General features: G+C 39.5%; 3 protein-coding genes across 5 annotated transcripts in view; all 3 read left to right on the top strand.

Annotated features, from left to right (window-relative positions):
* The first annotated feature begins 2,347 nt into the window (after window positions 1-2,347).
* Window positions 2,348-37,585, top strand: LOC307143794 (uncharacterized protein). Its single transcript, XM_079845557.1, has 15 exons — window positions 2,348-2,405; window positions 3,152-3,270; window positions 3,905-3,993; window positions 4,113-4,846; window positions 4,890-4,906; window positions 5,244-5,248; window positions 7,437-9,149; window positions 20,640-21,032; window positions 21,179-21,235; window positions 27,313-27,446; window positions 27,539-27,817; window positions 27,972-28,067; window positions 36,161-36,311; window positions 36,459-36,541; window positions 36,623-37,585. The coding sequence occupies exons 3-15, from the start codon at window positions 3,936-3,938 to the stop codon at window positions 36,704-36,706; spliced, it is 3,804 nt and encodes a 1,267-aa protein (XP_079701683.1). The 5' UTR covers window positions 2,348-2,405; window positions 3,152-3,270; window positions 3,905-3,935; the 3' UTR covers window positions 36,707-37,585.
* Window positions 37,586-38,091: 506 nt separating this feature from the next.
* LOC307143982 (sushi, nidogen and EGF-like domain-containing protein 1) lies at window positions 38,092-47,179 on the top strand. Its single transcript, XM_079845891.1, has 12 exons — window positions 38,092-38,127; window positions 38,328-38,412; window positions 39,511-39,546; window positions 39,726-39,758; window positions 39,859-40,140; window positions 45,274-45,300; window positions 45,441-45,580; window positions 45,671-45,940; window positions 46,068-46,163; window positions 46,249-46,378; window positions 46,462-46,544; window positions 46,641-47,179. The coding sequence occupies exons 2-12, from the start codon at window positions 38,364-38,366 to the stop codon at window positions 46,719-46,721; spliced, it is 1,227 nt and encodes a 408-aa protein (XP_079702017.1). The 5' UTR covers window positions 38,092-38,127; window positions 38,328-38,363; the 3' UTR covers window positions 46,722-47,179.
* Window positions 47,180-70,879: 23,700 nt separating this feature from the next.
* Window positions 70,880-72,089, top strand: part of LOC307143999 (uncharacterized protein) — a 21,725-nt gene continuing 20,515 nt past the window's right edge. For 2 of the 3 annotated variants that reach the window (XM_079845918.1, XM_079845919.1), the window contains exons 1-3: window positions 70,880-70,910; window positions 71,396-71,497; window positions 71,595-72,089. The exon at window positions 71,595-72,089 is cut by the window's right edge and continues 1,350 nt beyond it. In XM_079845918.1, coding sequence (XP_079702044.1) covers window positions 71,440-71,497; window positions 71,595-72,089 — 553 coding nt within the window. In that variant the 5' untranslated portion in view covers window positions 70,880-70,910; window positions 71,396-71,439. Of the gene's footprint in view, window positions 70,911-71,395; window positions 71,498-71,594 lie in introns of those variants that run through there. The other variant, XM_079845920.1, reaches the window with a different exon arrangement.

A 72,089-nucleotide genomic window follows, 5' to 3' on the forward strand; every position in this document is an offset into this window, starting at 1 on the left:
AACCGCCTGCTTCCAAAACACGAGTCACGACCGTGAACCTTAATCGCTGGGACTGCTCCATCTTTCAGCATTAGACGAGCTACAAATCCGGCGTCGAACAGGGCTTTATTTATAAAACAATCGTCGCCTAAATGCTGGGAACAAACAAAACACTTGCACAACTCTGTTTCTGCTCCGGAAAAACAAACTCCATCCTGCCCTGACAACCAAAAACACACATCTTTGGTGACATTGTTGATGTTGTGAAGTCCTGTGACTGCAGCGCAGCCGAGCAAAGCACTTTGATGGGCGTACTGCTTTTGCTCTCTCGCTCTGGTCGAATGGTGCGCGCGCGCCCTTCCGGGAGAAGTGCCCTTAGGACCCGTAAGAGGAAATTCCACCCCATTGGATGTCACACAGACCCATACTCGGAAAAAAACTTTCCGAAACCGGAAGGAGTATTTTTGGCACAGAAATACTCCATCAAACGTTTAACTTAACTTTTGAAACTTTGTCCATGTTTAGCATGGGAATCTAAGTCTTTAACAGTGTAAAAAAACTCAGTATGCATGAAACTGTTACAAGTAGACAGGAGGCAGACACAGAAGTAAACAGGTATGGGTAGTTTATTAGACCACAGTAGAGCAGGTGTTGTGGAGCAGGTGAGTAAACCGGTTGTTGGTAGATTAGAAGGTGATATGAGAGAGAGAGAGTTACTGTCTTTTGTTTTGAAGATGGAAGGACGCTGGAGCTTGGAGGTTATTGGAGATTGGAGATCGCTGGAGACTGGAGATCGCTGGAGTACAGAGGGACGGACAGGAACACACCCACACAGCAGACAAGGAACACGGAGGGAAGGAGACACGCTGGAGACAGGTAAGTATCAGTAGTAGAGTCCTTGAGGTAAGCATAGCCTGAAGTATATGCGAACGAGACCGGACGTGGAGTGCTGTGTGCGTGTGCTTCTTATAGTGCTGATGATGAGTGCCATGATGAGGTGCAGGTGATAGTGATCAGTACTCTGGGGATGGAGTGCGCTGTGATTGGTGGAGGGTGGAACCTGACGTGTCTGTGACAGAAACAGCATTACACCCCTATGGGGGTAGATTTGTTGCGTTATTCCAAACAAATAGATAGTTATCCACAAATAAATGTAAAGAGATTCACAAAAATTAAATAAATTCACAAATGAATAGAATGAGATCCACAAATATATGCAGGGGTTTCACAAAAATTAATAAGATTCACAAATAAATACAATGACATTTGTGAATAAAAAAATATCCACACATATGTTTTTATGTCACAAACACAAGTCTGCTTTGCATTCATTTGTGAATCGCTTCCTGTACATTTGTTGATGGCTTCCTCTGCATTGGTGGATCTCTTCTTGCACATTTGTAAATCGCAGCACAGCATGTGGATTTTGAAACATTTCTAGCGTCTACACTCACACAAATCCACAAATAGGTAGACTCCACCCACCGTATACTTAAGCCAATCCGATTAATTGGTTATATCACTTACAAAAAATGTAAGTAAGAAAAAATTTTATGTGTAAGGCCTCAGTTGAAAAACTTGTTCTTGTAAGTTCTTGTGGCCTTGCCCTTGAGGTAAGACAACATTTCGGTACTAACATTTGATGTCACAATGCATTAATTTGAAATAATATTTATATATATATATATATATATATATATATATATATATATATATATATATATATATATATATATATATATATATATATATATATATATATATATATATATATATATATATATATATATATATATTTATATACATGGGCGTGGTAGTGGGGGTAAAAGTGGACCTGACTACCCAGTGCCCCGTCTAGGGAGAGGGCCCTTTGAAAAGTCTGGAATATATTTTAACATGGAACATGGGGACCCATCAGGACTGCCTATGCATAGGGCCCAGGATTTTGTGCTACACCCCTGTTTATATATATATATATATATATATATATATATATATATATATATATATATATATATATATATATATATATATATATATATATATATATATATATATATATATATATATATATATATATATATATATATATATATATATATATATATATATATATATATATGTATTGTTTTATAGCAGCTAAGTTTATAGTATTTTGAATTGTGAAAACTGTTCTGACATTCTGACTTCTGTAACCATTTGTTGTAGAGCTGGTTACCTGTCACAAATAATTGTGGTTAGGCAAAAATGCATTGTCTGATCAATTCTGAAATGCCTACCTAATAATCTAAAGATGTAGATAACAGCATTCTGTTTTTCATTCCAGGAGATATGTCCTCTTAAACAGGTCCGGGACACATTTAAAATCAGTGAAACTTCCTGCTAATCCACATCAGGTACAAGAGCAGCAGAAGAAGCAGTCGAAGGTAAGGCAAGTCTTTCTCTTTAATGTTAAGCTCCATAAGCTATATTCTCAAATTAGACTATTTATGATTACTTGTGCAATGGATTAAAAAAATTATATATATATATATATAACATATTTTTTGAAGGGTTTAAGTTGAGATGATACAATGTAACAAAGCAATAAATCAAGTACTTTATTTATGTTATGATTTTATAAAAAGCAGATGAAACATCCACATTCAATGAATATTTAACTGTATGTAATATTCAGAATAAAATAATTATCATGTCAATCATATAGATGTAATTTAATAATGATTATTTTCTATTATCTAATCTATCTATTTCTATTATCTGTTTGAATATATTTTAAAATGTAATTTATTCCTGATGCAAAGCTGAATTTTCAGCATCATTACTCCAGTCTTCAGTGTCACATGATGCTTCAGAAATCATTCAAATATGATGATTTGCTGCTCAAGAAAACATTCAAATTATCATTTTTTTTTTTTTTTTTTTTTGGAAACCATTACATTAAAACCATTTCCATCATTTCTTTTAATGATTTTATTTGACTTAGCCATTATAAACATTATACATGTTCCTTTTGTAACATTATACATGTCTTAACTGACACTTTTGATCAATTTAATGTGTTTTTGCTGAAAAAAAGTATTAATTTCTTTCAAAATGCATTCAGACTCTGAAACCCTACCTTATATTCTAAAGATAACAGATACCAGTATTCTTTTTTTTTTTATTCCAGGAGATATTTCCTCTTCAACAAAAATATATTGATATTTCCTCAAAAAAAAAAAAAAAATTTAATCAGTGAAACTTCCTGCTAATCCACATCAGGTAAGAGCAGCAAAAGAAGCTGTCAGAGTTAAGTCAAATCTTTCTCTTTAACGTTAAGCTCCATAAGCTATATTCTCAAATTACACAATTTATGATTACTTGTGCAATCGATTAAAAAATGGTTATATAAAATTTGAAAAACATGTAGTTTTACCATACAGTCACAGTTGCTGTTACAAAGGGTATTATCAAAGTGTTTTGAAGGCATGAAAAGTTACTTACTTATACTGAATTGTTGTATTTTTAATCATATTGAGATTAGACTGTACATGACTGTACATTTTTTGTGAACTAATTGAGATCTTTATGCTTTATATGAAGTGCATGAATGTTGAAAGTTTATTACAAATTTTAAAGTAACTCTAGAAAAGTTTGTGTAAAGTTTTTGTCATGAATTTAAAAAAATCACTAATATTGTCTGAAAACCAATAAGCCACTGTTAATATAAGAAATATACATTAGCGCATAGTAGATTTTTTTTTGATAATTTAATAATAATTGATTTTGAATATCTGTTTTTGATAGGCTGTAAATGACTCGGATTTGATTAAATTGACTTTTTTCTAATAATGGTTTTTAGTAAGAGGTATTCCAGACTGAAATTGGCTTTAAATGGATTTATAATAATGCATGGTGCTCAAATAATGCTTTCTAATTACAGAAGAAGGACTTCTATCTCTGACTTCATCATCATGAGATTGTCTCTGGTTTCACAGCTTCTGCTGGTGCTCATATCAGTCCTGGCACTGAGTAAGATTTTTTCCTGTCTGATTTTCAGTCTTAATGTGGCAAAGACAATAAAAGAAATTAAAAAAAAAGCTCAGAAATGTCCTTTTCTAAATCAAATCAACTCTCACCCTCTTTAACAGCCAGGGCACAAGCAACATCTGCACCTACAACATCTGTGACAGCAATATTTGCACCAACAACAGCTGAAACAACAACGGCTGCACCAACAACAGCTGAAACAACAGCATCTGCACCAACAACAGCAGAAACAACAACATCTGCACCAACAACAGCTGAAACAACAACATCTGCACCAACAACAGCTGAAACAACAACATCTGCACCAACAACAGCTGAAACAACAACATCTGCACCAACAACAGCTGAAACAACAACAGCTGAAACAACAACATCTGCACCAACAACAGCTGAAACAACAACAGCTGAAACAACATCTGAAACAACAACATCTGCACCAACAACAGCAGCAACAACAACAACAGCTGAAACAACAACATCTGCAACAACAACAGCAACAACAACAGCTGAAACAACAACATCTGCACCAACAACAGCTGAAACAACAACATCTGCACCAACAACAGCAGAAACAACAACATCTGCACCAACAACAGCTGAAACAACAACATCTGCACCAACAACAGCTGAAACAACAACATCTGCACCAACAACAGCTGAAACAACAACATCTGCACCAACAACAGCTGAAACAACAACAGCTGAAACAACAACATCTGCACCAACAACAGCTGAAACAACAACAGCTGAAACAACATCTGAAACAACAACATCTGCACCAACAACAGCAGCAACAACAACAACAGCTGAAACAACAACATCTGCAACAACAACAGCAACAACAACAGCTGAAACAACAACATCTGCACCAACAACAGCTGAAACAACAACATCTGCACCAACAACAGCTGAAACAAAAACATCTGCACCAACAACAGCTGAAACAACAACATCTGCACCAACAACAACTGAAACAACAACATCTGCACCAACAACAGCAGCAACAACAACAACAGCTGAAACAACAACATCTGCACCAACAACAGCAACAACAACAGCTGAAACAACAACATCTGCAACAACAACAGCAACAACAACAACAACAACAACAACAGCTGAAACAACATCTGAAACAACAACATCTGCACCAACAACAGCAACAACAACAACAACAGCTGAAACAACAACATCTGCACCAACAACATCTGAAACAACAACACCTGAAACAACAGCATCTGCACCAACAACAGCTGAAACAACAACATCTGCACCAACAACAGCTGAAACAACAACATCTGCACCAACAACAGCAACAACAACAGCTGAAACAACAGCAACAACAACAGCTGAAACAACAACATCTGCACCAACAACAGCAACAGCAACAACAACAGCAACAACAACAACAGCAACAACAACAGCTGAAACAACAACATCTGCACCAACAACAGCAACAACAACATCTGCACCAACAACAGCTGAAACAACAACATCTGCACCAACAACAGCTGAAACAACAACAGCTGAAACAACAACATCTGCACCAACAACAGCTGAAACAACAACAGCTGAAACAACATCTGAAACAACAACATCTGCACCAACAACAGCAGCAACAACAACAACAGCTGAAACAACAACATCTGCACCAACAACAGCAACAACAACAGCTGAAACAACAACATCTGCACCAACAACAGCTGAAACAACAACATCTGCACCAACAACAGCTGAAACAAAAACATCTGCACCAACAACAGCTGAAACAACAACATCTGCACCAACAACAACTGAAACAACAACATCTGCACCAACAACAGCAGCAACAACAACAACAGCTGAAACAACAACATCTGCACCAACAACAGCAACAACAACAGCTGAAACAACAACATCTGCAACAACAACAGCAACAACAACAACAACAACAACAACAACAGCTGAAACAACATCTGAAACAACAACATCTGCACCAACAACAGCAACAACAACAACAACAACAACAGCTGAAACAACAACATCTGCACCAACAACATCTGAAACAACAACAGCTGAAACAACAGCATCTGCACCAACAACAGCTGAAACAACAACATCTGCACCAACAACAGCTGAAACAACAACATCTGCACCAACAACAGCAACAACAACAGCTGAAACAACAGCAACAACAACAGCTGAAACAACAACATCTGCACCAACAACAGCAACAGCAACAACAACAGCAACAACAACAACAGCAACAACAACAGCTGAAACAACAACATCTGCACCAACAACAGCAACAACAACAGCAACAACAACATCTGCACCAACAACAGCAACAACAACATCTGCACCAACAACAGCTGAAACAACAACATCTGCACCAACAACAACAGCAACAACAACAACAACAACAGCTGAAACAACAACATCTGCACCAACAACAGCTGAAACAACAACAACATCTGAAACAACAACATCTGCACCAACAACAGCAACAACAACAGCTGAAACAACAGCAACAACAACAGCTGAAACAACAACATCAGCACCAACAACAGCAACAACAACAGCAACAGCAACAACAACAGCTGAAACAACAACATCTGCACCAACAACAGCAACAACAACAGCAACAACAACATCTGCACCAACAACAGCAACAACAACATCTGCACCATCAACAACAGCAACAACAACAACAGCTGAAACAACAACATCTGCACCAACAACAGCTGAAACAACAACAACATCTGAAACAACAACATCTGCACCAACAACAGCAACAACAACAGCAACAACAACATCTGCACCAACAACAGCAACAACAACATCTGCACCAACAACAACAGCAACAACAACATCTGCACCAACAACAGCTGAAACAACAACATCTGCACCAACAACAGCAACAACAACAGCAACAACAACATCTGCACCAACAACAGCAACAACAACATCTGCACCAACAACAACAGCAACAACAACAACAGCTGAAACAACAACATCTGCACCAACAACAGCTGAAACAACAACAACATCTGAAACAACTACATCTGCACCAACAACACAAACAACAACAGCTGAAACAACATCTGAAACAACAACATCTGCACCAACAACAGCAGCAACAACAACAACAGCTGAAACAACAACATCTGCACCAACAACAGCAACAACAACAGCTGAAACAACAACATCTGCACCAACAACAGCTGAAACAACAACAGCTGAAACAACAACATCTGCACCAACAACAGCTGAAACAAAAACATCTGCACCAACAACAGCTGAAACAACAACATCTGCACCAACAACAACTGAAACAACAACATCTGCACCAACAACAGCAGCAACAACAACAACAGCTGAAACAACAACATCTGCACCAACAACAGCAACAACAACAGCTGAAACAACAACATCTGCAACAACAACAGCAACAACAACAACAACAACAACAACAACAGCTGAAACAACATCTGAAACAACAACATCTGCACCAACAACAGCAACAACAACAACAACAACAGCTGAAACAACAACATCTGCACCAACAACATCTGAAACAACAACAGCTGAAACAACAGCATCTGCAACAACAACAGCTGAAACAACAACATCTGCACCAACAACAGCTGAAACAACAACATCTGCACCAACAACAGCAACAACAACAGCTGAAACAACAGCAACAACAACAGCTGAAACAACAACATCTGCACCAACAACAGCAACAGCAACAACAACAGCAACAACAACAACAGCAACAGCAACAACAACAGCTGAAACAACAACATCTGCACCAACAACAGCAACAACAACAGCAACAACAACATCTGCACCAACAACAGCAACAACAACATCTGCACCAACAACAGCTGAAACAACAACATCTGCACCAACAACAACAGCAACAACAACAACATCTGAAACAACAACATCTGCACCAACAACAGCAACAACAACAGCTGAAACAACAGCAACAACAACAGCTGAAACAACAACATCAGCACCAACAACAGCAACAGCAACAACAACAACAGCAACAGTAACAACAACAGCTGAAACAACAACATCTGCACCAACAACAGCAACAACAACAGCAACAACAACATCTGCACCAACAACAGCAACAACAACATCTGCACCAACAACAGCTGAAACAACAACATCTGCACCAACAACAGCAACAACAACAGCAACAACAACAACAGCTGAAACAACAACATCTGCACCAACAACAGCTGAAACAACAACAACATCTGAAACAACAACATCTGCACCAACAACAGCAACAACAACTGAAACAACAACAGCTGAAACAACAACATCTGCACCAACAACAGCTGAAACAACAACAGCTGAAACAACAACATCTGCACCAACAACAGCAACAACAACAGCTGAAACAACAACATCTGCACCAACAACAGCACCAACAACGGCAACAACAACAGCAACAACAACAGCTGAAACAACAACATCTGCACCAACAACAGCAACAGCAACAACAACAGCAACAACAACAACAGCAACAACAACAGCTGAAACAACAACATCTGCACCAACAACAGCAACAACAACATCTGCACCAACAACAGCTGAAACAACAACATCTGCACCAACAACAGCTGAAACAACAACAGCTGAAACAACAACATCTGCACCAACAACAGCTGAAACAACAACAGCTGAAACAACAACATCTGCACCAACAACAGCTGAAACAGCAACATCTGCACCAACAACAGCTGAAACAACAACATCTGCACCAACAACAGCTGAAACAACAACATCTGCACCAACAACAGCAACAACAACAGCTGAAACAACAACATCTGCACCTACAACAGCTGAAACAACAACATCTGCACCAACAAAAGCAACAACAACAGCAACATCAACAACAGCTGAAACAACAACAACATCTGCACCAACAACAGCAAATACAGCAACAACAACAGCAACAACAACAGCTGAAACAACAACATCTGCACCAACAACAGCTGAAACAACAACATCTGCACCAACAACAGCTGAAACAACAACAACAGCTGAAACAACAACATCTGCACCAACAACAGCTGAAACAACAACATCTGCATCAACAACAGCTGAAACAACAACATCTGCATCAACAACACTTGCAGGTAATTATGGACTTTTGAATTAGAAAATCTGTAGTGGGAATTGAACAATTTTGAGAAGAAACTTTTTTTCTTTTGTTTTTATACCAAAGATGCTTAAGAATGAAATGTCCCTCTCTCTACAGGGAGTGCAGAATTATTAGGCACGTTGATTTTCTGATCATATTTTTTTTCCAGGCACATTTGACCAATTCCAAACCACAGTAATCCTAATAACTACTATTGATTTAGTATTTAATAATGTATAAGTGATATATAATTGTTCATGAAGGCTGGAAATGAAAATCACCTTATATTCAGGTGTGCAGAATTATTAGGCATGTTTTCTTTTACAGATAAATTGAGCCAAAAAAGAGATTTAACTCAGACTGAAAAGTCAAAAAGTATTAAATGCCCAAGAGAAGGATGCAATACTAATGCAATACTAGACATTGCAGTTAAGGCATGACCATTGGACAGTGAAATGCTCGTTTGGTCAGCAGGGTCAGACAAAAACAGGTGGTGAAGAAAAGACACCTGTTAACTGCAAAAGAATTAAGAATTAAGGTGAAGAATTAAGGGTGAAACCATCAGGAACCCTTTAGTCTCCAGCACCACCATTTTCCAAAGCTGCAACCTACCTGGAGTCTCCAGAAGTGCAAGGTGTCAGGATCTCAGAGACTTCAGTTAGGTAAAGAATCCTAAAAAATGACCCCCACTAGATAAGAATCACAAGCTGAAGTGTTGTAAAATACATGAAGAAGGTTTTTTTATAGGCTTTATGGACAGATAGGTTGAGAGTGACTCTTGAAGGACCAGCACCACATCCTCTAGATTAGATTAGATTAGATTCAACTTTATTGTCATTACACAAGTACAAGTACAACTGTTTGAAGTACATGTACAACTCTAGTACCACTGTTTGAAGAATTCATCTTCCAGAATCTGGCAGTACGTTTTGGGAGTTCATTTTTAGTCCATCTCTGCAAAACGGACTTCAGGATGGACTAAAATGAACTCGCAAAACGTACTGCCAGATTCTGGAAGATGAATTCTTCAAACAGTGGTACTAGAGGATGTGGTGCTGGTCCTTCAAGAGTCACTCTCAACCTATCTGTCCATAAAGCCTATAAAAAAACCTTCTTCATGTATTTTACAACACTTCAGCTTGTGATTCTTATCTAGTGGGGGTCATTTTTTAGGATTCTTTACCTAACTGAAGTCTCTGAGATCCTGACACCTTGCACTTCTGGAGACTCCAGGTAGGTTGCAGCTTTGGAAAATGGTGGCGCTGGAGACTAAAGGGTTCCTGATGGTTTCACCCTTAATTCTTCACCTTAATTCTTAATTATTTTGCAGTTAACAGGTGTCTTTTCTTCACCACCTGTTTTTGTCAGATCCTGCTGACCCAACGAGCATTTCACTGTCCAATGGTCATGCCTTAACTGCAATGTCTAGTATTGCATTAGTATTGCATCCTTCTCATGGGCATTTAATACTTTTTGACTTTTCAGTCTGAGTTAAATCTCTTTTTTGGCTCAATTTATCTGTAAAAGAAAACATGCCTAATAATTCTGCACACCTGAATATAAGGTGATTTTCATTTCCAGCCTTCATGAACAATTATATATCACTTATACATTATTAAATACTAAATCAATAGTAGTTATTAGGATTACTGTGGTTTGGAATTGGTCAAATGTGCCTGGAAAAAAAATATGATCAGAAAATCAACGTGCCTAATAATTCTGCACTCCCTGTAATATCACCTGCCTCTGACTAGCAATAGCAAGTATAGCAAATCATGGATCAGTGCATTCTGAAAAACTATTGGCTATTTACACATATTCAAAGTGTCTTCAAAATACTTTAAATGTCCTGCCTCAGCTTCCTGTTTCAGTATACATACATCAATACATCAATAAACTGTACATTTCAAGTGAGTTCATGAGGTATTTAATGGTGTTTGTATGTGTTTATTCTTACAAAAAACAACACATGCCAAACACCACACTGTCAGTTAATAATGCTGTGAGTTATGGGAGAATAATCACAATTTACATTTACATTTATGCATTTAGCAGATGCTTTTATCCAAAGCAACTTACAACTTAGGAGTACAGGAAGCGATCCATCGTGAGGAGGCAGCGAAACACAGAAAGTGCCTGAAGTACTACGTTTTGGACATCGCACAGAGCATAACACACTAGGGCAGGGAAGAAGTAGAGGAAAATAGAAGGAAAATAAGGAAAAGGAATGTTTTCTTTTTTAAAGATAAGGTTAAGTGCTCGCGGAAGAGGTGAGTTTTCAGCTGTCGTTTGAATGCTGTCAGTGGTTCTGCAATTCGGATGGAGGTGGGAAGATTGTTCCACCAGCAGGGAACGGTGAATGTGAATGTTCTGGAGATGGATGTTCTGCCTCTCTGTGATGGTGTAATGGGGGTATAGACTCGTAGGAGCGAGTCAAAGTATGCGGGAGCTGAGCTCGTGGTGGATCTGTAGGCGAGCGTAAGCGCCTTGAACTGCGAGCAGCGAGTGATAGCCAGAGCAGAGAGATGAAGAGAGGTGTGACGTGGGGCCTTTTGGGTTCGTTGAAGATAAGACGTGCTGCTGCATTCTGGATCATTCGGAGCGTTTTGATCGCACATGATGGAAGTCCAGCCAGAAGCGCATTGCAGTAGTCAAGCCTAGAAATGACCAGGGTCTGGACAAGAAGCTGGGTTGCATGTTCTGTTAGGAAAGGTCTGGGGCCTCATTTATAAACGTTGCATACGCACAAAAGAAGGTGTACGCCGCTCTCTACGCAATAATTGGTATTTATAAAAAGCAAACTTGACGGGAAAATGTGCGGTCCTTCACGCAAGCTCTGACCCAGGCGTACGCAAAAAAACGGGTGAAATGAGAAATGGCGACACCGTCTGCAGATGGAAGAAACACGTGAAAGTGTGTGAAACTGTGGACCGTTGTGTAAAAGAAATGGCAATACTGCCTCTCATAAATAACATGAAGACTTCACAAAGCAAGTCTTACAATTAACAGCCTACAGGAACACCCGTTTGATCGATCTGCAGTGTAAAACAAACAAAATCAAACGAAAATTACAACAGAAATGCAAATTAACACATATTTGCAAAAAAAAAGGGAAATATATTCTGCAATAATATTGGCATGTTATGCAATTCATCCTCATAAATAATATGGTAAACAGAACGAAATAATGTGCAAAACTTATATTCTCGCCAATGTGTCCGTCTGGCGGAGTGGATATAGATGCAATTAGATAGACAGATAGATAGATAATTAGGGAGATATATAGATAGATAGTAGATTATAACCGACATCTGTAGCTTGTCAGATGCAATTAAATGGATGGAAATAAAATGCCCTATCACAATGCGTAATGACGCACAATGGCTGATCTTGCACTCTTAGAAGATGTGGCAAATGGAAGGATTCGGAGTGAACGCATCTTCAGACAGCAAGAAGGCTTGCTGGCAAACGAGGACACACTCTGGCAATGGAGCGCTAGACGCTTTTTTGCCTCGACTTTGATGTCTGACCATTTCTTTTTTATTTCAGCCATGGTCCGAGGTTGTGAGGCTACAGCATTTACGGCGTCTGCAACCTTTTGCCACTCAAGTGCCTTTTGCCACTCTGTGCCCTCCAAAACAAAATTTTTCTCCTCTTTTCCACCTCGCCAACGATAACTTCTACTTCACATTGAGTGAAGTTACGTTTTTTTTATTTCTTCTCTGTGTTTGCCATGATTTCACAATCGATGAATATTAACTTGTGGGCATTTCACAGACTATTTATGGGCAACTATGGGCGTGACATGAAGCCGCAAAAGCTGCGCTACATTTAGAATTGATTGTGATTTATTAAGGGATAACTTTGTAGGATGTGCGTGCGCACGGTTTTATAAATCCGTATATTTCTGTGCGTACACTCATCCTATGTTTCATCCGTACGCCACTTCTGACGCAAATCCTACACAAAGTTTTATAAATGAGGCCCCTGATCTTCCTGATGTTGTGGAGCGCAAACCTGCATGAGCGAGCTGTCTTTGAAATGTGGTCTTTGAAGGACAGCTGGTCGTCAAAGATTACGCCAAGGTTTCTGACCGACCCTGTAGGGGTGATCAGAGATGAACCTAGCTGGATGGCAAAGTCATGTTGTATTGTCGGATTGGCCGGGAAGACGAGCAGTTCAGTCTTTGCCAGGTTGAGCTGCAGGTGATGTTTTTTCATCCATGCTGAGATGTCCGCCAGACAGCTGGAGATTCTTGCAGCTACTGTGGGGTCGTCTGGTTGGAATGAAAGGTAGAGCTGAGTGTCACCAGCATAGCAGTGGTATGAGAGGCAATGAACCTGTATGATGGGTCCCAATGATGTAGTGTAAATGGAGAAGAGGAGAGGTCCAAGCACTGAGCCCTGAGGAACCCCTGTGGTCAGCTGATGTGCTTTGGATACCTCCCCTCTCCAGGCAACCTTGAAAGACCTACCTGAGATATAGGACTCAACCCAGTGGAGTGGAATCCCTGTGATGCCCAGTGATGAAAGGGTGGACAGAAGAATCTGATGATTGACCATGTCAAAGGCAGCAGATAGATTGAGGAGGACAAGGACTGATGATTTGGACTCAACTTTTGAAATCCGCAGGGCTTCAGTGACCGACAGTAATGCAGTCTCTGTAGAGTGGCCCCTTTTGAAACCTGATTGGTTGATGTCCAACTGATTATTCTCTGAGAGGAAAGATGAAGCTTGATTGAAAACAACGGGACGGGTTGTTGTCATGTGAGGGACGGGTTGTTGTCATGTGAGGGACGGGTTGTTGTCATGTGAGGGACAGGTTGTTGTCATGTGAGGGACGGGTTGTTCTCATGTGAGGGACGGGTTGTTGTCATGTGAGGGACAGGTTGTTGTCATGTGAGGGACGGGTTGTTGTCATGTGAGGGACGGGTTGTTGTCATGTGAGGGACAGGTTGTTGTCATGTGAGGGACGGGTTGTTGTCATGTGAGGGACGGGTTGTTCTCATGTGAGGGACGGGTTGTTGTCATGTGAGGGACGGGTTGTTCTCATGTGAGGGACGGGTTGTTGTCATGTGAGGGACAGGTTGTTGTCATGTGAGGGACGGGTTGTTCTCATGTGAGGGACGGGTTGTTGTCATGTGAGGGACAGGTTGTTGTCATGTGAGGGACGGGTTGTTGTCATGTGAGGGACGGGTTGTTCTCATGTGAGGGACGGGTTGTTTTCATGTGAGGGACGGGTTGTTTTCATGTGAGGGACTGGTTGTTCTCATGTGAGGGACGGGTTGTTGTCATGTGAGGGACAGGTTGTTGTCATGTGAGGGACGGGTTGTTCTCATGTGAGGGACGGGTTGTTGTCATGTGAGGGACAGGTTGTTGTCATGTGAGGGACGGGTTGTTGTCATGTGAGGGACAGGTTGTTGTCATGTGAGGGACGGGTTGTTCTCATGTGAGGGACGGGTTGTTGTCATGTGAGGGACGGGTTGTTCTCATGTGAGGGACGGGTTGTTGTCATGTGAGGGACGGGTTGTTCTCATGTGAGGGACGGGTTGTTTTCATGTGAGGGACGGGTTGTTTTCATGTGAGGGACGGGTTGTTGTCATGTGAGGGACTGGTTGTTCTCATGTGAGGGACGGGTTGTTGTCATGTGAGGGACGGGTTGTTGTCATGTGAGGGACTGGTTGTTCTCATGTGAGGGACGGGTTGTTGTCATGTGAGGGACGGGTTGTTGTCATGTGAGGGACGGGTTGTTGTCATGTGAGGGACGGGTTGTTCTCATGTGAGGGACGGGTTGTTTTCATGTGAGGGACGGGTTGTTGTCATGTGAGGGACGGGTTGTTGTCATGTGAGGGACGGGTTGTTGTCATGTGAGGGACGGGTTGTTGTCATGTGAGGGACGGGTTGTTGTCATGTGAGGGACGGGTTGTTCTCATGTGAGGGACGGGTTGTTTTCATGTGAGGGACGGGTTGTTGTCATGTGAGGGACGGGTTGTTTTCATGTGAGGGACGGGTTGTTTTCATGTGAGGGACTGGTTGTTCTCATGTGAGGGACGGGTTGTTGTCATGTGAGGGACGGGTTGTTCTCATGTGAGGGACGGGTTGTTGTCATGTGAGGGACAGGTTGTTGTCATGTGAGGGACGGGTTGTTGTCATGTGAGGGACAGGTTGTTGTCATGTGAGGGACGGGTTGTTCTCATGTGAGGGACGGGTTGTTGTCATGTGAGGGACAGGTTGTTGTCATGTGAGGGACGGGTTGTTGTCATGTGAGGGACGGGTTGTTCTCATGTGAGGGACGGGTTGTTTTCATGTGAGGGACGGGTTGTTTTCATGTGAGGGACGGGTTGTTGTCATGTGAGGGACTGGTTGTTCTCATGTGAGGGACGGGTTCTTGTCATGTGAGGGACGGGTTGTTGTCATGTGAGGGACGGGTTGTTGTCATGTGAGGGACTGGTTGTTCTCATGTGAGGGACGGGTTGTTGTCATGTGAGGGACAGGTTGTTCTCATGTGAGGGACGGGTTGTTGTCATGTGAGGGACGGGTTGTTGTCATGTGAGGGACGGGTTGTTCTCATGTGAGGGACGGGTTGTTGTCATGTGAGGGACGGGTTGTTGTCATGTGAGGGACGGGTTGTTGTCATGTGAGGGACGGGTTGTTGTCATGTGAGGGACGGGTTGTTGTCATGTGAGGGACGGGTTGTTGTCATGTGAGGGACGGGTTGTTGTCATGTGAGGGACGGGTTGTTGTCATGTGAGGGACGGGTTGTTCTCATGTGAGGGACGGGTTGTTGTCATGTGAGGGACGGGTTGTTGTCATGTGAGGGACGGGTTGTTGTCATGTGAGGGACGGGTTGTTCTCATGTGAGGGACGGGTTGTTGTCATGTGAGGGACAGGTTGTTCTCATGTGAGGGACGGGTTGTTGTCATGTGAGGGATGGGTTGTTGTTATGTGAGCGACTGGTTGTTCTCATGTGAGCGACTGGTTGTTGTCATGTGAGGGACAGGTTGCAGGAATTCTGTAAGTGATCTGTATCAGGATCTGGTACTTTTGTCCCCTTTGAAAAACGTCAGGAAAAATACAAACTTCAGAGAAGTCATTTTTTTTAGGTTCTTGCAAGTCAGGAACTATGTTTGATCCTACTTAAACAGGTTTGCAACAGTTAGTCCTTCTTGTTTTGACACCTGCCTTAAGGACTATTTTAATAAAGGGAAAATGATATCCTGCATTTATAATACCATCCAGGCCTCCCAATTTACTTCAATAAAAAGTTTATGGGAGGAAGAATAAGCATCAGAAATTTCAAATGACTTATGGGCGGATAGTCTGGAAGAGATTAATAGATGATCTATGAACTCCAGACATTGCCTCAGTTCAAAATCTTGCATAGACTACACTACTCTAAAACAAAATTATCCAGAATATTTCCAGGTATCTCTCCAAAATGTGACAAATGTAGGACGGCTGATGCGACCCTGGCTCACAGTTATGCATTATGTCCCAGTCTTTAAGACTTTTGGCGCAAGATTTTCAGTGTCATCTCTGAAATCAGTAATCAATCTATTGAACCAGATGAGTTTTTAATTGTGTTTGGTGTTTCAAGACATGAGGTTGGTCTGTCAAAGTCACAACAACAATGTCTTTCCTATGGACTTTTAACGGCCAAAAAGCTTATTTTAACAATTTGGAGAGGTTTTTTTTAAGAGTTTTCTAAATGTTGGAATACGTGCATTGGGTTTGCATGTATACTTAGTCTTAGGTGGTATGTGCATATGTACACTAAAAAAAATGGTGCTACTATATGGCACTAAAAGTGGTTCTTGACTCGTAATCATAGGGGAACCACTTTTGGTCACTTTATAGCACCATATCTTAACAGGTTCTGTTTGGTAGCGGTGCTATATAGCACCTCAGTCATCCCAAAGAACCACTGAAGAACCAAGATTTGGTGCTATACAGCACTTAAAGTGGTCCCCCTATGATTACGAGCATATAGCTATATAGCTCCATTTTATAGTGCATGTCAAGTCAAGTCAAGTCAACTTTATTTATATAGCGCTTTTAACAATGTAGATTGTTTCAAAGCAGCTTTACAGTGTTAAACAGGAAAATAATGCAGCATAATTTTATTCAGCTGTATAGCCATTCTGGAAAAATTTCAAGTATCATACAGTGACAGTGTGGGCTTTAGATCAATAATTTGATCAGTAATTTAGTTTAAATGGTTAATTTAGTTTATTATTTAGATGTATTTCGATGTTTAGTTGAAAAATTTAGTGTCCCCAACTGAGCACGCCAAGCCAGAGGCAACAGTGGCAAGGAAACCAAAACCCCATTAGGTGACCTAATGGAGAAAAATAAACCTTGGGAGAAACCAGGCTCAGTCGGGGTGCCAGTTCTCCTCTGGCCAATTAACAAACAGCGTATTATTATTATTATTCTTATTCTGGCAGTTTTACAGCTCGGAGGTCATAATAGATCAGAATATTCGAGGGACCGGGGGCAACATGCTGGAGACGGGTTTATTGAGGATGATGTTGATTAAATAATTATTAAAGTGCAATATTCGAATGATCGGAGGCAACACGCTGGAGACGGATTTATTGAGATGCCGTGTCGATGAGGCAGTTTCAGGGGGAGTCTAATCACGGTCTCCCAGACACTTCGGGGTCCTGTGTTGGTCTTCTCTGGGCGCAGGTCCACCATCTGATCTGGATACGGCCCGGATCCAGCTGACTGCAGTAAACCTCGGGATAAAACAGAGAGACTAACATTAGCGTAGATGCCATTCTTCTGATGATGTAACGAGTACATCAGGTGTTATGGGAAGTGTTCCCGGTTCCGGCTGACCTAGTTAATGCAGCCTAACAATCATTTCATTGAAAAAGTGTTTTATGTGTATGCCACAGTAAAGAGATGTGTTTTTAGTCTAGATTTAAACTGACAGAGTGTGTCTGCTTCCCGAACAATGTTAGGAAGACTGTTCCAGAGTTTAGGTGCTAAATAGGAAAACGATCGACCGCCTGCAGTTGATTTGGATATTCTCGGTATGATCAACTGGCCAGAATTTTGAGACCGCAGTAGACGTGATGGAGTATAATATGTTAAGAGCTCGCTCAAGTATTGGGGAGCTAAACCATTAAGTGCTTTGTAAGTAATAAGTAAGATTTTAAAATTTATGCGATGTTTAATAGGCAGCCAGTGCAGTGTTGACAGTACTGGGCTAATATGGTCATACTTCCTGGTTCTAGTAAGAACTCGAGCTACTGCGTTTTGGACCAGCTGGAGTTTATTTATTAAGCGAGCAGGGCAACCACCCAGTAGAGCATTACAATAATCTAACCTTGAGGTCATGAACGCATGAACTAACTGTTCAGCATTTTGCATTGAGAGCATGTGCCGTAATTTAGATATATTTTTAAGATGGTAGAAAGCAGTTTTACAGATGCTAGAAACGTGGCTTTCAAACGAAAGATTGGTATCAAAGAGCACACCCAGGTTCCTCACTGACGACGAGGACTTGACAGAACAGCCATCAAGTGTTAGACAGTATTCTAGGTTACTACTTGTGGAGCTTTTTTGTCCAATAATTAAAAATTCAGTTTTTTCTGAATTGAGTTGCAGGAAATTACCAGTCATCCAATGTTTTATATCAGCTATGCATTCCGTTAATCTTGTGAATTGGTAAGTTTCTTTAGGGCGTGAAGAAATATAGAGCTGAGTATCGTCAGCATAACAATGAAAACTAACGCCATGCTTCCTAATGATATCTCCCAGTGGTAGCATGTACAGGGTGAAGAGTAGCGGTCCTAGCACTGAGCCTTGTGGTACTCCATACTGAACTTGCGATCGGTGTGACATATCTTCATTTACTACTACAAACTGATAACGGTCGCATAGGTATGATTTAAACCATGATAATGCAATTCCACTAATACCTACATAATTTTCGAGTCTATTCAAAAGAATGTTGTGGTCGATAGTATCAAATGCAGCGCTAAGATCGAGTAACACTAATAGAGAGATACAGCCACGATCGGATGATAAGAGCAAATCATTTGTAACTCTGACGAGAGCAGTCTCAGTGCTATGATACGGTCTAAATCCTGACTGGAAATCCTCACAGATACCATTTCTTTCTAAAAAGGCACATAATTGTGAAGACACTGCCTTTTCAAGTATTTTTGACAGAAAGGGTAGATTTGAGATTGGTCTATAATTGACTAAATCTGTAGGATCAAGTTGCGTTTTTTTAATAAGTGGTTTAATAATAGCCAACTTAAAATTTTTCGGTACATATCCTAATGACAAAGATGAATTAATGATATTAAGAAGAGGATCTATGACCTCTGGTAGCATCTCTTTTAATAGCCTAGTTGGTATAGGGTCGAGCATACATGTTGTCGATTTTGATGATTTAACGAGTTTAGCCAATTCTTCTTCTCCTATAGCAGTGAATGAGTGTAATTTTTCCTCAGTGACACTACAATGCTCTGTCTGATGTGATGCTGTATTAGACGGCTGCATGGTTAAAAAAATTTTCCTAATATTATCAATCTTACATGTGAAGAAGTTCATAAAGTCATTACTGCTGTGCTGTTTACAGTCATCAGAAGTTGAAGCTTTATTTTTGGTTAATTTAGCCACTGTATCGAATAAATACCTTGGGTTGTGTTTGTTTTCTTCCAAGAGAGTTGAGAAATAAGCAGATCTAGCAGTTTTTACAGCCTTTCTGTATGTGATCATGTGCTCTTTCCACGAATTACGAAATACCTCTAATTTTGTTTTCTTCCAGCTGCGCTCCATTTTTCTGGCTGCTGTTTTAAGGGCCCGGGTGTGCTCGTTGTACCACGGCGTTGGACTATTTTCTTTAATCTTCTTTAAGCGCAGAGGAGCAACTGTGTCTAAAGTACTGGAAAAGAGAGAGTCAATAGTTTCTGTTGCAACATCGAGTTCTTCTATACTATCTGGGATGCTGAGCAGATGATACTGATGAGGGAGATTATTTAAAAAGCAATCTTTAGTAGCAGCAGTGATTGTCCTGCCATTTTTAAAGCGAGGGGGCGGCTTTGCAACCTTAGCTAAATTAAGTATACATGATACTAAGTAATGATCTGAGATGTCATCGCTCTGCTGCAGAATTTCAATGGTATCAACATTTATTCCATGTGACAATATTAGGTCTAAAGTGACTCATGTGTACATATGTATGTATAAATATGTGTATATATAGTCAATACCTGCAGAAGAACTATAGCTTTTGTTAGATTTTTGTTTACATAAGGAAAATACGGAGGATCTTGAGATTTGATTTCTGTTTAGTTTATCTGTACTCTATATATTTCTCCCAAAAACAAAAAAAGAACTTATGTAAAGAAGTCTGAGGAAGTAAAGCTTTTTTTAAATGTCCACTCCTTGGTAGATCCCATGCAACAAGTGTACATGACTATTCAATTGTTTAATTTTAAAATTGTTATTTTTTGTTTTCACAGACCCCTGCTATCACTACACTGTGCTGGACGATTCATGGAGAGCCACCAACAATCAATTACAATTAGCATATTACAATGAACTTACCTCTAAAGTATTGTGTGACCAATCGGTCAGTTGGCACGGCTGGTATCGTCTCTTCATTCAGGGTCAGAGCGTTCAGATGCCAGACACATGTGTTGATGAGCGAAGCTGTGGTACTCATGCTCCACTGTGGCTGAACGGTCCACACCCACGAGTTGAGGATGGAGTGGTCACTCGAGCTGTCTGCGGTAACTGGTTGAGTAACTGCTGCTCTTTTCAATCCAATCCCATTAGAGTCAAAGCCTGTCCTGGCAATTACTACGTCTATGAGTTTGTGAGCCCAGTAAACTGCTATTTGACATACTGTGCAGGTAAGCATATTTTGCTTTCACCCATGTACTATGAGTATTGTATTACATCTATGTGTTTGTTTGACCATCTGTTTTGGTAAAGGAATTAATGTGACTTGTAATTGATATATCTGTTTATTAATTAGTATACATTAAATGTTTTGCAGATGTTAGGAACATTACCATCAATAATGCTACTGTCACTCCAAACACAACTGTGGCAGGTAATGTATATGCTATAGCTTCTACTGACTGCTGAAGTTTTGATTGAATAATGTAACATGAAAATGGATGATTCAGTAGTGGTGTGTTTGTGTCTGTAGACAAAGACGGCAGATAAAGAGTGTTTGAAATTTACAGATGCAAAAGAAAAAAACTAGTCCCTGTTCAGACAATCATGTACATGTACAACTACACATACCCAAACACACCAAAAGTTTCCCACATTCATATAAAGGGGAAACTTCTTACCAATGAAAACAGAAAAGTAAATTTGAGTCAAATCAAGTATAAACACATAAAATTCCTGGGACTTTCCTGACGTGAATTAACCGTTAATTCAAAATGGTCCATTCATGTCAGAAAGGTCCTAGGAATGGGGCATCATCCCCTGTGATTTACAGGATGAGAAGCACCCCTCTGTCAATTTGCTTATATTTACCAAGGTGCCAATATGCATCACTTTGGCATTTGTTTTACACAAAGTATCTTTTTTACACACCTTTTTTTTTACACTAAATTACCCCCCCCCCCCCCCCCCCTATTCATTTAATAAACACCACCCCACCCCCAAAATCATTTTTGAAAGTGTATATCTCATGCCCTGTCAGCATATGTCAGCAAACACTGGAAAAAAAATTGTGACACTGGGATAATACATTTATACCACTGTTTATGGGGAGACCTGTATATTGGAGAGTTTTGGGTAGGCGGTAATTGTTTTGTTGTGTTGTAAAGAGAAGACACGAGAGCTGTTCAAGGTATTAGCCATCATCGTTTTATCTGACTTGGCCCCGCCCCGTAACCCCAACATTACATTTATGCTTCAGGGTGTCAATAGGTGACTCATTAATTACGTATCATGACATCTCCCTTTTTTTTTTCTTTTTTTTTTAAGGTTTTTTATTCTGCAGACAAACAAAAAAAAAACTTCAGTCACCTTGTATATAACCCCCCATTACAAAACGAATGTGTATCACTGCACATCATAACTATACAGCATTTTTTTTTTTTTTTTTTTTTTTTTACATCTGTCAGGCTTTCATTTAACCGAACACTGTCCTTTGAACTGTGACTGTATAAACTTAAGGAAAAAAATCATAGAACTACTCCTCAATAAGCCTTCTTGGTTTTGAGACAACTCGTCCACTCGCCGTCTTCATAGGTAGACTTAAGAGTTCGGTGGGGCTGACATCTCCTTTCCCTGTTTGAGTGTCCATTTCATGTTCTTCCTCTTTGTTGTCACACCCATTTTGTTGAGTCACATTTTGATTGTCTGCGTCCTTCCTTGGTGTGTCTCTTTGTTCTTTTGATTTCATTAAAAACTTTCTGTTCCTTCTGTACACCTGCCCCTCAGGTGTCTGAACAACATAAGATCTTGGCTGCTCAGAAAGTCCAATAACTTCAGCTGGATTCCATGTGCCCTCTTGCCATATTCTTACATTGTCACCAACCTGAAGTTTCTGAAGAGGTTTGGATCTTTAGTCGTAATATTCCTTCTGCTTCTTTTGCCTGTTTTCTAACACCTGCTGGACTGGGTTAGTTACCATGCTAGGCTTCAGCAACTCTGATTTCATCGGAAGTCTTGTTTTTAATCTTCGACCCATCAACAGTTGGGCTGGAGATGCTCCAATATCCTCCATGGGTGTGCTTCTCAGGTTCAACAGACACAGGTAAGGATCTTTTCCATCAGCCTTTGCCTTCTTTAGCATATGTTTAACAGTCTGAACTCCTCTTTCCGCCATTCCATTCGACTGTGCGTGAAGGGGGCTTGAGGTTTTGTGCATGAATTCCCATTCCTTCGCAAAAGCTTGAAATTCACGTGAGCTAAACTGTGGCCCATTGTCTGAAATTACTGTTTCAGGAACACCATGTCTGGCGAATTGTGACTTCAGATGGGTAATGACTGTTGTACTTCTTGTATCTGATCTCAACCACTCTACTTCGATGAATTTGGAGTGATAATCCACTAAGAGTAGATACTCCTGTTGGTCAAAGGTAAACAAATCAGCTCCTATTTTCTGTCAGGGTCTTTCAGGAACACTGTGTGGATGTAGTGGCTCTTTGGTTTGGCGTTTCTGGTAAGTGCTGCACACATCACAGCTGTTAACCATCTCTGTTATGCTTTGTGACATTCCAGGCCAAAAAAAGCACATCTCTCGCTCGCCGTCTGCAGCTTTCTATGCCTAGATGACTTTCGTGAATTCGCTTTAGCATTTCTGCTCTCATTGATGCTGGAACTATGAGCCGTTCTCCTTTAAAACAAATCTCCATCCACCACTGATATTTCCTCTCTGAAGTTCCAATATCCTTGTATTTCTTTTGCTGCTTGACTCTTCCTTTCAGGCCATCCATTTAGCACCGTCTCTATGAGTTTTTTCAGTATCACATCATTTTTTGTTTCCTTTTTTAATTCATCTAGTTTCTCAGTTGACACAGGTAAGTTTGACATTACCATATGCACTTGAGCTTCTATTTCTTGATCAGGAGAGCCGGTCTCAGGTAAGTACGCTCTGGATAATGCATCAGCTATATACATCTCTTTACCTGGCTTGTACTGCACATTCACTTGATATTTTTGTAGTCTCATCAACAGTCTCTGTATTCTAGCTGGAGTGCTGCTCAACGGCTTTTTCATTATTGCTTCCAGCGGTTTGTGGTCGGATTGTACATCAACCTCTCTTCCATAAACATACTGATGAAAACGTTCTGCTCCGAACACAATCGCCAACATCTCCTTCTCTATTTGCGCGTAACGCTGTTCTGTTTCGGTCAATGCACGCGATGCGTAAGCCACTGGCTTGTCTTCTTGAAGTAAAACAGCACCCAGTCCGCTTTTAGATGCATCGACAGAAAGTGTTACTGGTAGACTGACATCATAGTATCTGAGCAAGGGGGCCTCAGTGAGCATTATTTTCAATTTGTTGAATGCGCGCTGATGTTCCTCCTTCCATTGCCAGGCAACGTCATCTCTGGTCAGTATACGCAATGGCTCAGTGTGCTGTGACATGTTTGGAATAAACTTTGCGAGGTAAGTGACCATACCAAGAAATCTTTCCACATCCTTTTTGCATTCAGGAGTAGGTATTTTTCTGACTGCCTCTATTTTGGTCTCATCTGGTTTCAAACCATCCCGTGCAAAGATGTGACCGAGATATTTGATTTCCTCTAAGCCTATCTTGCATTTCTCCTTATTCAGCTTGAAGTTCTTGATCCTTGCCCTCTCCAGCACTTGCTTCAGTCTGTTATCATGCTGCGCTTTTGTTTCTCCCCAGATCAAAAGATCATCAATATATGTCTCAACGCCTTCAATTCCTTCAAAAAGTTGTTTCACTGTCCTGTGGAACACTTCTAGAGCCGAGTTGACCCCAAATGGGAGACGTAGGAATCTGAAGCGGCCAAAAGGAGTGTTGAATGTACAAAGGCGAGAGCTGGCTTCATCTAATTTGAGTTGCCAAAAACCTGAACTTGCATCCAACACTGTAAAGTATTTGGCTTTTGAGAGTCTACTTGTTATTTCTTCTACCGTTGGCAACTGATAGTGTTCTCTCATTACTGCTGTGTTGAGATCTCTGGGGTCTAAACATATTCTTAATTTCCCATTAGACTCTTCCACAATCACTATGGGGTTGACCCACTGAGTGGGCTCTTCAATTCTTTCTATTACTTTCAGTTTTTCCATTCTGTTCAATTCTGTTTTCAGGTTTTCTCTCAGGGTCACTGGAATTTTCCTGGGCGGATGAACTCTCGGAATCACATTTTCATCTATTCGGATCGTGTGCTCGCCCTCCAGGCAACCTATGCCCTCAAACACATCAGCATACTCTGTGAAGATATCCATCTTGTCACTTTTGCTCAATTCCATCACTCTCTGTATGAGCCCCATTTGTTCACATGCATTAATTCCTAATATTGGTTTAGCGTCTGATTTCACCAAAATGAATTCCAGTACATGAGTTCTCTTTTTGTATTTCACTGTCCAGTTACACTTTCCTTTCACAGGTATCTTGTCTCCAGTGTAAGTTGACAGTTTCACATTTGTGGGTCTGAGTATGTTCTTTTTCCCAATCCTTCGCAGCAGGCTGTACGGGATTACATTGGCTTGCGCACCAGTATCAAGTTTAAATTTTACATGTTTGTGCTCCAGTTTCAAGTCAACTGTCCATTCATCTGTCCCTGTCTGCGTTTGCACTGCACCGACGAAGAGACTAGGTCTCTGTTCTGTGACGTCATCATCCACTGCGTGCACTTTTTCCGATTTACACATCTTAGCAAAGTGATTCATTTTATCACAGTTCTTGCACTGTTTGCCATATGCGGGGCAATTGCGTGATGCATGCTCTGTTCCACATCTTTTGCAATTAAAAGTGCCTGCTTTGTCTTTTTCATTCGGTTTGTATTTATTTCGTTGCTCGTTTTTGCGTGTCTGCTTATGTTTCACTGCATCAACGTGCTTGCTTTCACGTGCAGAGGCACATGCGCTGCGATCTTCGTCATGCATTTGCTTCATTTGAGCTTTTGTCATTTCTGACGCGATACACAGCTGAGTAGTTTTTTCGAGACTAATGTCAAATTCTCTTAAAAGTCTCTCTCTCATGGCATCTGACGTGATTCCACAGACAACTCGATCTCTTATCAGAGATTCCTGCAACAGTCCAAACTCGCATGATTTCGCCTTTAGCTTTAGTTCTGTGATGTATTGGCTAATGGGCATGTCACCTTGCACACACGTGAAAAACTTGTATCTCTCATAGGTTATGTTCTTCTTTGGGTTACAGTACTCTTCAAATTTCTCCATTATTTTCGACAGATCTTGTTTATCGTTGTCTTCTTCGAACGTGAAGGTATTTTACACTTCAACCGCTTCATCTCCGGCAACATGAAGAAATAGTGAGGACTTTACCTTGTCTGTCTTGCTAGCGCTTCCCGTTGCGTCTAGATACAGCTCAAATCTTTGCCGAAATCTCCGCCAGTTTTCTGACAAATTATCGTGCAGTAAATCAAGTCCTGCAGGTGGCTTTAATCCTTCCATCTTCGTTATTCTTTTCCTTGCTTTGTTTTATTCAGTACTTTACTTCTGACACCATGTTTTGTTGTGTTGTAAAGAGAAGACACGAGAGCTGTTCAAGGTATTAGCCATCATCGTTTTATCTGACTTGGCCCCGCCCCGTAACCCCAACATTACATTTATGCTTCAGGGTGTCAATAGGTGACTCATTAATTACGTATCATGACAGTAATTACATTAAAAAAAGGCATTTCCAGTATTTGCATTTCCAGGGTGCTAGATGATTCAGTAGTGGTGTGTTTGTGTCTGTAGACAAAGACGGCAGATAAAGAGTGTTTGAAATTTACAGATGCAAAGCACACAGCTAGAGCACACAGAGCCTGAGCTATACACTTTCAATTTTTTGTGATTAGTAATTCATTTTTAATTCTTTATCATTTGTCATAGTTACCTATTAGTTCTAATGATTGCCAATCTCATTCACTAATTATTGATTACCTAATAAGGAACAATATTAGTCCTAAATTCGATATTACTTACTGATTAGTTCAGCTTGTTTCCATATTAATTATAGTAGCTGAAGTGTTAATGTTGTACTGCTCATTAGTCCTGCATATTTACATATTAATGATAGATCATTATTCTAAATTGTTTCCTATTTTTGTTTTTATATTTATATTTATTAAAGACGCTGTTACCTGACACACTTTGTTTCTTCAAAACCATTTGCAAGACCATACAGATAAATTATTTAGTGGTTAAATATTTTACTGTCACTTCCACATGAGCCCACCACCAGAGGGCATCATAGTCTTCCCGCTAGCCAGATTCAAACAGGAGCCCCATAAATCAGTGTGAAATGTAAACATCAAGCAGCAGAAATTGTTATGTTAATGTAATACTGCTTTTTCCCTATTGTGCCTGCAGGTGGCACTGCCACTTGTAATTATTATTTGTTGTGTTCTTTAAAATAAATTCAGAAGAAGTAAAATATTCCTGAATGTTGGCTTGGTGTTTTTACCCCAAGTGTTTTCTACATGTTAACATAACAGAAATGTTTTTTGTTCATTGCAGCACCAGGAATATTCTACCCATTCGGTTCAGCAGCAGGAGACACGAGAAATGCTGCTGTTGATGATGGAAGCTCCTCAGTTATTCCACTGCTGAGTCCATTTCTGTTCTTTGGCCACACATACCAGCAGATTTATGTAAGAATTTGATTTTATGTGAGTGGTGAATGCTTTATGAACTCATCTGTGATCCTGTGGCTGTAATTTTGACAATATTTCTCATGTTTCAGGTGAATAATAATGGACACCTCACATTCAACCAGGCTTCATCACAGTTTGTTCCCGACTCCTTTCCCGCTTATGGAGGCCAAGATATAATCGCTGGTCTCTGGACTGACCTTGACAACCGTATGAGAGGAGTGGTTTCATATCATCAGTACACTAATGGAAGTGTTCTCACACGCGCCACTCAGGATATAAACAATCATTTCTCAAATCTGACCTTCAACGCTTCTTGGGTCTTTGTTGCAACGTGGGATAAAGTCGCTTACTACGCCTTGACCAACACAGTAAGATACTATATTGAACACATAAGTACACAAATGACAGTGACAGAAAAAAATATAATAAATTAAAACTGTAAAAATAACGATGAGGTCAGTCAGTAATGCTCTTAAACAGTGAACGCTAAGTTTAAACATGATGTTTTTTCAATCTCTGCAGGAAACATCGTTTCAAGTGGTTTTAGTTTCAGGCAGTAATGTTTCATTTATTCTGATGAATTATGGTGACATTGCTGTAACAGGACATCCAGTGGAGGTAAAAGAAACATCTGTTAAGAACAAAATGTTACTATTCAATACTCTATTACAGTAAATGTACTGTATATACAGTGCCTTGTGAAAGTATTCATACCCCTTAATTTTTCACATCACTCTATACTCCATACAACTTAATGACAAGTCAAGTCAAGTCAAGTCACTTTTATTTATAGAGCACATTTACAAAACAACAGGAGTTGTCCCAAAGTGCTGTACATGACAAACAAAATAAAAAAAATTGGGCTAAACAATTAAAACATAAAAAGGGACCCAAGGATACATAGGACTAACAAAATAATATTAGGAGGCAATACAATTCAAGAAGGATATAGTCATTAAAATAGGTATTAAGGGTTGTTGAAAGCAAGAGAGAAAAGGTTAGTTTTTATATTAGACTTAAAACTGGCAAGGGTGGTAGAGGACTTAATGTGTGGTGGAAGGGGATTCCATAAATTTGGGCCAGCAACTGAGAAAGCCCGGTCACCTTTAGTTTTTAGACGTGTGCGGGGGACCGATAGGAGCTGTTTTGAAGATGACGGGGTCGACCTAGGGGTGGAGTGTGGGGAAAGCATTTCAGCTATGTAAGGGGGTGTTAAGCCATTAAGAGCTTTGAAAACAAAAAGTAAGATCTTAAAATCAATTCTGAATTTAACAGGAAGCCAGTGCAACTGGGCCAGAACTGGTGTGATGTGCTCTCTCTTTTTAGTACCAGTAAGCAATCTGGCTGCTGCATTCTGAACCATCTGTAATTTATGAATGTTGGATTGGGTCAGACCTGTGTATAAAATATTGCAATAATCGAGTCTGGAGGTAATAAAAGCATGTATAAGAATTTCAATATCATTTCGGGATAAAAAGGACTTGAGATTAGCTATTACTCTAAGTTGAAAAAAACCACTTCTTACCACACTATTGATTTGTTTATTAAAATCTAGAGAGCTATCCAGCATGACACCAAGATTTCTGACCACGGAATGCACATTGTTTGATAGTGGACCAAGAGTAGTGCTGAGACTGGTGACAGTGGAGGGGGGGCCAAATATGATTACTTCGGTTTTGCTGTCGTTGAGTTGTAAGAAATTGCAGGCCATCCAGGATTTAATGTCATTAATGCAGCTGTGAAGTTTAGTTAATAAACATGGGGTCTGAGGAGCAACTGGGAGATAAATCTGAGTATCATCAGCGTAACAGTGGTATTGGATGCCATATTTATTAAGGATGGAACTGAGGGGCAGCATGTATAGAGTGAAGAGGAGGGGGCCAAGGATTGAACCTTGTGGAACCCCACATTTCATAGTAGCAAATGAAGATGAATGATTTCCCAATTTAACTGAAAAAGTCCTATCTTTGAGATATGAGGTAAACCAGGTTAGTACAGTTCCCTGCAAACCAACTCGATGTTCCAGCCTGTGCAGCAAGATATCATGGTCAATGGTGTCAAATGCAGCGCTGAGATCTAATAAAACCAAGATGGCACAGGAACCAGAGTCAGTGCAGAGCAGAATGTCATAAAAAAAAAACAGATTTGTTACAACTTTACAAATTTATTAAAAAGGAAAAACTGAAATAAGTACATTGCATAAGTATTTGTACCCTTGACTCAGCACTTAGTTGAAGCACCTTTACAGCCTCAAATCTTGGGTATGATGCGTCCATCGTTTTCTGGATGATTTTCTGCCATTTGTCTCCAGAGGCCTGTTGCATGAAGCTTGTTGAACAAACTCTGAATTTCAAAGTAAGTTTAGAGTTGAGAAAACCATACATATCCAACCTGGTTTAGATCAGGTTCAGCGGGCTCACAACGCTTGGTATAAACGTCCTTTGTCAACTCAGGGTTTGATCCAAAGTTTGCGATTTAACTCTGAAAGTGTGTCGTGCAGCGAACAGCCAATCACACGGAACATTGAGAGTCAATGTGATGCACTTCTCACGAGAGATAATTTACTTCTTTATTGATGATGAAGAGATAGTTATAAAAAATATCAAGAATTTAAATGCATTTACAAGGCAGGAATAAACGCTGCTGCAGCGGGAGTTTGAGAGTTTGTTCAAGTTTGGGCTCTGACTGGTCCACTCAAGGATATTTGCAGAGTTGTCCATAAGCCACTGTTACGTGTTTGATTGTCACTGTGCTTATTTGTATCCCGTAACGTGATATGTGGAGCAAAAGTTATGTGTGAGGTGCTCTCTCTCTTTTTCTTTCTCTCTCGCTCTCTCCCTGTTGCTCCGTGCTAATTGTTGTGAAACATGTGCAGCTGTTTATGTGGGTGGAGCCGGGAATCGCTTGGTGGATAAAAGCTTGGAAGGAAGACTGCTCGAGGAGTTCCCTCTCCTGCTTCCTGTCGTGGTACCAGCCGCGTGTGTGACGCTGCTGGATTGGCCTTTAGAGTAATCCTGGTGTGGAGTACAAATTGTTAGCGGTATAGGCCGGTAAATGTTGAATTGCCCTTTTTCCCATGCAAACCTTTTGTTAGTGGGAGGCCCTCTTTTGTTTAATGAATGTTTTCTCCTGTTTATTTTTTTAGCAGGGAGGTAAGAGTTTTGTCTTTCTTTTGTTATCTCTTTACCAGGGAAGATCTTTAACGAGTAGGTAGATCCCCATCTTTTGTTTGTTATTTTGGCCGACCCACTGATTTCAAGCCATCCTTTTGGTTTTCTTTATTCAAGTAATAAACAAACTTCCTCTCTGACTCGAAACTGGTGACATTGTGGTGTTTGTGGGAGCAGGAGACGGGACTCCGGGCGACACATTTTCTGATGTGTGGCTCTGTATGTTACGACCGAAGGCTGTGTTTGTGTAGCTCGTAACAGCCACTCTTGCATTGTTTTTGTTCTTGTTGAAAATCCCTATGATACTGTTGATGTCATTGAAGCCCCGCCCACTGTTGTCAGCTGCAGCCTGCGTTACTCCAATTGACCATATGTATAGTTACTTCCTCATGTTTGATAAGCCAGCTTTTGGGCTGGTGAACTGTTAGCTTTGGAGTCCTTCCAACCCGATCTCACGGCAGTTCGCACATTTTTTACGAGAGGGCTGATGACCTCTCCTAAACCTAGCCGTCACTGAGGTTTAGACAAATCGTACAACTTTAGTACCGCCACTTTAGTCTATGTGGTTCAACAACAGACTGTTGGCACGAACGTGTTTCCTGTACTGTATAGTTTATTAATTAATTTATTTGATTTATTTTTGTTTGTAGCACTATTTTTTTCTGCACTGTGGGATTTTTTTCTACTTTTGTAAAATATATTTTGCATTGAATGGATTCCTGCTTTTCCCGGTCCCCTCATTGCCTCTTACCATAAGGTTCATCCCCAATAGGAACGTTGGAATATGAAATATGGTGTCTGTAATTGGACAAACACGCAACATTTTTCCAGCGCTTCAAAAGTTATTTTTAATACGATGACCCCAAAAAAAACATTATTTGTTCATCCTTTTGAGATTGTCCCCATTTGTAAAACCAAACTTTTCATGACTTAGAAAAATCCAATCCAATCATTTAAAAAATAAAACAATATATAACCAATAGATGGCAGCAGAGGAGCATTTAATTACATTTGACATTAATTACATTAATTTCCTGTAATATTTTTTTCACACGTTTTGTTTTTGAATTAATATTTAACATAAAGTCACTAGGCAAGAATATATTTTTTGTGTACTTGCATCAGCAAAGTTTTCAGAAATGTTATTGTACCAGTGAACCGGAAGTTGCAACTGATTTTATTTCAGCTGCTGTGTTTCCAAGTGAAATGGAATATTGAATAGAGGGCAGGGTTTTACTTCAGCGAAAGTCACGTCTCAAACGCAGCAGGAGTCAGATTTCATTCATCACGAGAGCGAAGAGCTGAGGTAAGCACGGCAGTCATTCACAACGCGTGTCCAGTCTGGCGCGTTATCAGATCATGCCTATGGAAGCTTAACTTTCATAGGAATTCATTGAAAAGTTTAAACACTCACTTTGCTCCGCACCAGGGCTCTAAACCGGTTCAAGGAACGAAAACGAAAACCGGAAACGAACGAAATTTTAAGAGGAACAAAAACAAAAACGAAATCAAAATCAATTTGAATCGTTCTGAACAGAAACGTTAATTTGAAATTACCATTAACTGGTTAATAACGTTATTTTATCGTTTTCTTTAATATTTTAATTTGGCAGTGACCAATCATGAATAGAGTAGTACAGCGTGTGACGTTGACGGATCAAGCGTGAGTGAAATGCCCGCGCACCAGTCATCTATGAATCTACCAGTAACGCAAGTCAGTATAGAGCGCGCATTTTCATGCCTCAAGTAGTCATTTCTTTCTCCGCTGAGGTCTACAATGAAAGCACAGGTATTGGAGGACATTCTTTTCGTACGTTTAAATAAGTAGTACGGACTTTAAGCTCAAATAGTCTGATTTAGGCTAGTTTGTGGATTTCGTTTAAGCCTATCCAAGTAGGCTACTAGCATCTATCAAACATTTTTCCTATAGTCTTTCAGATTGCCAATACAGGACAGGTCAATGTTTTCTATACGGTTGATGCTTCGTATTAAATGGTATGTTATATTGCATTAAATAATCAAGCTTTATTAGCTGACTGAATTTGATTATGTGATGCAAGGACGTGTTGCGCAGTGTTTGCTTTGAAATTACCAGTTGACAGTGCATTAAAATAGCAATGGTTATCCAGTTTATTTATTCTTTATTCATGCAATTTTTAAAACAAGTCGTGTTGAAAAAAAAGTTATGTACAAAGAATGTTATCACTCTTCTGAAAAGAATAGGCATATAGAGGGCCACTTTCCGCTCCATTAAAACAGGTCAATATTTGTCCTGCTGTTTATGCTTTGTAATTAATGCATGTATTTCTGTTGTGGTTTTAAAAATGTTATGAAATAAATATTCAAGTTTAATTATCATGCGTTATATTATTATTGAGTGAAAATAAGTCTTTATTTATACATATTTGTTTAAAGTATAGGCTAAATTAAAATAACGTTATTAACCGGTATTTTTTCAACTCAAACCGTTTTCGGAACAGAATGTTTAATGAGGAACGCAAAAACGGAAACGTTAAAATATCGATTCTGCTCAGAGTGAACCGATTGATATTTTTTTCCGTTTTTAAGCCCTGCTCCGCACCGCTCCGTTATGAATGCCCGAGCGGCAGAGGCCGAGCGCATTTACATTCTGTGAGCGTGATCCCACCCCCTATGGGCGGGTTGAAAACATGCGGAACTAGTTCCTACTACTTGCTGTAGTCTTAAGCCTTTGGCCAAAAAATCCTCCAATGACGCAAAATGACAATATTTGCATCATCGGAGGGTTTTTTCCAGAAATAAAATGCATAATTCTCTAGTCTCAGGGATGACATGAGAGGGTAAGTACGATAATTCGAATATACTACTGGGTTTCTACTGATACACAGCTTAATGCTAAATCGCTGAAGTAACCCTTTAAGCAAACTAGTTTACCTTCTTTTTTCTTTAGACTACTCATTTAGCCAATTTAATAATATACTTAATTTTCTTATCACGGGAAATTATCAGATGTGAATTATTTTTGTCCACCATTTTGTGAGCAATTGGTGATAAAGAAAAATGTCACGTCGAAATATTGAAAATATTTGCGCTTAAAGGCCAGTGGATACTATATCACAATGAACAAACTTTGCACAAGAGTTATACCGGAGAAGAAGTCTCAAACGCCAGTCAATTATTCACTACAGAAACTGGAAGTAAAATTAACCGAGCTTATGGCATCTGACGCTGAATTGACGGCGCATATAGAGATGATGAGAGATTAATTTTCTTAATATTTCACTTGTGGCCCATTGTAGAAAAAAGGGGTATTTTCATGAATCGAGAAGTATTTTGTGTTAAACAAGTTGTTTTTGAAATGAGGAGTAAACTACCTAATCAAACTAGTTAATCTAACTAATCTTTATATCCTCGCAGCACGTCGGTTATGTGGTGATGTGCTGTGAAATTAATTTGTGCGTTTTCATTCGGTGCGAGCAAGATGTTCATTGACACAGTCAAGAATAACTTAAAGAGGTTGCTGTTTACTAGACTGTAGACTAGCTTTACTCTCTGAACAGTGAGCTTTTCTTGCTTATGCTCTGAACAGGCCATTCATGCGGATTTAAATCTCGCTCAGGACATGCGCTGTCTTTGTGGAGGCCTGACTTGCTCCAACAACTCACATTGGGAAACTCCACGACTACAGTTAATAAAACATTAAAATGCATGTTTCCTCAAGTTGTTTAAAGGTTCAGTGTGTATTATTTATGAGCAGTGTTGGGGGTAACGCATTACAAGTAACTTGAGTTACGTAATACTTTTTTTTTTACTTTCACGCAAGTTACTTTTTCACCTTTACTTGACTGACAGCTCTCCTGTCCCCATGTTGAGAAAAATTGAGAGTAAGTGCAGAGGCGTTGTGTGTATTGTATTTCTAGACTAAATGTGAGCATGTATTCATCTCACTTGCACAATAAAGATTCAGTATTCCTCAAAATGAATAAAATCAGTCAAATGCAAAATCAGAGTACTATGCAAACCTCCAATATAAATGTTAAATAAAACAACTATTTGTATGCGTTTAATCATCTACCTTTATTGACCAATGTCTTGCTGCAAACCTTCAATGATTCAGTTAAACCATGAGCAAAATGTACTAGATTTTTTGTTTTTATTGATAAAACTTTTTTCTCCTGCACCCTCTACTGTTCATGCGTGAATTTGCATTTTTCCCTCAGCCTGTGGCTTATTATTTCAATTTTGGTATGAAGAGGTCTTTACATTTGCACAAAAATAGAACTTTTTTGTTATAAAAAACAAAACAAAAAAACAAGCCCAGCCCAGGTGAGAAAAAGTAACGCAAAAGTAATTACTTTTACTGCATTACTTTTCTTAAAAAGTAACTTAGTAACTCAATTAGTTACTTTTTAAGGGAGTAACGCAATATTGTAATGCATTACTTTTCAAAGTAAATTTCCCCAACACTGTTTATGAGGATCTATTGACAGAAATGCAATATAATATACAAAACTATGTTTTCAGAGGAGTATAATGAACTTACTTAATGTACCGTTATGTTTTTATTACCTTAGAATGAGCCATTTCTATCTACACACACCGCGGGACCTTACAGTCGCCATTTTGCGCCGTCATGTTTCTACAGTAGCCCTAAACGGACAAACTGCTCTAAAGACCGCTAGTCATTGTCTGTGTCCAAAACCCTAGGCAGGTTTCAAATATTTAATAGAAATTACATCAGAAGTGGAAATTGTTGGTAAAAAAACGTACATTTACACACAAACTGACCAGCAAACGCAACTTTCGGACGCCATCTTTTTTTTCCAGCTCATCTGTCACAGAATGGAAAGCACAGGATTGTGGGATATCAAAGGCAGCGATGGATACATATAATGCTGTCTTCAAACCTCGATCAGATGAAGGTATCTCAGGAGACAGGAAGTAAAGCTAACATTAGATTTGGACGTGCCTTGATGCCTTCCGACCTTGAAATGTGTCCTCCGAAGCTAGCATTTTCCAGGTTTCGGACGCAGCCACTCTCTGCTCTCTTTTTTTTCCTGTCTCGACCCCAGTAGCATCTCTCTGTGTTTCGAAAGGGAGGGGTGAGCATTGCAATTCACAACCTACCTCTAGATGCCGCTAAAAATCACACACTGCACCTTTAACTGACGCCCTACTGTGACGCTCTCCCTGTGAATCAGCAGTATTATAAGAGTCTTTTACAGCACTGATATGCAATGTCAGCTGTTAGACCTTTTATTGAGAGCTACGTGCCTTTCCAAATCATACCCATTTAATTGAATTTGCCACAAGTTAACTTTACTCAATGTGTAGTAACATCTACAAGCGAAATTGGAATACTCCTGAGTTACATTTTAATTCTCCCAGAAAAGGACATGAATACTTATGCAATTTTTCCTCCTGCTTTGTCATTATGGTGTAAGGAAAAAAAGTAAATTAAAGTATAACATAAGTTTACGAATTAACTAAATGAAGGGGTACAAGTACATTCACAATACTTTATATACTGTTTGTATGATTAATGTTTGTACATATGTTCAGGCTGGTTATGACACAGTAAACTCCAGTGACCACTTTGTGCTTCCTGGATCAATCAACGGGAGCTTCATCTCAAACCTCAAAAACTCCAGTAATGTCAATGTTCCCGGTCGATGGGCCTTCAGGGTGGAGGGTGGACCAAAGTCAAGAAAAGGTAACCATAACTATATGTTTGTTCATCATAATAAAATGTATGTCATTCCCAGATTTTTTTTTATTTATTTTTTTTACAAATCATACATGTACCATATGTACACATTCAAACTGAGTGTATATTGTATGTTTGTGTGTTTCCCCTTAGACAACGTCATTGGACTTAGGATGAAACTTTCCTCATTTTTAGACCTAACAGATAGTGGAAACATTCAGATTGTTTTACAGCAAGTAAGACACAAACATGATTATTTATACAAAATACAGTGCGAATAGACGACATGGGAAATATTGATCTGTCTTTTGTTTCAGATAAAACAGGAGCTGGTCAAGAAAGGTCTGCCAACGTTCAGCTTTGACCTGAAGTCAAGAAAAGTGCAAAAGATAAATCCATAAATTCTGTCTCCTTCAGGAATATAAATAAAACAGTCCTGTTTTCTTAGTGTCTGACAACAAATGTCTCATTGATCTAAGTTAAGTATTTATTCTGCATGTACTGCCAAAGAACTGCATTTAATGTTGGCATGCATATTTGTTCCTCTGAAACCAGTGTGTTCTGAAAAAAAAGAATGCGGCTCAACAGGGAGGAGAATTCCCTTTGTTTATGTTCAACAATCATCATTGACACTCCTCTTTTCTTTGTCTCATCATGCTTTGTGTTATCAAAAGTCTGCTGGGGTTTCAACTAACCAGATCTGAACTGAAAAATGAAAGTAAACCTTTAAACCCCATTTGCTTGAACCAAACATACTTCGTCCAACTGTAAACTACTTGCTTTCACACCCTGCATAGTTTCAGTGGTGAGAACATTCTGAAGTAGATTACAGTACATACATGGACATGAGGATTGACACCGCATATGCTAATCAACACTATACAATGCAATGGAATTATATACCAAATTTTTTATATTTTCCCTGTTTCATTTGTACTTTGAGTTTGTTTTGCACTGTTCTGTCCAGTTCATCTGTTGCCAGTGTTTGATTTGCCCTCGGGTGTTACATTGTCACCTTCCCTATTGCCCTGTTTTTGTTTCAGTCTTTGTCAGTTCTCGTATTAAAAAAGGTGTTTGTTGCGTCTGCTGTGTTGTGCTGAGTTTGTTTTATTTTTTCTTTACCCCAAAAAAATTCCTGCCTTTATTTTCTTATAGCCTATATTCTTATTTCAACCCCTTGCTGACAGTTTGTTCTAGTATGCTGATCTTTGTTGCCTACTTATTTTCTTTTGTATTGCTGGAACCATTTTAATGTCAATAAACTTCAAATAATCTACTATAAATCTTTTGTTTTGTTTTTATGAATGAATGAATGAATGCTGTTGTACTGCTAAATCACAATATTTAGTTGTGTTAAATAATATTTTGGAATTTAAAACCAGTCAATTTAAACGTTACATGAAATATTGCAGTAACACTTTGCAATACGTGTGTACTAATATGCATTAAATAATGCTTAACTAATGCACAAATAATCACGTGTTGATGTATGACTCATGAAGAACTAAACCAATTATTAATGATTTCTGCATCAGTAACTATATACATAAATAATGAATAATACAAGCCCTATAATGTTTACAAACACACAAACATTCTCAAGGCTCATCATATTTAAACCCTAAATGTAAATACATTATAAAAAAGAATATCTGAAGTGAAAGTCCTTGTTTAAATTGTTTTATTTATTTATTTATTTTTGCAATAATTTCCTGGAGGTGTTCCCATGAAAACATGTTTTCTTTCATGCCAAGCTTAGGGGCTGGGACACATTTAAAGTCGTTGCGCTTCCTGCATTTTAACAATAGCCTGTTGGAAGAAGGTAAGTTAAACCTCCCTCTCTCTCTCTCTCTCTCTCTCTCTCTCTCTCTCTCTCTCTCTCTCTCTCTCTCTCTCTCTCTCTCTCTCTCTCTCTCTCTCTCTCTCTCTCTCTCTCTCTCTCTCTCTCCTCTCTCTCTCTCTCTCTCTCTCTCTCTCTCTCTCTCTCTCTCTGATATTGAATTCTGTACTCTCTGATTACAGAAGGACTCCTAATCTGTTTTTATTTTTGACTTCATCATGAGAAATTCACTCCTTCTGCTGGTGTTCCTGTCGGTCCTGTCACTGAGTAAGGTTTTATTTAATGTCTGATTATCAGTTCTAATATATATGTATTAGTGCTGTCAATCGATAAATAAAAAAAAATGAATTAACTCACATTTTTCTGTAATTAATCCTGCGATTAATCGCTTTAAAAAAAATCATGTTTTTCAATATAACTGTTTTAAAAGTTTTTAATATTTTTATATTGTAATAATTTCACTCTCCAAATTAATGTCTAAACAACTTAAAGAAATATTCGTTGTAATGGCCAGTATCACTGATACTAATACTGCCACTGATGTCTCTATGATATATATATATTTTTTTACATTAATGATACACATTCTCACGTTACAGTATAATTGAAAGCTATCAATTTCAACATTTATTAGGCTCAACATTTAGTAAATCACAACTTTTAATGTATGTGAACTTACAACCATCTTCACATAAACCCATTATAATAAATGTCATATTTACCTGTGACTTTCATATATAATCAATATACAGAAATTAAATAAAGTTATCAAACACTTTACAGTCTGCACTGCATAAATAATTAATTAAATATAGATTAATCCTAAAGCTAAAATTTTCTCTGTTACCTGTGTTCTTTGATTAACATTATGTGGTTGCTGTCACTTTAAGATCTGTCACGCGCATCTCATTTTCTCACAACTCTTTAAGTTCATTTAAGACATTATTTAACTCATTTAAGGCTGCTCTAATGAGACTACTCGACAAAACGGCATTTTGGCATAATGTGTTATTGTTCGTTCAAGTGCGAAAGAGAACTCAATACTGGCGTGCGCCTTTCAGTGCATTGTGTGTGTGTCAGGAGTCAGGACATTCACAGCATACTCGTTTTTCTTCTTGCACTTGAATGGTTTAAAAGCATTTGCATGAATAAGAGCGTGATCATATAATGTAACGCTAGCCCAAGGATGACAGAAAAAAACGTGTGTGTGTGTGTGTGTGTGTGTGTGTGTGTGTGTGTGTGTGTGTGTGTGTGTGTGTGTGTGTGTGTGTGTGTGTGTGTGTGTGTGTGTGTGTGTGTGTGTGTGTGTGTGTGTGTGTGTGTGTGTTTTTCAGAATTGAATCATCTTTTTTGTCTCTTTAACAGCCAGAGCACAAACACAAATAGCAACGACACCACAAGGTATTTATAAGTCTTTAAATTAGAACCAGATCTGTCCAAAGTTGCCTATGGTGTGTCAAACTGTCAATTGAACAAACCATGTGAACCTGAGAAATCAGTCTTCATCAGGAAAGAAAACTGCTCTCATCATTTGAGTTCACAAGGTTTTTAATGGTGTTTGTATTTGTTCATTCTTTCAGTAACCACCACCACAGCCACCACCACAATCCCAGGTAATTTGTCATAAACTATATTTATATATCTAAGAAAACGGCACTCGTCAGGTGAGTTCATGAGGTATTTAATGGTGTTTGTATTTGTTCCTTATTTCAGCAACCACCACAGAAACCACCACTGAATCCACCACAGAAACCACCACTGAATCCATCACAGAAACCACCACTGAATCCACCACAGAATCCACCACAGGAACCACCACTGAATCCACCACAGGAACCACCACTGAATCCACCACAGGAACCACCACTGAATCCACCACAGAAACCACCACTGAATCCACCACAGAAACCACCACTGAATCCACCACAGGAACCACCACTGAATCCACCACAGGAACCACCACTGAATCCACCACAGGAACCACCACAATCCCAGGTAATTAAGGTGACCAGATTTCTGAATTGGAAACGTTTCATATTTGAGTGGTCAAAATATCACTAAAATCTAATTTGTTATTATCTTTTAAAAAACAGGGACAATACATTTTTGAATGTTTTTTTGTTGTTGTAGTTGTGGGTTCCCTATATTATTACTACCATTAATAATTATTATGATTTAGTTTGATTATTAAGATTTTTGGTCTGGATTTAATACAATTCAACGCACCCGCAAAAACAAAACAAAAACAATGAAAACAGTTAGTAACCATTGTAAATAACAAGCAGTTAAAAACTATATTAGCCTATAATATGACTAAACACATTGCAAAAATAAAACAACATAAATATGATAAATAAAACTATTTAACACATAATTTAACATTTTATAATTGTATTTCATATTTTAATTTTCACAAGTTTATACTAGGCTATATAAATGACTTATTTTTACATTTTTACAAATGTTTTGTTACGTTTGTGGTTGAAAATAACTCTTACTATTCTTAATTGGTCTTGTTATTTTGCATTTTAGTCTTATTTTAAGCAGAAAGTATGTGTTTTCTGCACATGTATTTGTTGCAAGTGTAATTGTTTAGGTTATTTTATAGTTAAGATGTGTGGTAATCACTGCTTTGTGGCTGCTTAACTTTTGGGGACAAAACAATCCAGCACCCCGTTGAGGCTCTGTTATAAAGCACATACAAAATGTATTACTTACATTTAACATGAATAATTAGTATGTTACTACCTTTAAAGCGATAACGATGTTTCTTACGATATTGGCGCTCTGCCCTCGGTTACGTTCTTCATGAAGTAGAAGCGGCGCGCGTGTGACCAAGTAGAGTCAGTGTATCTCACAGCGCCATCTGCTGGTGAAAAGAATCACTACACGATTGCTCCTATAACCTATTTTTTTGCAATATATCTGCGGGTTGTTTTGAATGAGCTGTAAAACGGGGACATTTCCGGGGACCTCTCCAGTCGGGGACAGAACACCAAAAACCGGGACTGTCCCCGGAAACGGGGACGTCTGGTCACCCTACTATATATGGCTAAGAAAACTGCACTCCTCAGGTGAGTTCATGGTGTTTGTATTTGAATCCTCTGTCGACACCACCTCAGAAACCACTGTCGTCCCAAGTAATTTGTCATAAGAAAACTGCACTCATCAAATGAGTTCTTGTAATGAAAAATTGATGACGGGCCGTTTAATTATTAAAAAAAATAATGCACACCCTTAATAATAATGCTTATACTACGGTTACCACACCTCAAAACATTGTTCAGATGATTTATTTCAAGACATTAGTCAGGTTTTGTCTTTAAAATGCTCTTGTGTGTATAGGACTCATTTCTTACGCATCTTAACCCAACCACCATTGCTAATTCCAAAACGTCATTTTAGAGCTACGGAGGCTTCAAGCATTGATAGCAGACTAATGCAGTTCACTTTCGAGGGAACTCGCACTGCATCGGAACGACACTTTGGGGATGCTCCCTTAGCATCAGCGAATCTGAAGTCAGAATGACAACTAGGCCAATCCGATTGGCGTGCGTGATGACGTAATCGTGACGGCATACCCGGAAGTATAAAAGGGAATCTGGAACATAATGTCGGCAGTTATTGCTCTTCAGCATAGCGCTCTGTGTCACAATATTGTCTGTCTATTTATTGTTTTACTGTCAAGAGTGAAAGTGTGTGAGAGATGGAGGTCCGATGCTCATTCTCTCCGGTTCCGAGGAGCCGGAGGAAGTGGTTATCGAGGCGGGTGATGAAGCAGGAATTGTTTCATCGCTTCATCCACCTGCCCAAGAGGAGCTGGTCGAAGTGTTGACCCAGGCTGTGGTTAAATTAAAAATCGATTGGCCACAAGAGGCTCTGGAAATTCAGCCACCCAGTAGGCTGGATGACCGGTTCCTCTCGCACCGGGTCCAAACACCTCGCCGGGGCTTGCCTTTCTTCCCGGATCTGCACACCGAGGCTTGGAGGAAGCCCTATTCCTCGCGTGTCTCAAATCCTCCAGTATTGGACTATTCCAATGTTCTGGGGGCACGCGAGGCGGGCTATGGGACGATGCCTCGGGTAGAGGAGGCTCTCGCAAGCTACCTTTCACCCGATGCTGCATCGTCCCTCAAAGCTCCGGTTTTGCCCACCAAACCCTGTCGGGATACCTCATCTTTGGTGGGCAAAGCTTATATGGCGGCTGGACGGGCTGGTAGTTCCCTGCACACTCTTTCCATCTTGAAGGCCTACCAGGCTGATCTCCTAAAAGAGCTAGATGAGGGCGAGGGTCCCTCTCCGGAGGATGTGCTGGAGCTCAGGAAGGCTGCAGATTTGTCTCTCCGCGTCACCAGGGAGACGGCCCACGCTATTGGCCGCTCCATGGCTTCCATGGTGACAGTGGAGAGACATCTCTGGCTGAATCTGTCGGGGATAAAGGAGAAGGATAAAACCTTCCTCCTGGACTCCCCGATCTCGCCTTCTGGTCTGTTTGGAGACGCGGTTAACGCCGTCGTTTCCAGACACCAGGAGGCGAAGAGCCAGTCGGCAGCCTTCCACCAGTACCTCCCTCGCCGCTCAAAGCCTGAGAAGGCTGGCCCTAGTGGGCAGCCTCAGCCCTCAGCCAGCTCCTCGCACCGGCAGGTGCCAAAAGAGAGCGTCGCCTCTAGAGCCCCTCCCCCGGGAGCTTGGCAACAGAGGCGGCGCTCTCAGCAGCAGTCTTCCGCTCCTAAAGGCGATCTGAGGAACGTTCTTCAGGCGCGGAAGGCTGCTGGGAAGAAGTCCTAGCTGCGGCAGGGCTTCTAAGAGCGCCCCAACACCCCCCCCCCCCCCCCCCCCTCGCGAAGGAGGTTGTTTCCTCCGCAACGCTCTGGGGAAATCGATGTGGTAATCCCGCCGTCTATGACGCTTCGATTTCCCGCGAACGCATGCTGCACCAGCCGCCTCTGGAAAGACCTGCGGCTGGGCAGCTCGCGCGTCCGCACACGGAGAACCGTTCCCACACCACTTCCTGGGGGACCCGTGTAACACCCGACGCCAGCCTCTAGAGGCTGGTTCCCTTAGTAGATTATCTCGCCGCATGGAAATGCCTTCCGAATATTTCTACATGGGTCCTGCGTACTGTAGAAAAGGGTTACAGACTGCAGTTCGGTCATCCTCCTCCAGGGTTCAGGGGGTTGAACTGGACCACAGTGGTACCCGAGCGGGTTTGGGTAATGGAACTAGAAGTGGAATCCTTGCTAGCGAAGGAAGCCATAGAGCGTGTTCCTCCGCTGGAGAGGGAGTCCGGGTTCTACAGCCGGTACATTATAGTTCCCAAAAAGGATGGAGGGTTGCGTCCGATTATAGATCTGAGGGATTTAAATCTGTCTCTGAGGAGCTTCAGATTCAAAATGCTCACTATTCCTATGATCATGAGTCAGATCTAGTCCGAGGACTGGTTCGTCACGAATGATCTGAAGGACGCATATTTCCATATCTCCATCCTTCCATGTCAAAGGAAGTATCTGAGGTTCGCTTTCGGGGGAGAAGCGTACCAATATCGAGTGCTTCCCTTCGGCCTAGCCCTCTCCCCACGCACGTTCACGAAGTGCATGGATGCGGCTCATATTGGCCCAGTCGTACGAGATGGCGGTCCGGCATAGTTTTTGTGCGCAAAAAAAAATCAAAATAACACCTTTAACCAACTTGTTCTCGACTTCCGTGTGTGCCTCCACGACACTTGCGCGAGAATATGACGTAGCGCCGGCGTTCGGGAATCCATGAAATACACACTTTAACCCCATTTTGAGAACTACGCCGAGACCTAAAGCACGATCAATGTAGAATCCAACAGCTTAGACACGCGCGTCTTCCTCTGCTCGTAAACAAATCGCTTCTGGGTCATCTGTCCGAGCGCCGGATCTGCGTCATATTCTCGCGCATGCGTCGTGGAGGCATACACGGAAGTCGAGAACAAGTTGGTTAAAGGTGTTATTTAGATTTTTTTTTGCGCACAAAAACTATTGTCGTCGCATCGTAAAATTATTGTAGAGCCACTGTGGTGAGATGGACTTTGTAACGACGTTTAAGTGCCTTTCATGGATCTTGGAAGTGTCAATGTACTGAATGCCAATGGAGGCCTGTCTGAAGCCTTTCTCAGCCATCAGCTTTCAACTAAAATATCTTCATTTGTGTTCCGAATATGAACGGAGGTCTTACGGGTGTCCAACGACATGAGGGTGAGTAATTAATGACAGCATTTTCATTTTTGGGTGAACTAACCCTTTAAGTACTTTGCAAGTACTTCTGTACTTTTACTTAAGTAAAAAAAAAATGTTTTCAACTTTCACATGTAACAGAGTAATATTTGACCGGTGGTACTTTTACTTTTACTCAATAATGAATTTGTGTACTTTGTCCACCTCTGGTGAATTACCTCACTCTCAAAAATAAGAGTACAGAATTGTCCCTTTTAAGGTACAAGTGGTCGTCACTGGGATGGTACCCTTAAGGGTACATTTTTGTAAAAAAGGTAGGTAAGTTCTGTCCTAGAGAGCTGATGTCCTGCAGAGTTTAGCTCCAACCCTACTAAGCCACCGGAGTTTTAAACTCATGGCTCCCAGCATGCATTGCAGCATTAAGTATGTCACCATTGTTGAGATTCATATGCTGATTGCGTCTAAACTTTTTTCCCCCTAGAATGTATTTAAAAATCAGAATTCAGAAACTCTGATCTGTGGCAAGAAAGTATTGTTGGTGAATATTATTTATTAACATTTTAAGTCATTGATAAGTTTAATCAAACATTTTTCTTTTCTCTTAAGAAAATAAAAAGCAGACATGTTTAATATTAAAATGAGTTACAAATGCCAAATTCCAAGAATAAGGACCAAAAATATGAATGACTCATCCTACAGTACATATGCATTTATTTTTTATCCTATATCTCCTCTAGAGTGAGAATGTTCCTTCTCTGTAACACGTTACTTGTTACATTAAAAAGTAAATCAAGCAAGTAAAAAATAATGGATCAACTGAAAGATGAGCTCTTTTATATGTCCTGCCCTATAACTTTCAATTTCAATAGCAACTGCATCAATACAGGACAGAAAACTAACCTATGTAATGTGTTTGCATTTCTTTCAGGAACCAGCACATTGGCAACCATATCAGGTGATAATGCTTTTTTATGTACTTTAGAAAAATGTATTTTATAATTTTAAATCTCTTTTGGGCACATCTGCAGAGCCCCTTTTTATGAAGTCCCTAATAAAAACTGCTCACATCTTCATTTGTGTTCATTCTCTTGGCAGCACCGGCGATATTCTATCCATTCGGCACGGAAGTAGGAGACAGAAAAGATTTACTTACTAATTATGGTGATGAAAGCTTTGTGCTTGTCGGCCTATCCACTCCATATACGTTCTTTGGCCGCACATACAACCAGTTATACGTGAGAATTCAGTTCCATTGCCATTCTAAATATGAATGCAAATGTTGTGATACTTTCCTGGTGGATTTCAACTGATTTTTCATATTACAGGTTCATTTTAATGGACTCCTTACATTCAACCAACCTCAATCAGCATCAGGACCTTACTATGTTCCCACCAGAGGAGCTGAAGATTTCATTGCTCCTCTCTGGGGTGATATTGACGACTTATACAATGGCGTGCTCTTGTATCAGCAGTACACTAGTGGAAGTGTGCTCACTCGAGCCACTCAGGATATAAACCAGCATTTCCCTCAGATGAACTTCAATGCTTCTTCAGTCTTTGTTGTCACTTGGGAATTTGGTGTTCACACAAACCCAGTAAGTTTGTATTTATTTACTTTCTAAACTTTGTACATGTGACACCCTGTATGTATATTCACAGGAATAATTATTAAACTAAACTAACATAAACTATGAATCATGATGTTGTTTATTTTATTTTCAGCTAATCCTGTTTCAAGTGGTTTTAATTTCAGGCGGTGGTCATTCTTTCTTTCTGATGAATTATGGCGACTGCGCTGTGATAACTGAACCAGTGGAGGTATAACAAACATCACAGGATTGAATTAAACTTCTATACCAGCTCTGTATGTATTCATAATATTTGTTTTTCATGGTTTTAATAGGCTGGATATGATACAATAAACTCCGTAAACCACTTTGTAATTCCTGATTCAACTAATGGCAACTACCAAAACCTCAAGAACACGAGTAACGTGAACGTTCAGGGTCGTTGGGCCTTTATCTGTACATCAGGTAGGAGATTCATCAAGATTATGTGTCAGTTTGTTTATGCCATGTTATGATGTCTTATGTATTATGTTTGTGTGTCCCTCTAGAAAGCCTCGTAGGAGTTCAAATGAGACTTACATCATTTTCAGACTTGACACAGAGTGGAGAGATTGAGGCTGTTTTGCAGAAAGTAAGTCACTGGGGAATTTTTTTATGGACTTCCATAACCAATAGAGTACAATGGAATTAAAATACTTTTTGATCTGTCTGTCCATCTTTGTTTCAGATAAAGCAAGAGCTGGTCAGTCGTGGACTGTCAAGTAGCGTCGAGATGAAGATAAGAAAAGTCAAAAAGACAAATCCGTAATGGAATGGAATTCCACCTCATGGAAGTGAATTAAAACGCTGAATGTTGTTGCCATTGAAAATTTAAAAACTGATAAAGAGAAGAATGTCACTCCACAGGAAGGCAAACTTGTATCGTCTCACCCTTCAATTTTCTCTCACACACACATATATATATATATCAAATCCACACAATGATACAAAAAAATATACAGTATATTAATTGTGTTTGATCCGACTTATTTCTGTGTTCAGTTAGCTTGAATAAAAATGATTAATTCTATATTTTTTGATGTATGATCAGATCTCTTGGAATGTTTCAAGGGTTTAAAACTAATCAAGCTGATCTGAAGCATGTGAACAATGAAATTAAACCTGACCTTCCTCTACAACATTTTCTAGAAGCATATTTACATGACAAATACCCAATTGTAAACTATTATTTTAAATTGTCCTTAAAAATAAATGAAGCTTGACACCACATAAGCTAATTCACGTCTCTGAACTGTTACTATACAATATCAAAGTACTTTTATAACTAAAAACTATAAGCATATATATAAACTATAAAGTCTTGTTTAACCAACTAGAGATAACACAGCCCCGTATTTATATAAAAGGATATACAGACATCTAGTGGCTTCAGGTATTAAAAATATTGTATTGTATTTTTTATTTCTTTAAAATGTACAAGGAAAAAAATACTTATAGTTTATTCATGTTGATCAAGGCCATGATTTTTTTTATTTCACTGACTGATGCGCAGGGAAATTTTCTCTCATTTTCCGCTAGAAATTTACATACAAACTATGGAATTTTAAATCACAAACAAACACTAAATGGAAAACGAAATGTTTTTTAAGTTTTTTAACGGTCGAGATGTTCGTTCAAATTCAAATTTAGTACCTCACATAGTACGCGATGCTGCGTCCGAAACAGCATGTGAGTAGGTACAACATTTTAATTTGAACGAACTTCGCGACCGTTAAAGTGTAATCCGGACGTACTATATCCGCCATGTTGTCTTTATCATGTGACCTACCAGTGTCACTTGCGTCCCTTCACCTCCATTCATAAATCCTCTCCCGTGGCCTCATGGGATAGTAAAATGTCTATCTTATGTGCACTTCAGAATCTCGCCAGAAGTAGTAGATCATCCGGGTACTTTTCGTCTGGTGCTTTTCAATTATGAATTCGGACATACTCTGTTGGCGTACTGTTTTTCGCATACTAGATAGTAGAGAAGTTTTCGATTTCGATATCCGGATTACTTTGGACCCAGGGTTTCCCAGCAGAACATTGGCCAGAGAAAATTGTTCAAATTTTGTGTGAGTTGTGCCACAGTAGACCTCCTGTTGGCTCAAACCAGACGGGAGCCTTTGTTGAGCATCAATGAGCCTTGGGCTCCGAACATAATAATAATAATAATAAATATAGCTGCAAGCAGCAATACCGGGGCCAAGCGCAAAGAAGAAGACAAGACATGCCAAAATGGCTGGCAGTGTCAGATCAACTGCAGCAATGAGAAATTAATCACGTTTTAAGATGATTTTAGGCAAAAGGCTGAAAATGCATTGTAGTCTGAGAGTGTCAGACCAACTGCAGCAATTAACAATTATACAGTTTAAGAAGATTAGGCAAAATGGCTGAAATATCATATATAGAGTCACTGATAATATAAGTTAATGGTTTATCACTTTTGACCAATAGGTGGCACAGTTACGAAATGTATGTGGTGTGGTCAGAATAAGGGATCAATGGCACATGCAAAGTTTGATGCCAATATGTCAAAGCATTGCAGAGATACAGCCTCAAGAGTCATTTTGGCATCATGGCTCAACTTCGTCACTGCGGTTTACAAAAACGGTTTCATCTATTGATGCAAAATCCCTAACTTTTTGTTGACACAGTCTGAAGATGATACGATTCGATTTTGGTGGAAATTGGACAAACAGTCTAGGATGAGTTTAAAAAAGTAGGTTTTGATCAAATAAGAACATTGAGGACAGGATGTTTGACCAAATATGGCAAAATTAGTATCTATGTTCTCGGCATGAGCCAATGACTGTATTATGACCAGTTTCATTAAACTAGGCTAATTTAATCAAAAGTTATTAGCATGTTTGTAAATTTTGTTATAACCTCTGACCACAAGGTGGCACTGCCCCAAAACTTTTTGAGTACCTTCAAAGCATGGTGCGGAAGACATGAATTTTGGACAAACAGTTCAAAAGTTATAAGCAAAAATAGCCATTTTTTGTATCTCCGGACCAGTAGGTGGCGCTGCGCCGAAACGCTGCATGTTGCCTCAGGTCATGCTTGTGATGACATAAACCAAGATTGGTTTGAATACGATAAAGCGTTGTGGAGATATAGGCTTATGAGTGTTTTTGCAACTGCTACGCAAAATTTGTGTGCGCGTTTATCAAAAACGATTTGACAAATCAACTTGATTTGCAAGATTTTTTGTCAGCATGGTCTGAAGATGATATGGTTCAATTTCTGTGCAAATCAGACAAACCGTCTAGGACGAGTTCGCAAAAGTAGGTTTTTTGGAAAATTAAAAATGGCGGGGAAATTATCATGACCGAAAATGACATCATAGGGTGCAATTGAATCGGCATGAGCCAATGACTCTATTATGACCAGTTTCAATATACTAGGCTAATTTAATCAAAAGTTATCAGCATTTTTGTCAAGTTTGTTATATCTTTTGACCACAAGGTGGCACTGCCCTAAAACTTTTTGAGTACCTTCAGGGCATGGCATGGAAGTCACATACCGAGTTTAGTAACAATACACTAATGCATTTGTAAAATATAGCATTTTTTGACAAAATTCAAAATGGCCGACAAGCAAAATGGCCGATATGGTAAAATTGAATATCAGACGACTCGGCATGCCGTCTTGAATCTAACGAGACCACTTTTTTGATTTTTGGACAAACGGTTCAAAAGTTATAAGCAAAAACAGCCATTTTTTGTATCTCCGGACCAGTAGGTGGCGCTATGCCGAAACGCTGCATGTAGACTCAGGTCATGCTTGTGATGAGATGTACCAAGTTTGGTTTAAACACGATAAAGCGTTGTGGAGATATTGCCTTAAGTATGTTTTTGCAACCGCTACGTAAAATTTGTTTGCATGTTTATCGAAAACGATTTGACAAATCAACTTGATTTGTAAGATTTTTGTAAGAAAACATCAGCATAGTCTGAAGATGATCTGGTTCAATTTTCGTGCAAATCGGATGAACCGTCTAGGACGAGTTCGCAAAAGTAGGTTTTTCGGAAAATTAAAAATGGCGGGAAAATTTTTATGATGGAAAATGACGTCATATGGTGCAATCGATTCGTCTTGAGCCAAGGGATCAGAGGAAAAAAGAATTTTGTTTCTAGCCCTTATGGTTCAAAAGTTATTAGCATAAACATGAGTCAAATTTTGGACTGATGGTGGCGCTAGAGGGATTGAGTTTGAGACTCCAAATTTGCTACGGTGACATTTCAGACTGTCCTCTATTAGTGTGCCAATTTTCACAACTTTTTACCATACGGTTCTATGGGCTGCCATAGACTTCGTGGCAGTGGCAGTGGCAGTGGCAGAAGAAGAAGAAGAAGAAGAAGAAGAAGAAGAAGAAGAAGAAGAAGAAGAAGAAGAAGAAGAAGAAGAAGAAGAAGAAGAAGAAGAAGAAGAAGAAGAAGAAGAAGAAGAAGAAGAAGAAGAAGAAGAAGAAGAAGAAGAAGAAGAAGAAGAAGAAGAAGAAGAAGAAGAAGAAGAAGAAGAAGAAGAAGGGGAACGGTTTCAATAGGTGCCTTCGCACCTTCGGTGCTTGGCCCCTAATTAATAATTTGTTACATTTATATTGCGCTTTTCTAGGCACTCAAAGCGATTTACATAGAAGGGGGGAATCTCCTCAACCACCACCAATGTGCAGCATCCACCTGGATGATGCGACGGCAGCCATATTGCGCCAGAACGCCCACCACACACCAGCTGAATGAAGCTGTGAGGATCTCATAAGTAACCTCTTATACTTGTATAGGCCCCATGTTTGTTTGGTTTATATTACTTGTATACATGTTTATGTTTCTTATTGTTTGTACAAATATGATTTGTGGTTATCTTTTTCTGGTCTAAAAGTGCACATTTAGATTAGAGATAAGACACCAAGAGTTTTTGTTTTATTTCTTTATTTAGAACTGCTACATTAGCATTATGGTGACATTTTCTAAGTTTACCTTTTGTCTCCTGGTTCATGGCTGCAGCATGGTTCCGGGGGTGGGGTTTAAGAGGAAGTGCGGCCTTCCTGTTCCTCATTTTATGCCATTCTGAGGGATTCTGGGTAATGTAGGCATAGCCTATTGTCCAGTGGGAGCAGGGGGGGGGGTCATTGTTTCATTGTTCCAGTTGTTTATGTTGTTAAATGTATTGTATTGTTTATTATTTGTATTTTGGTTCTTGTAATATTTGTTATTTGTATTTTGATGTTTTATTTCCACTTGTTAAGGTTTATTTATGTATTTATGTGTGTATGTGTATTTACACTGTCTATTCCTTTATTGTGAAATGGTTGAACCCTGCAGCATAAGAGGATTCAGTTTGTCTGTTCTGGGAGGGCTGGTGAGGGACTTCCGTGAGGAAGGTCACCTGTAAGGTTCCGGCATCACGATGTGGTGATGGCAAGTCTGTAAATAAAAGCTTTAAGCTGACGACAAGCAGTGTCTCCTGCCTTTTTCTCTGGTCATGTCCTCACAATATGGTGGCAGCGGTGGGATAATCCAGAAGAGGAGCATTGCTGTGTCAAATTGACAGGTGTGATGGCACCAAAACGGGCACGTGCTGAGACACTAGCTCGAGTGAACCCCGGAGAAGATGGGGAGGATGATGGGGCTAGTGGAGGTGTTGTGGAGCTGATGTCCTCTGAGAGTTCTTCGAAGGACATGGCTGAGCTCAAGGATATGTTCCAGAAATTTCTGGTAGATCAAAAAGAGCAAACCAATCGTCAAGAACAAGAGAATGCACGACAAGAGACAAGATGGAGGACCATGCAACATCAGTTTCGTTTACTGCAGGGAGAAGTGAGCCAGCATACCTCACTGGGAAATCCGCCACCTGGGGAGAGTGAGGGTCCAGACACTTCGTCTAGAAATTCTGATGGAGTTCGACGGCCAATTGCTGGGGGTCCATTGAAAGAGCCAAAGATGCAGCAGCTCAGTGAGATGGATGACATCGAGCATTATCTGACTACCTTTGAGCGAATTGCTACCGTGTGCAAATGGCCTCCAGAGGATTGGGCCATTCGACTAGTTCCTCTACTCACTGGCAAGGCCCAGGCGGCCTATGTGGCTATGGATGTGGCTGAAGCGAGTGACTATGTGGAGGTGAGAGAGGCAATACTGAGGAAATATTCTATCAATGCTGAGACCTATCGACAGCGGTTTCGTTCCACGGAGGTGCTGATGGAGGAATCTCCCAAGGAATTGTATGTCCGGTTGAAGGACTTGCTCTACAAGTGGGTGAAACCTGCAGAGAAGACCATACAGCAGTTTGCAGAGACTATCATCTTGGAACAGTTTTTGAGAATGTTGTGTCCTGAACTACAAACCTGGATAAAGGAGCATGATCCATCTTCTGCTGAGGAGGCCGCCAGGCTGGCGGATGTCTTTGTGGCAGCCAGGCGAAGGACTGAGCCTTGGAGCTTTGCTCACTGGAAGACGGCAAGAGACAAGCTTTCCCATCGCAAGACAACCTCACTGCTAGAAGAGGGTAAGAGTGTGGGGGAAAGATTGGTGAATCAAACAGAAATGTCTAGCTTAACTACAGTGGGGACTATTAGGTGTTTTAGTTGTGGCCAGTTAGGCCATAAGAAACCAATGTGTCCAAACCTGAATAAAAAGCTTACCAATGTCTGTTATGTTCCACGGATAATGATACCCGAATCTCGCATTACTCCAATACCCAGGGATGTCACAATTCCTGTAGAACTGAATGGTAAAAAGGTGATTGCTTTGGTAGACACAGGATGCACCCAAACTTTGGTAGAGACCGATCTTGTATCTGGATGTTTTATGGAGAGTGATTCCCCTGTTATGGTTAAATGCATTCATGGTGAAGAGCGGTCGTATCCGACCACTGAGGTATATTTAGGGGTTAATGAGCAATCCTACCTAATGAAAGTGGGTCTAGCACCAAAACTGCCATATCATGTGATCATTGGTCATGATTTTCCTGTGTTAATGGACTTACTGCAGCCAAATAATTCCTGTAATATGGTGTTAACTCGTGCAAAGTCTAAACAGAGCCAGGAGGTGAATGAGACAAACTCCTTGAAAGGCCTTCCTTTTTATGACTCTGATATTCCGACCCATCCAGTGAAACCGGTAAAGTCTAAAGTAGAAAAAAGGTTAGACAAGTTCAAAGGAACCGTGGTGCAAGTCACCGAGGGGGAAGGTTCACAAAAATTCAATTTGGAGTGGCAGATCCCTGCTAATATGTCTGAACTACAAAAAACAGATGTTGAAATTGGTCCCATGTATTCTAGAGTAATAGCAAACCAAGGCAGAGAGATGGCCTTTAGGGGTTCCACGTTTTGTCTAAAGAATGACCTTCTGTATTGTAAGACCCAAAACAGACTACAAATGGTTCTTCCCATGAGTGTACGCAATATTGTGTTGAAAATGGGGCATGCTATCCCCTGGGCTGGTCATTTGGGCCGTCGTAAAATGTATCACCGAATCAGTAAACACTTCTTCTGGCCAGGGATGACTAAGGATATAGCTGTGTTTTGTAAGACATGTCCAGAATGCCAATTTACTGCCCCTCGGGTTCCTCCAAAAGCTCCCTTGATACCTTTGCCCATAATAGAGGTCCCTTTTCAACGGCTAGGCATGGATATTGTTGGCCCGTTAGAGAGGAGTAAAGCAGGTAACAAATACATGCTAGTAATTTGTGACTATGCAAGTCGATATCCTGAGGTTTTCCCTTTAAAGAATATCAAAGCAAAATCTGTAGCCTTTTGTTTGGTTCAATTCTTCTCTAGAGTAGGTTTCCCCCAAGAGATCCTGACCGACAGAGGAACCAATTTCACTTCAAAGTTACTGCAACAGGTCTATCAGTTGTTGAGTATAAGAGGTTTGAAGACCACACCGTACCATCCCGAAACCGATGGTCTTGTAGAAAGATTCAATCAAACCCTTGTACAAATGCTCCGAAAATTTGTAAGTGACACAGGGTCTGATTGGGACCAGTGGTTACCTTACTTACTTTTTGCATATAGAGAAGTTCCACAGGCTTCTACAGGTTTTTCTCCCTTTCAATTGATGTATGGACATGATGTGCGGGGTCCTCTGTCTTTGTTGAAAGAGTCCTGGGAGCAAAGTTCACAGACATCGAATCAGGTGAATGTCATTGATTATGTGTTGCAAATGAGGGAGAAACTGGAGAGAATGACAAAGTTAGCATCAGAACACTTACGAGAAGCACAGAGTAGGCAGAAATGTTGGTATGATAGGAAGGCAAGGCAGCGGTCCTTTGAGGTAGGGCAGCAGGTTTTAGTCATGCTTCCAACTAGAGGTCTTCACGGAGCCCCCGAGACCCGTGGACCCGGGACCCGACCCGGGACCCGTACGGGTTCGGGTCTATATTTTAAATGATCAGCCGGGTCCGGGTCGGGTCCCAATCTATTACTACGGGTCCCGGGTCTGTTTAACATTGTGTGCAATACCCGAGTCGATCCGGACTCGGAGAACACCTGCCCGTGATCAGAGTCATTCAGCACTGCTTGTGTGTTTTTTGTAACTTGCAACTGTAAAATTAGGATAAGAAAAGTGTGAGCCGGGAAATAAGGTTTAAAAAAAAGAAAGAAGAAAAACACGAGCGATCTCTCTCTCTCTTGCTCGCTCGCCTCACGCGCTCGCGCTCTCTCTCTCTCTCTCTCTCTCTCTCTCGCTCTCTCTGCAAGCGCACGGTAATAATAATGGTTACCTTCATGAGTGATGTGTGAAAAAAGCTAAAAAACAACGAATAAAGAAGTTAAACCCACGGGCACCTCTTCTGTCCGGGCATCCTTCATGCATATTGTGGACAAACATGAGAAAAAAGTAAGTGCTGTCTACGTGTGACGCACTGTTGAATTTTGATTTGAAATTATATTTAAATAATATATTTAAAATCAGCAACAAAATCTCAGTTGAACTGTCACAAATGTTTTCTATGATGCTCAAATTGCGTAAAAAAGCTCATATTTCAGGTTGCTCCAGCCACCGCGCATGTGCAGTATCAAGCGCGTGTCATTTCTATGGCAACCCGAGCTTCCGCTGTGATTGACTTTAATAATAATATGAATGAACCGTCTTATTTATTAAAGTTTTGGTGGTCAGGCTCGGCTCACAGAGATTATAGCAAATAAATAATGCGGACGTCAGCGGCCGACGAACGAGCAATCGCTATTATAGTTCAAAAAGGCAAACAGTCAAAGTTATTATGCGAGTTAACTCGAGTCGAAATGCAAATCTGCAAAGACGCATTTGTCATCCGTCACCGTGACATAAAGTGGACTTTAAAAGCTGAAATGATGAGTGAATTAAGCATGCTTGGAATAACAAGAGAGGAATAACATGGATTTAACTTTTTGGCAAGGATGTAATGAATCACAAGTAACGTTACAAGGAAGGGAGACGACGGCTAGGTAAGACAAAAAGTTATATTTTTCATAACTTGTTTATTGACTTGTTAATATCAGTTATTGTGGAATATGTGACAAACGGGTCCAGTCGGGTCTGTGTCTTCACGCCGGGTTCGGTTCCAGCTTTTAAATAATAGACGGGTCCAGGTCGGTTCCGGGTACTACGTTTTTGGCATTTCTCGGATCTTCACGGGTCCGGGTCCAGCTTTTGAAATAATAGACGGGTCCGGGTCGGTTCCGTTAAGCACATTACGGGTCTCTTCGGGTTCGGGTATGCATTTTTGGACCCGTGAAGACCTCTACTTCCAACAGAGGAGAATAAGTTGTTGGGTAAATGGCAGGGTCCGTTCAAGGTTACTAAGAAGGTAGGACCTACAACTTATGAAATTGTCACTCCGGGTGGGTCACGTTCTCATAGAACATTGCATATTAATCTCTTGAAGGAATGGTTTCCACAGGAAGAGGCTGCAAGTGTAAACTTGATTCGGTTAGTGGAAGAAGACGAGGAGATAGAAGAGCAGTATTTAACGGTGAGTCAGAATACCTCCTCAGTTGATCTTGAGCACTTATCAGGGGAGAGGAAAAACCAAATTCAAGAGTTATGTGATCCGGAATTGTTTAAAAGTACCCCTGGTTGCACTCCTCTTATTCAGCATCAAATTGTGTTGAAACCGAATGCTCAAGTGAAAAGAATGAGTTACCGTATTCCCGAAAAGATGGTGTCAGCATTCACTGAGGAGGTTCGGTTAATGCAGGAGATGGGCATTGTTGAACACTCTCAAAGTGAATGGTGTAACCCCGTGGTGTTGGTCCCGAAAAAGGACGGGAGTCTGCGTTTTTGTATTGATTTTCGCTACCTAAACTCAGTGTCCAAATTTGATTCCTTTCCCATGCCCCGTATTGAGGAGCTTATTGAGAAGTTGGGAAAAGCCAAATTTATCAGTACAATAGACTTATGTAAGGGGTACTGGCAGGTGCCTTTATCACCTGAGTCCCGAGAATTGACTGCTTTCCGTACCCCTACAAGTCTGATGCATTTCCGTGTCCTCCCTTTCGGGCTACACGGGGCTCCTCCTACCTTTCAGAGGTTAATGAATACTGTTTTGCAGGATTTAGGTGGATTTACAGCAGCTTATCTTGATGATGTTGTGATATTCAGTGATAGCTGGGAGATGCATCTTCAACATCTTGCAACAGTGTTTCAGCGAATCAAGGATGCTGGTTTGACAATCAATCCTGCCAAGTGCTCTATAGCCAAGGGTGAGACTGAGTATTTGGGCTATGTATTAGGTAATGGTGTTATTAAACCCCAGGTCCAGAAGATACAGGCTATTCAGACCTGCCCACTTCCATGTACGAAAAAACAGGTTAGATCTTTTTTAGGACTAGCTGGTTGGTATCGGAGGTTTATACCGCATTTTGCCACTAGGGCGGTTCCCCTAACAGATTTGACACGGAAGGCAGGGCCAAATCAAATCCAGTGGACTGGACCATCCAGACTAGCTTTTCAGAATTTGAGGGATGCCCTAGTGACTAATCCTGTCCTGTACAGTCCTGATTTTGAGAAAATGTTTGTTCTTCAGACAGATGCTTCTGAAGTGGGATTGGGAGCAGTCTTGAAACAAGAGCAGGGAGGTGAGTTTCATCCTGTTGCTTATTTGAGTAGGAAACTGTATCCTCGTGAGACAAGGTATTCTGTCATTGAAAAAGAGTGTTTAGCCCTGAAATGGGCTCTTGATTCGTTTAAATACTAGCTGTTGGGACGAGATTTTGTAGTTGAAACTGATCATAGAGCGCTTCAATGGATTGACAAAATGAAAGATACCAATGCTCGTGTAACTCGTTGGAGTTTGGCTATGCAACCTTTTCATTTTATAGTACGACATCGGCCAGGGTCGGAAAACGTGACCGCTGATTTTCTCTCTCGCTTACCTTGCGAGAGTTTGGGGGAGGGGGAAGATGTGAGGATCTCATAAGTAACCTCTTATACTTGTATAGGCCCCATGTTTGTTTGGTTTATATTACTTGTATACATGTTTATGTTTCTTATTGTTTGTACAAATATGATTTGTGGTTATCTTTTTCTGGTCTAAAAGTGCACATTTAGATTAGAGATAAGACACCAAGAGTTTTTGTTTTATTTCTTTATTTAGAACTGCTACATTAGCATTATGGTGACATTTTCTAAGTTTACCTTTTGTCTCCTGGTTCATGGCTGCAGCATGGTTCCGGGGGTGGGGTTTAAGAGGAAGTGCGGCCTTCCTGTTCCTCATTTTATGCCATTCTGAGGGATTCTGGGTAATGTAGGCATAGCCTATTGTCCAGTGGGAGCAGGGGGGGGGTCATTGTTTCATTGTTCCAGTTGTTTATGTTGTTAAATGTATTGTATTGTTTATTATTTGTATTTTGGTTCTTGTAATATTTGTTATTTGTATTTTGATGTTTCATTTCCACTTGTTAAGGTTTATTTATGTATTTATGTGTGTGTATGTATGTGTATTTACACTGTCTATTCCTTTATTGTGAAATGGTTGAACCCTGCAGCATAAGAGGATTCAGTTTGTCTGTTCTGGGAGGGCTGGTGAGGGACTTCCGTGAGGAAGGTCACCTGTAAGGTTCCGGCATCACGATGTGGTGATGGCAAGTCTGTAAATAAAAGCTTTAAGCTGACGACAAGCAGTGTCTCCTGCCTTTTTCTCTGGTCATGTCCTCACAGAAGCCAAGCGTATATATATATATATATATATATATATATATATATATATATATATATATATATATATATATATATATATATATATATATATATATATATATATATATATATATATATATATATGGGGATGATTAGGAGGCGGCCATGATGGACAGAGGCCAATGGGCAAATTTGGCCAGGATGCCAGGGTTACACCCTTATTCTTTATCGAAGGACATCCTGGGATTTTTAATGACCACAGAGAGGCAGGACCTTGGTTTAATGTCTCTTGTCTCTTGTCCTCATCACCCCAGATAGCAATGAGTCGGCGGACCACCGGCGGTGATCCGGCGGCTGTAGAAGCTTCAGAATTGCGTAATCGCAAACACGTTTGACCACTTTTTAAAAGCGGCAGCTGGCTTCCTACCGCCTTCGTTCCGCCGCCGGCCCGCAGGCAAACCGCCGTTCCGCCGCCTTTATACCAGAAGGCGGCCCGGCGGAGGCAAACGCTATTTTCGAGCGATCTGCCTCCGCTTATTGTGTAATAAATAATATATATTTATTTATTTATTATTCATATATTTGTAACATGCAGTTTATGATGGATAATAATTGAACAAACCAGATAAATTCCCATTTGGCATTTTTATTCCACATTTCAAAGTACAGTAACTGTCAATGATACAAGATAATATAAATGAAATACAAATAACAGACAATAAATAAGCTTAAATAGGCCTATAAAACATCAAAAACATCAAAACCATTCAACAGTAAAAATTTAATTGACGTCCAACAAATAAACAAAAGATATAATACAGATGAACAATTGATAAAGCTTGGGTTGCTGAATATTAGATCCCTTTCCCCAAAAGCGCTTATTGTTAATGATATTATTACAGATAATAATCTAGATGTGCTCTGTTTGACAGAAACCTGGCTAAAACCTGACGACTACATTACCTTAAATGAGTCCACCCCCCAAGATTATTGTTATAAACATGAGCCGCGTCTGAAAGGTAAAGGGGGAGGGGTTGCTGTAATTTATAATAATATCTTCAGTATTACTCAGAAGTCTAGTTTCAAATATAATTCCTTCGAAGTTTTGGTGCTTTATGTAACGCTATGTAGTGTACATGATAAAACCCGTTCAACATTTGTGTTAGCTACTGTATACAGGCCACCAGGGCATAATACAGACTTTATCAAAGAATTTGCTGATTTTCTATCAGAGTTAGTACTGGCCGTAGATAAAGTACTAATTGTTGGTGATTTTAATATCCATGTAGACAACGGAAAAGACGTATTGGGATTAGCATTTAAAGACACACTAAACTCTATTGGAGTTAGGCAACACGTGTCAGGAGCCACTCATCGCCATAATCATACTTTAGACCTAATATTGTCACATGGAATAAATGTTGATCCCGTTGAAATTCTGCAGCAGAGCGATGACATCTCAGATCATTACTTAGTATCATGCATACTTAATTTAGCTAAGGTTGCAAAGCCGCCCCCTCGCTTCAAAAATGGCAGGACAATCACTGCCGCTACTAAAGATTGCTTTTTAAATAATCTCCCTCATCAGTATCATCTGCTCAGCATCCCAGATAGTATAGAAGAACTCGATGTTGCAACAGAAACTATCGACTCTCTCTTTTCCAGTACTTTAGACACAGTTGCTCCTCTGCGCTTAAAGAAGATTAAAGAAAATAGTCCAACGCCGTGGTAAAACGAGCACACCCGGGCCCTTAAAACAGCAGCCAGAAAAATGGAGCGCAGCTGGAAGAAAACAAAATTAGAGGTATGTTGTAATTCGTGGAAAGAGCACATGATCACATACAGAAAGGCCGTAAAAACTGCTAGATCTGCTTATTTCTCAACTCTCTTGGAAGAAAACAAACACAACCCAAGGTATTTATTCGATACAGTGGCTAAATTAACCAAAAATAAAGCTTCAACTTCTGATGATTGTAAACAGCACAGCAGTAATGACTTTATGAACTTCGTCACATGTAAGATTGATAATATTAGGAACAATTTTTTAACCATGCAGCCGTCTACTACAGCATCACATCAGACAGAGCATTGTAGTGTCACTGAGGAAAAATTACACTCATTCACTGCTATAGGAGAAGAAGAATTGGCTAAACTCGTTAAATCATCAAAATCGACAACATGTATGCTCGACCCTACACCGACTAGGCTATTAAAAGAGATGCTACCAGAGGTCATAGATCCTCTTCTTAATATCATTAATTCATCTTTGTCATTAGGATATGTACCGAAAACTTTTAAGTTGGCTATTATTAAACCACTTATTAAAAAACCGCAACTTGATCCTACAGATTTAGTCAATTATAGACCAATCTCATATCTACCCTTTCTGTCAAAAATACTTGAAAAGGCAGTGTCTTCACAATTATGTTCCTTTTTAGAAAGAAATGGTATCTGTGAGGATTTCCAGTCAGGATTTAGACCGTATCATAGCACTGAGACTGCTCTCATCAGAGTTACAAATGATTTACTCTTATCATCTGATCGTGGCTGTATCTCTCTATTAGTGTTACTCGATCTTAGCGCTGCATTTGATACTATCGACCACAACATTCTTTTGAATAGACTCGAAAATTATGTAGGTATTAGTGGAATTGCATTATCATGGTTTAAATCATACCTATGCAACCGTTATCAGTTTGTAGTAGTAAATGAAGATATGTCACACCGATCGCAAGTTCAGTATGGAGTACCACAAGGCTCAGTGCTAGGACCGCTACTCTTCACCCTGTACATGCTACCACTGGGAGATATCATTAGGAAGCATGGCGTTAGTTTTCATTGTTATGCTGACGATACTCAGCTCTATATTTCTTCACGCCCTGAAGAAACTTACCAATTCACAAGATTAACGGAATGCATAGCTGATATAAAACATTGGATGACCGGTAATTTCCTGCAACTCAATTCAGAAAAAACTGAATTTTTAATTATTGGACAAAAAAGCTCCACAAGTAGTAGCCTAGAATACTGTCTAACACTTGATGGCTGTTCTGTCAAGTCCTCCTCGTCAGTGAGGAACCTGGGTGTGCTCTTTGATACCAATCTTTCGTTTGAAAGCCACGTCTCTAGCATCTGTAAAACTGCTTTCTACCATCTTAAAAATATATCTAAATTACGGCACATGCTCTCAATGCAAAATGCTGAACAGTTAGTTCATGCGTTCATGACCTCAAGGCTAGATTATTGTAATGCTCTACTGGGTGGTTGCCCTGCTCGCTTAATAAATAAACTCCAGCTGGTCCAAAACGCAGCAGCTCGAGTTCTTACTAGAACCAGGAAGTATGACCATATTAGCACAGTTCTGTCAACACTGCACTGGCTGCCTATTAAACATCGCATACATTTTAAAATCTTACTTATTACTTACAAAGCACTAAATGGTTTAGCTCCCCAATACTTGAGTGAGGTCTTAACATATTATACTCCATCACGTCTACTGCGGTCTCAAAATTCTGGCCAGTTGATAATACCGAGAATATCCAAATCAACTGCAGGCGGTCGATCCTTTTCCTATTTAGCTCCAAAACTCTGGAACAGTCTTCCTAACATTGTTCGGGAAGCAGACATACTCTGTCAGTTTAAATCTAGACTAAAAACACATCTCTTTACTGTGGCATACACATAAAACACTTTTTCAATGAAATGATTATTAGGCTGCATTAACTAGGTCAGCCGGAACCGGGAACACTTCCTATAACACCTGATGTTCTCGTTACATCAGAGCCGGCTCTCCCTATAAGCGAACTAAGCGGCTGCTTAGGGCCCCTCCGCCACTAGGGGGCCCCCTAACTACAGATTGCACTCGCCAGCGTCGCCGCAGTTTATCACGCAAGACGCTCAATTCGCATCATTCGCACCGCGCGAAAAGCGCCTTCCGCGCCGTGGGACCTCTAGACGCGCGTCAACGTGCCTTTCCATTGACTTAACATTGAAATCAAATCACTCGCTCCAGACACTCTATTTGCGTTTGGTGTGAACGCAGCATAACGTTAGCTGTCCGTCGATTATGCTGAATCAACATTGCTTGCGCTATGGTCCAGCCGTCGGCCCCAGCTCTGGGCTACAGATCGCGTAGAGACAGACCCACCTCCTTTGAATGTATTTTCTTTTTAACAGTTAACGTTACATGACCTACACTAGTTCTGGGAAAGAAAAAACCGAAAAATCTTTGTCTCAATAGACGCTTATTACAATAAAAAAAATAGTTTAAGAACATTCGAGAGAAAGAAAGTAATAGGAAGAGAAAGAGCAATCATTTGACAGTCAAAATCAAAATGAAGTTTAAAATAAAGCGGTTAAATACAAGCTTTTTCTTATGGTCTTAATTGAATAGGCAATTAAAGATTATTAATAAATATTAATCTATATACTATTATGAAATATTTTATATATTGTTAAGCTAAATCGCCCAGACCATTTAAACCTAAAGAAAACACAGTGTCCTCTCTGAAACATTTTTGAATGATGATCGATACAAGACACCTAAAAGCAAAATGGATTTGTGGTAAATTTTAGTAAAGAACACTGTAAAAAAAATCAGGTCCCCAATTGAAAATGTTCTAGTGAGCGATCACATCTAAATTTTTCAGTTGGCCAAATTGAATTAATGTGAATTGATGCATTTTAATTCAATTAAAATTCAAGAAATTAAATTTGGCCAACTGAAAATTTTAGATGTGATCGCTCACTAGAAAATTTTCAATTGGGCACCTGATTTTTTTTTTACAGTGAATGCAGTCCATGCTGTGAAGGTTTAAAATATGAACAGTATGTAAGAGTTAATCAACCAATAATTAAATAATATAATTTAACATTGGATTTCTTTTAATTTACCCTTAACATAATTGTAAAAAACTAAATGTCACTTTCTCAGGAGGAGCCATTCTTAAATATTTTGGTGGTCGTGGAGAAACATTTCAGGAGGCTGACACAGGTAAATATTTCCCACTGCCTTTCTTTTGAATAGTTTTGTGCGCAACTTCAACATAGCTAATTTTCCAATAAATTTCTTGCCAATAAAAAATTTAGTTTTATAATCATAATTCACTATGTTGTCTAATTGTACTTTAATATTAATTTAAAATTAATGTGTTTTATCTACTCTGCATACTGTATTTATTATTAATTATATTATAATCTCAACAGCTGGAGGAGGTGACTCTACTGCTGCTTCAGTAGAGCATAGCGAGCCGCATACCACTATGGCTAATGTTGTAAGTTAGCTATATATTGTTAATGCTAAATTATTAATATTTATTTGTTTACAACAAATTGACCTTAAATTTGCAAATCTATAATATTTACTTTTACTGTTTCAGTGAGTGTACTTTAATAAGCAGTAAAATAATTGTAGGCAATCATGTTAAAAGATATACAGATGAAATATGTAAGTGTTAGATTGTATACAGTTGCTGGTTTGCAGTGCAATACTCCATTATTCACTGCAAGGCAGGGCCCCAAAATTATCCTGCTTAGGGCCCCCAGATTTACAGAGCCGGCCCTGCGTTACATCATCAGAAGAATGGCATCTACGCTAATGATAGTCTCTGTTTTATCCCGAGGTTTACTGCAGTCAGCTGGATCCGGGCCGTATCCAGTTCAGATGGTGGACCTGTGCCCAGAGAAGACCAACACAGGACCCCGAAGTGTCTGCAGAGACCGTGATTAGACTCCCCCTGCAACTGCCTCATCGACACGGCATCTCAATATAAACCCGTCTCCGGCGTGTTGACTGAGATTGTTCGAATATTACAATTAAATAATACTTAAATCGATATGTCATCCTCAATAAACCTGTCTCCGGCGTGTTGCCTCCGATCATTCGAATATTGCACTTTAAAAATTATTTAATCAACATCATCCTCAATAAACCCGTCTCCAGCATGTTGCCCCCGGTCCCTCGAATATTCTGATCTATTATGACCTCTGAGCTGTAAAGCTGCCAGAATAATAATAATAATCATACGCTCTTTGTTAATTAGCCAGAGGAGAACTGGCACCCCGACTGAGCCTGGTTTCTCCCAAGGTTTATTTTTCTCCATTAGGTCACCTGATGGGGTTTTGGTTTCCTTGCCACTGTTGCCTCTGGCTTGGCGTGCTCAGTTGGGGACACTACATTTTTCAAATAAACATCGAAATAAATCTAAATAATAAACTAAATTAACCATTTAAACTAAATTACTGATCGAATCATTGATCTAAAGCCCACACTGTCGCTGTGTGATGGTTGAGATGGGCTGATGACATCAGCGTTTTTTCCGGAGTGGCTATGCGGCTGAATAAAATTATGCTGCATTATTTTCCTGTTTAACACTGTAAAGCTGCTTTGAAACAATCTACTTTGTGAAAAGCGCTATATAAATAAAGTTGACTTGACTTGACTATAAATAACAAAATTTGCAAATTGGCTTATCTTCAGTGATTTCTTGTGCGCCTGTTGTGAACTTCAGTTGTTTCTTGAAGTATGGAGACCAGGAGACTTCGGATCAAGACAGAATGATTCTTTTAATGAGAACTCTCTGTGCTGCAGGTCGTCCGAAAACAGTCTGATTTTAACAGTACAAAATAAGGCAATTTATCTACATGTTAGGGGGAGTGGTTATACAGCAGAGGAGGAGACATTCAAACAAAGGAATGCATATGTTGTGTAGGTAAAGGACACACCCTACATAACTGTGTCCCTCGTCCAGATTCAATCAGCATAACAGTGCCATTCAACTGCATAGATGCTAATCCAATCACTCAGGCAGTATTGCTCTAAACTTGTCATGCTAAATAGTCAGGAAATTGCATAGAGACAAAAGACTTAATGTCTCAACCACTTACACAGCCTGAAATAATCTCCTTAGAATTTCCTCAAGTTTACTTCAAAATGTAAAACACAAATATAGATAATGTTTTCAGTTATATTCTATTACATTTGAACCTAGATATAACAATGTATAAATTTGTAATTCAACACGCCTATATAAAGGACAAACAACCTCGCCATCCCATATCTATCCAAGGAGCTGCCTTCAAGGCAGGGTCACAGGGAATAAAAAAAAAAGTAATTTCCACAGTGAACAGTGTGGTTTGGGTGAGTGTAGCCTGAAACTTCTGGCTTCTTTAGGGGTCTTGATGTTACTGACTGCAGGATAAAGAAAGGGTTCCAGGTGTCAGTAGTCAGCCTAGGTATAAGAGGTCGGCTGTGGGTCCCTCCTAGTTGTGCGGCGTCTTTTTCCGCCTTCACGATCAGATGTTCCTTTCAGGTAACGCATAACGTTAACCTGGACCGCCTCATCAGTGGCATCCTGGGTTGCCGGGTTCTTCCGGATGGCTCCTGTAGAAAATACAGATCTGTCATTCCATTTGAATGGCATAAGGCCACACACATCTACTTAAATATATAACAAATGTATATATTTTTATATATATATTACTTTGAACAATGGTCTTCAGGAACATGTCTCTAAAACATGCTTTATCCCCTACACCAGTCCAGGTTGTATTAATGGAAAGGTGATTAGAGAAGATACTCTGAAGTATTCGCCACACGGTTGTCTTTAGGTCCCTCCCACATTTGATTGCCAAAAACCGAAGCTGAAAATACAAAAAAGTGTTACAAATTACATATCTCTGAAGCTTCTCATACATAAATATAAAAATGTGACAGGCTGTGGATTCAGACTGTAGAATATGCAGTGTACAATCTTAAATTTTACTTTTTAAATTACCCTACAGCATTATAAACAAAATCAGCACACTTACAAATCGTTCCTGGAGCTCTTTACCCTGCCTCAAACTGTTGTCAAGCAACGCCAAATGGGTTTTCTAGGGGGAGTAACAGACCCCCTGGTAGGGATAACTCTCCAAAAGACACATTGGCACTGAAATGTTGCCGCATAGTGTCCATTTTGTTGTCCATGCTACGCACAACATCGCCAAACTCTCCAAGACGTCGCAGCATTAGGGTCTGATCTGCAGCTACAGGGGTTCACAGAATAAAAGAATAAAGCAGTCAGTCCTGGTCCCTCAACTACTAAACTATGACATTTACAACTAGGTCTACTACATGTACAGGTGGCCCCAGTGGGAATTAAACCAACAACCACAGGTGTTGTTTGCAAGTTGTACCTGATTGCCCAGTACGAGCAAACGTCATCAACATTGTTTCACTTGCTTCACCTGCTCTTGAAGTGAGCCGCTGCCATCCGAAGCTACAAAATGAAAGGCATTTGGTAATTTTGGACCTACATCACAGTCAAAGAAGTAAAATTTAAGAAAGAGTGCATGTTCTCACCTGCTCGTGCATTGCTTTCCCTCAGGGCTTGGTTGTCCTCCCTCAGGGCTTGGTTCTCATTCTGGAAATCTACATAAAAAAAAAATAAAAAAAAAAAAATAAAAAAAAAAAATATATATATATATATATATATATATATATATATATATATATATATATATATATATATATACATATATATATATACATATATATATATACATATATATATATATATATATATATATATATATATATATATTTTTATATATATATATATATATATATATATATATATATATATATATATATATATATATATATATATATATACTATATACTATATATATATATATATACTAACAATTTATTTACCTTGAAAGCCGAAACGATTGTCCAACAGTAGGTCTCTTGGATGAAGATAACCGATTGTGCTCTGGTCAAGGTATCTGCAAGAAAATGTGAACAAAACCGCATTGTTAACGTTATATACAGAATATACAGTAGCTATGCTGTGGGGGGGGAAACTGGTCAGCCAAATGTGGAACAGTAAAATGTATTCATTCAGTGTAGTGATTCAAGTAAACTGCATTGTCCTCAAACATAAAAAGTACAGCAGTTCAGAGAAATAACTCATAAATCACCTTAAATGCTAGAAGAACAGTAGCAACACAGCACATGTTAGCCAACACTTGCTAAAACTGACCTAGCAGCATGCTTGTTCGGACTAACAAAATAATTTAAATAACCTATATACATCATTTTGTTTTGTTAGAAAACACCTAAAGTTAAACTTAAGTCTTTCTAGATGTAAAGCTTTGGCTAATTTACCTACAGTAGCTAGATACATTTTAACATGTAGAACATGCTTGAACTCAGTGTGTAAAAAAGGCGAAACAGCACGTGTTAGCTAACACTGTGCATTGTGCACTAGACTAGCAGCGTGCGTGTCGGCACAAACAAATTAAAACAACCTACCGGTATATACATCAAAAATGAACATAATATTGTGTTACACAAAAAGGAAACATGTACTTACTTAAACGCTCGTAGTCGAGGATATTTTCTGATCTCCTCTCTTCTAAAACCGTGTGATGAAATGTCAGGACACCGGCAATAGAGATCGCGTGGTTGGCTGGCTGCTGTCAGCGACTACTGAGAGGGGGCCCCTTAAGGGGAATCCCGATAACAGTGTCATTGCACTTTACTGCATTGACTATCAATGGGGCGCTCACACAGTTTGTCATTTCATTTTATTCTTAACCTGTCGCTGTCTTGGGGCCCCAGGCCAGCTCGGGGCCCCAAGAAATTGCGTGGTTTGCCTGCCTTGTCGCGACGGGCGTGGTCCCAGATAGCAAAAAATATCGGCACGGCTTCTTTTTGCCGCTTGTTGGGAAATAGAGTGACATGACAGCATTTTAACTAGTTCTCACATTTGAAGCGATTATAAAATCATAATAGCCTATATGTGAATTATATCAAATATTAGTTTTTTTTGCTCCAAAGCCATTAGGGTTTATAACAGATTCTTGACTCTTGATTCCATGATAAGGTTAGGTTTAGGAAATTACATTTAAATTTTCACTTGATTATTTGCATGTCGAGTGTGTTTAAACAGTGTTGGTCAATTTGACCCATAATGGATGTAATACTTTTTTTTTTTTTTAGCATAATAGGAGGGTTAAGAAAGTTTGAAAGTTCATTTTAGGATATTGAACACTTTTATTTTTGTATTGCCCTTTTTCTATTTCTTTTTGGACTGACTTTAAAATAGACATGACAAAAAATTTGAACTTAGAACTTCATGACATTTTACTTTGTTTTCAAAACCCATATTTTTCTGAAAAACAAAAATATATTATTAATTATTTAGGAAAAATTCTACATTCATAAGACAAGAATAACTCAAAAGAAGCCCTCTAATATTACCTTTTATAAAGCTGATTTTTACAATATACTTTGAAACCCTTTCAAACATGAGGTCGCAAAACAAAAAGCTTACAAAAACAGAAACCTGAAAGCTTTTCAATTTCATGTGACTGCCTTAATATTATAAAGTATTTTCTATCTCAGAATTCTTATTTTTATTATTTATTTTATATACATTGTTACATTTGTTGTTATTCTTTGTTCTACATATTCGGAACTGTACCACAATGCTTTATTATTTTTATTTTTCTCTCATTGTACTTTTTGTATTGTACTTATAAATGTACTAATTTAAATAAAAATAAAATAAAACCAAACAGAGAAGTACCTCCACCGGCCGAGAGGGGCAGTATACCTAAAAAGACGGAAGACAAACCAGAAAAACATATGAAACAGATTTACCAACAGCGGCAAAAAGTACTGTACAGTACTTTTAGTACTGTAGGCTAAAGCGCTTTCAAATACAAATCATTTCAAAGCTGCATTACGAGCCATAATCTGTTATCCTTTAATGCACGTTAAGGAATTAGGGCGATATGATATAGGCTGTGTTGATTGAATAAATGATCCACTGGCTGAGATCAAGCTATAAGTATATTTACTATTTTATATATCAGCTACAGACTTTTTAGTTAGGCTATTCAAAAATAAACTGCAAAAGACAAACCAATGTGTGGTGCGATAGAAGGCGGCCGTCTGATTTCTCATTGTATGAAACGTGACGAATATGTGCAGTGTTCTGGCCGCAGGACTGAGCGCTCATGTAGATAGATAGTGTCTTATGTACGTAAGAGATTCAAATATTAGTCCATTTATTATAAGTGAGTGCAAGCAAGAGTTCTTAAAAAGTATTAAAGTAAATACAGTCATTTATTCCTCTGGTGATTCGCATTTGTTATCATTGTACGCTCCTGAGCGTGTCCTAAAACATGGCGGCGACTACCCATAATGCAATGCGCAATGACGTAGTTTCCCAGACTCTATAGGCGTTTCTCAATGAAAAGGAAGGATGCTACGTCCGTCGAAGGACTGTTCCAATGTCGAGGATCCTCGGAATTTCAACCAAGGTCTGAGTCCTTCGTTCGAAAAATATGCCATATACAGGAAAGGATGCATACGAGTAGACTTCGAGCACTTAGCGTTCTCAAATCACCCACAATCCTATGCGCGCAGCTTTGCTATCTTGTTCAAAAAATACACATTATCGGACGTTGGCAGAGTCGGAGCGTTAACGGGGCAATATGCTTTCAAGTGTAAGTATTTACGTTACCAAACATTTGTTATAACCGTAGTAAATATAAGTAAAGTTTAACTTGTAAATGCCAGTACAAATTACAACCGTATACAAATGACGTTATTGATAACGGACGCTAACGGACCTTTTCACTGACGTAATGAGACTGACGTGCACTTGCTAGCCTGTTCCATTTGCCTGTTCTCCGAATGCTTAAGAGGAGCCTCGCCTAGCCTCTGAAGGAAGTGACTTGGAAGGATCAGTCCTGCAGAGGAAGGATCCTTGACATTGAGAAACACCTTTTAGCTTTTTAATAGGTTTTGATGAAAGTGGCATAGCATGCTATACTAACTATTATTTATGCTATGCATAAATAACCTGGAATAGTTAATATAGCATGCTATATTAACAATTATTATAAACATTATTTAACCAGAAAGAGGCAGAGGAACATAATTTTTTTCATAGCTTATCTTAGTGTGATAGTGTCGGGATATACGGTAGTGACAGTTTGCAAATATGACATTATTTTTATAAGTTACCAATGGATCTTGAACAATTACTTTATTCTGTGGCAATTTTTACACTGTTACATTTTGAAGTACAGTATCAGGACAACCCACATGTTTTACCGGTACTGTTTATTAACTATTTATCAAGGTATTATAGTCATCTGTTGCAACTTTATAATAACCATCTAGATAATGTTTATAGACAGTTTACAAGCCAACTAGTAACCCTTAAGTATTCCCAAAGTGTTAGGAATATCTGGTCCGTCTATCTATGTAATGTTTATAGATGTTTTAAAAATGGTTAAAGGTTTACAAAAAAATTTTTAATGATACAGTGGTGTTTTTTGCAAATGTTTTCAAATTTTATGGACAGTATATGCAACAACAGTATTTGCACTGTCTCCATGTCCATTTTGCTTGGGGTCCCCAAATTTCTTCAAACGGCCCTGCTCATCACTATACTGGGGTGTTAGGACCCACACAGACCACAGGGTGAGCACCCCCTGCTGGCCTCACTAACACCTCTACCAACAGCTACCTAGTTTTCCCAGTTGGTCTCCCATCCAGGTACTGACCAGGCTCAGCCCTGCTTAGCTTCTTGGGCTACAGGGTGATATGGCTGGGCGCCTAACATCCTTTTGCCGGTTTGGCGCTCCTCGAATACCAAACGCCCTTGTTTGTTTTTTTTAGGTTTCTTTTTTATTAACTGCTGGCTGTGTTTCAGCAAAACATATTTTCTTCCATTCCAGGTTATGTTTTTCCTGTAAACAGCGAGACGTGTTTAAAATCAACAAAACTTCCTGCTAACCCACAGAAGGTGCAAGAGCAGCTTAGAAGAAGGGTAAGTCCAATCGTTCTATTTAATGTTACACTCAATAACCTATGCTCTCTCACAGTTTGTCCTTATTTGTGCAATGAAATGAACTATAATATTAAATTATGATATTATAATAATTTACTATAAATATAATAAATACATATAAAGCAATAAGCAAATCAAGTAGTTTAATGTGTTTATGATTGTATAAAACAGCAGTGTGTTCAATTAATGTTTACTGTTATTTATTAGTAATATACATAATAATAATAATAATAATAATAATAATAATAATAATACATAGTAAAAATATAAGTAATTTGTTGTTAAAGAATACTAATATAAAGTGGGACCTTTAGATTATTGGCGTTTTTCCAACCACTTCGAAAGTGGCTCCTATAGTCATATTTCAAAATTGAAAATATTTAATTTCTAATAAGATATTGTTATTTCTATTATTCAAGATTAACATTGGTTTAGTGAGAATAATAAATCTCCCCCGATTACAGAAGAAGGATTCCTGCCTGCTGGTTTATTCTCTGACTTCCTCATCATGAGATTGTCTCTGGTTTCACAGCTTCTGCTGGTGATCATATCAGTCCTGGCACTGAGTAAGATTTTGTTTCTGTTTAATTATCAGTCTTAATGTGGCAAAAGAAACTATAAATAGACAATTGTGTGTTTTAATCATCACCTTCTCTTTAACAGCCAGGGCACAAACAACAACTGATACAACAACAACAACTGAACCAACAACAACCCAAACATCAACTGATACTACAACAACTGAACCAACAACAACTGACACAACAACTGAATCAACAACAACCCAAACATCAACTGATACTACAACAACTGAACCAACAACAACTGACACAACAACTGAATCAACAACAACTGAACCAACAACAACTGAATCAACAACAACCCAAACATCAACTGATACAACAACAACTGAACCAACAACAACTGACACAACAACTGAATCAACAACAACCCAAACATCAACTGATACAACAACAACAACTGACACAACAACTGAATCAACAACAACCCAAACATCAACTGATACAACAACAACTGAACCAACAACAACTGAATCAACAACAACCCAAACATCAACTGATACAACGACAACTGAACCAACAACAACTGACACAACAACTGAATCAACAACAACTGAACCAACAACAACTGACACAA

This window comes from Gobio gobio (genome assembly GCF_949357685.1).
Source record: "Gobio gobio genome assembly, chromosome: 20".
Taxonomy (NCBI): Eukaryota; Metazoa; Chordata; class Actinopteri; order Cypriniformes; family Gobionidae; genus Gobio; species Gobio gobio.

Bases quoted from the DNA above. Each gene is read 5' to 3' on its own strand.
- LOC307143982 (XM_079845891.1), top strand. From the start codon at position 38,364: ATGAGAAATTCACTCCTTCTGCTGGTGTTCCTGTCGGTCCTGTCACTG. The intron at 40,141-45,273 runs GTAATTAAGGTG...CATTTCTTTCAG, and splicing joins AGGAACCACCACAATCCCAG to GAACCAGCACATTGGCAACC. The intron at 46,545-46,640 runs GTAAGTCACTGG...TCTTTGTTTCAG, and splicing joins TTGAGGCTGTTTTGCAGAAA to ATAAAGCAAGAGCTGGTCAG.
- LOC307143794 (XM_079845557.1), top strand. From the start codon at position 3,936: ATGAGATTGTCTCTGGTTTCACAGCTTCTGCTGGTGCTCATATCAGTC. The intron at 21,236-27,312 runs GTAATGTATATG...TGTTCATTGCAG, and splicing joins TCCAAACACAACTGTGGCAG to CACCAGGAATATTCTACCCA. The intron at 36,542-36,622 runs GTAAGACACAAA...CTTTTGTTTCAG, and splicing joins TTCAGATTGTTTTACAGCAA to ATAAAACAGGAGCTGGTCAA.